The 72,089-nt window shown below is 39.8% G+C and overlaps 1 protein-coding gene across 1 annotated transcript; it reads left to right on the top strand.

The window, feature by feature from the left end:
• The first annotated feature begins 27,836 nt into the window (after positions 1 to 27,836).
• On the top strand, positions 27,837 to 65,185 carry LOC148020955 (transcription factor-like protein). The gene is made up of 4 exons (XM_087698789.1): positions 27,837 to 28,124; positions 29,682 to 30,211; positions 30,713 to 31,654; positions 64,056 to 65,185. Exons 1-4 carry the CDS (start codon positions 27,978 to 27,980, stop codon positions 64,327 to 64,329), a joined length of 1,893 nt encoding a protein of 630 aa, XP_087554915.1. The 5' UTR covers positions 27,837 to 27,977; the 3' UTR covers positions 64,330 to 65,185.
• Positions 65,186 to 72,089: the final 6,904 nt, after the last annotated feature.

Here is a 72,089-nt window from a genome sequence, read left to right as displayed (position 1 = left end):
TCAGAGAGGGTTTAACAAGGAGTTATTTGTGAGCAATGCAATGGTTGATATGTATGGAAAAAGTGGCTCTCTTATTAGAAGCACAACAAGTATTTGATAGGCTATCAGTTGCAAATGCATTCTCCTTGAATGCACTCATCGATGGATACATAGACCATGGGCATAGTGAAGAAGGATTTGAGCATTTCAAACATATGCATCTGGTAGGTCTCCTTGTTGATGCAACTAGCAAGTTAAACATTTCTAGACTAATCATTCTCCCTATCTGTAGTGCCCTTCCTAGCGAGATGTAGACTGTAATTTTTTAGCTAGCTCTTCTAAGTTCACAGAAAGTGGTAGTAGTTACCAACATTGCTCAAGCCTCTTTTGACAATTGATGGCATTTATTATGCAATTGACCTATGATTTGCAAAACAAAATGTGTACAATCCTAGGCTTGGTATAAACTCCCTTGCCATTACACCCATTTCTCAAGCATTAGCAAAACAATGTGCAAGAAGAGTTGGACGTATTGGACTAGGCAAGTGCTACCAACTATACAATTGTGCTAGAGATTCAAATATTCAGCCTTGGTATGACAACTTTATAGATGAAGGTCATGGGCCTTGGAGATAATGATACCTTGTTGTAGCTACAAAGTTCTTTAAGCACCACCATAACTCTCTCTCTATCTGAAGAGGAGAGCCGTTTTCTTGCCTCAATCTTCTCCACCTATTTCCATTAACAAGGCATCTAATATTATCAATCTACAAGGAGCGTGTAGACCTACATCAATTCCCTTCTACTCAAAAAAATTTGTTGTTTCTGTTGTTGCATTTCTGTGGAGCTGCTTCAAAGCTATGGCCCTGGTTCTCAAGCTTCATCAACCTCTTAGTTTGGAATTCACACTTTCTCCTCTATTTTATTCCAGCTACCTACAATATACCCCCAATCAAGGTCCTATTTTGAGTCCCTTTATGCTACATTTTTTCATTAGAAAAACCACCCAGCATCCACACACAGCCAATAACCTATCGCCCACCCTGAGAGGCATTGGCTGTTGCTCTAAGCCACCCAATTGACATTGACACTACTCTAGCTATTGCATATTGCTTCAACCCTTGCATTTGCTAATGGAGTTCACATTCAATCTGTTGTCAAAGCGACCTTAAACAGATCCCAAATGCAACAATAGTAGTCTTGGACCAAAGCCAGAAGACCAAATATTTGTTTTCTCTTTGGTTTCCATTGAAACATGTTGTGCATTGTGTTGACAGTATGGCACCAAGCCTGATGGAGTTGGTGCATGAATATTGGAATAATCCTCAAGGTCAAGTTGGATCGATGTTGCTAGCATTGAGAGGACATAGTTAGCCCACTTGTTTGCAATATTCTGACAATCGAACTAGCTGACCCCTGCATCTAGCTACAAGCAATGTTGCATCCCACCATTGGAAGTGTCGGTGATGTCTGCAAATTAGTTGTGGATGGTACACCAACAATAGTAGCACTCGGCAACAACTGAGCTTCATCTAGATGAGCCGGCAACCTATTTACCATGATTGGGGCATTAATCTAGCTAGGCATTGTAATTCTTTTGACCAATCTAGTATCCTCCAGCTCCTATGCCATCACCATCTTTGCTTCTTCAGTGTATTTCTTTACATTAATAGCACCTCCATCTACTGCTCATCTTTTACAACTTGTACTAAATGCATGCACTTTGTTGTTGATCATGTAGTGCATGACCATCTAGGATCATATTCTTCCCATAGCTTGCTATCACATACTGATTGTAGATGTGAGGCTTCTTGACCTCTTTAGTTTTAGACCCAAGGAAAGACATACACTAGCAGCTACTTCTAGAGAATAAGAGAGATTTGGATGCTTATATCACAATGCAAGACCCACTTTTCATGACTCATTGCAAGTGACTTGAATTGAGTGGATGGGTCTTCTAATATCTATGATTGGTTTTGGATCTTGAGCTAAACTAGCTATTTGTAGTTGTGCAAAATTGATTGTTCTCTCCAAAACAAAGAACAAACCACAATGAGGACCATCAGTTATATTGCTACTAGAAGTACTCATCAAGATAAGAACGACACAGGATATGTGGATGTGCCTCACTTTCAATCTATCGAGAAATCTAGACTCCACCTAATCTTTCCATGAACAGAGGTCATCTGGAGTGGTAGCCTCAACATTGATTTGTAGGTCATGCTTGAAGGCCTAAAAGAAGTGGAAAGGCATGAAGAGGTTTTCCCATGTTGCTTCTCCTTCCTCAATTGCTTTTTGTAGGTCTTGGCAGCAAGCTCAAATCAGTGCATGATGGTGCACAATGTGGTGTGGGAAACTTTATAGTTGGATTTGAGGAAAGGGCATATGGGGGTGATGATGGGTATGAGATGAGCTCTATCATGTTTGTTGCATTCAGGGTCCCCACAACTACAGATCATGATACTAGTGGCCATGCACCCCATACTACTAACAAGGCACATGGGGCAGTTCAATGGGCATAACAACACTAGATTTGGCCATTTCCACAAGCCATAACTCTTGAAGAACTTCCTTACCCAAGCATTAGGCTGCTCTAGCATAAGGGCAGTAAACCTTGGACACCAAAATAGCCTAATTCACACCCCCTAAGTACCCCAAGACATTGGAGTAGATCCCCTTAGTGTGATCCAGTACTTGATGCATTGCAGCATAATCTTGAAGTTGTGTATGTTGGGCACAAGTTGAATGATCTGATGTCACCAAACACCCATTAATGATGAGCAAGGTCTACTTATCAACACTACCTATAAGGATGATGGCCTTTGCTAGATTGTGTAGATCAAAATCCTCTAGAATTATGCTCAAGGACAATTGAGTATAAAGATGTCAATGGGAATTGCATCTTTGTAGTTACATTGAATTTGTTTGTATCATTCATTGCTTGAAAGCATGTGGTGCAAAAAGAGACTTAGAAATAGGCCAAGAAGCACATGCAAAGATGAGGGAGTAACCATGAGAAGAGCACTGTGCCAATGAGCATCAGCACCACTTGTGCCAAATTTAACTCGATGTTGAATCAACTGTATCTTAGAATTGACTCCAACATTAAGATGTTCGTAGACAGGACATTGCTCTCCGAGAGGAAGCCTTAGCCTTCCTCCAGGAGGCAGCCTCCTCTTGGATCCGCCACATTGTAGGAGCGAAAGGCTTCCATTAGTAGCTCATGGACCTCACCCCCATGGTCCCATTTTCAATTCAAATCCTATCACCTTGGTGTGGCTTGCCATGGACCTAATGTTAGCAACAATGGACTATGTGTCGGCCCTTACTACTATGCAAGCAGGGATGAGGACTTCTTTCACAGTTTCTTCAAGGAGCTTTTGCAACATCATCTACCCATAGTGATAGATCTCCTCTACATGTCAGATGCAAGGGTTCCCATGCTCAATCTTTAAACATGACTATTTGAAACATTTCAATGCCTCATCGTCAAGTCCATGTTGGCCATACCTTGAAATAATAGCAACCTATGAGATGGCATCGCGTATGGACAACCGGTTGAGCATTTGTCCAAGCTTCAGTGAGCAAATTGCAATTGGCATACATTCTATGAGTGTAGTTCTCAAATTTAGAATGAGCACACCACATTCCATGACACAGCATATCTTGTGATGAGTGCATTCCATGACATTGCATCTCAAACAACAAGCTTCTCAACTACTTTTTTAGCTTCTATAAAGGAGCTACATTTGCCATACATATCTAGGAATGTGTTGGTCACAAAATGGTCCTTTTGTAATGTTGACTCTCTCATATTTGCATGTACTTCTCGGCCTATTTCTAAGTCGTTTTTTGCACCACACGCTTTCAAGAAATGAATGATAGAAATATATTCCATGTATTCTTCCTCTGAGCATGACTATTTGAAACATTTCAACACCTCGTCATCAAGTCCATGTTGGGCATACCCTAAAATAATGGTAGCCCATGAGATGTCATCTCATATGGATAGCCAGTTGAGAGTACATTGTGAACATCTACCAAGCTTCAAAGAGAAAATTGCAATTGGAATATATTTCTATGTGTGTTGTTCTCGAATTCAGAATGTCTACATTCTATGACATAGCATTTCTTGTGATGAGTGCATTCCATGACACTTCATCTCGGATAGCAAACTTATCAAACACTTCTTGAGCTTCTGTAAGGGAGTGGCGTTTGCCATACATATGTAGCAATTTGTTGATCACAAAATGGTCATTTTTTAATCCAGACTCCCTCATCTTTGCATTTATTTAACGACTATTTCTAGTGTCTTTTTGCACTACCTCATCATCAAGTCCATGTTAGGTATACCTTGAAACAATGGTAGTCCATGAGATGGCATCTCATATGGATAGCCAATTGAATATCTATCAAGATTTAATGTGAGCAGATTGTGAAGATCTATCAAGCTTGAGTGAGCAAATTGCAACTGGTATACATTTTTACGAGTGTTGTTCTCGAATTCAAAATGAGTCCATTCTATGACATAGCATATCTTGCAATGAGTGCACTTCATGACACTGCATCTTAGATAGCAAACTTCTCAAACACTTCTCGAGCTTCTGTAAGGGAGCTGCATTTGCCATACATATGTAGCAATTTGTTGATCACAAAATGGTCCTTTTGTAATATTGACTCTCTCATATTTGGATGTACTTCCTGGCCTATTTCTAAGTCTCTTTTTGCATCACATGCTTTCAAGCAATGAATGATAGAAACAAGTTCCATGTACACTTCCTTTGAATATGAATATTTGAAATATTTCAACATCTCATCATCAAGTCCATGTTAGGCATACTATGAAATAATGGTAGCCCATGAGATGGCATCTCATATGGACAACTAATTGAACATCTGTCAAGCTTCAATGAGCAAATTGCAATTAGCATATTTTTCTATGACTACTAATCTTGAATTCAAAATGAAATTCTTGCCTTGTTTGTGAGGCTTTTGTCAAGATACAAGCTTTCGATCAACCAATGTAACTCACTGCATTTGGAGCAACAACCTCTATGGGCATTTGTCAAAAATAGCATAGTGTTTTGTCACCTTGTATATTTTTATAGTATTCTACAATCAAAAGAGTCCATGAGACAACATCATGAGAAGGGAGCTTGGTGAACACACTTTGTGCTTTTGCAAAAAACTTGCACTTGCCATACATGTCTACTAATGTGCTTCTAATGAAGAGATCTCCATCTAATCCCCTTAAGGAAATGATAGCATGGATACATACGCTTATGTGCACATCATTTAGCCTAGTACATGCTTTGAGGAGGCCTATATACATTGTTAATATGCCATAGATAGGGTCTTGTTGGATTTGGGGGCAGGGCCATGTAAGTAGTTGACATAAGCCAAGATGAGAGTTGTCTAGGACTATGCACTCCAAAAGGGGAACTTATCAAAGACGATGCAAGAGTCGGCCAAGGTAGTACAATTTTTTTGTTAGATGTGGAGTAGATGATGCACCGACCCCATGCTCTACTTACTAGTAGCCCAAAAGTGTTTAACTTGTAGCGTAAGTGCAAAAGAGCACCCATCTGTTAGGGCAATGGTTTCATCTACATTGGATTTGAGCTTACAAATCCAACCTATCCCATACACCATGCTCCTTCCCTCATGCCCACGCAAAAATTGTGATGAATGAAAACACTTATTAAGGCCAGTTTCAAACCTGTATGGACGGGTGTCATGCCTCTTAAAATAAATGAAGCACTTTATTAAGGCATGTTTCAAACCCATATGGGACAGGTGTCGTGCCTCTTAAAATAAATGGTTGTTGCTATGCTTTCACACTTAATGGACAATAATATATACAATTTTAAATGGACTTTAAATTTGGTGTTGAGTTATTGGCTCAACCAAATGATATTGGCTTACTATAGGCGAGATCTATGGTTTGAATTCTTCTAGCACCACTTTTCGTAAAGGTCTAGACTTGGGCACCACATCCACGTCGGTCACAATTTTTGCGAAGTCTTTCCTTTGTCCTTACGCACGACATTTGAGTTGAACGCCCTTATGGTCAAAACCCATCCGGATAGGTCTGAGATGGGCCTAATTTACTTTCTATAATTCTGGTTTTGTAGCTCATTTTACATGTGATGGGTTATTTAGGTTATCTTTTGTCTTCTACATCATAGACATTGATTCAATACTCATAGTCTCTGAAAGGATACATTTATTTCTATTTTGATAGCCATCTCTCCCCAAATGGCTTGAACAATAATCCTCTTCTTCAACCCTTTCTCATTTTTAGACAAATGTCTTGTGGACATGTGCTTTTGTAGATGTCCACCAAGTCTATAAGGGCCCTCATATGGAAATTTTAAAGATTTCTCCATTTATAGTCCTTACAATAAGTGAATTTTCCTAAACTTACAAATTCCTAGTTTCATTTGAAAAAGTCATTTTTTAAAATCTATGTGAACCATACCTATGGTGCTTCTATTTAGCAAGGCAATTGAGTTCCCTCTCCAATTTGGCACTAACGATTTCCCTTCAGGATCCCTCTTTGATGTTGACGGAAAAAAACAGAAACAAAAAGAGAGGGTGACACTTGAGGGACACATTATTAACATTGTAAATGGAGGTACCTACTTGCAAACACCCTCGCAAGGGTTTCAAGCTTCAAAGGAGTCTTCATTTTGCGCTTGTTGCAATCACCATGAAGACTGTGAGCTTTCATATCTTTTGCCTCAATGCTTTTGATGAGAATGGCCTAACAACTCCAAAGATGTGGTCCAAAACTTGAAATGATCTTAGTAGTCAAGAGAAAGCCTAGGAAAACTTGTGCACTAGAGCATAAGACAACAATGCCTTCTTAGCAAGCACAAGAAGCACATCTTTTTGTGGTTAGGTAGAGCCAAATTAGAAGAGAGAAATGAGAGGGGTGAAGAAGAACAAAGAGGGACTAATATAGGAATGGGGGAGGAGAGAATGAGAGGGAAGAAATAGAGGAAGCAAAATTGGTGAATTCCCCTCTAGCAGGGCAACAAATGATTTGGCCATGGCATAGGCTTTGAGGAGGGCAACAAATGTATGGTCGTTAGGTTGGAAATGGTCCTCTTTCATCTAGTGGTAGAGGTGGAATGCATGCTACAAATTCTTGCCATCAATATAACCAAAGATGAGGGCGGTCCATGAGTAGAGATTACGATGAGGGAGTCAGTTTTGAAGGCATGTTGGTCCATAAAGTCAAATGATAATAAATCATTAATGCCCATAGCCTTCATTTGTATAGTTGTCATACCAACATTGGTTCTCTAAATCTCTAGGATAGATATAGTTGGTACCATCTCATTTTTGTATGCACTTTGTGTGCAAAGTTGGTAGCACTTGCCCAGTCCAATATGGCCAACTCATCTTGTGCGTTGATTGGCAAAATCTTGAGAAATGGATTTAATGACCAACTCATCTTGTGCATTGTTTGACAAAATCTTGAGAAATGGATTTAATGATGAGGGAGTCTAAGCCAAGCTTGGGATTGTAGACATTCAGTTTTGCAAATCCTAGGTTACCTACTTTATAAATGCCACCAATTGTCATAGAGGCTTTACCAATGTTGGTGGTTATGACCGCTTTCCTTTTTCTTGAAGGAGCCATCTCAAAAATTCCCATCTGCATCTCACTGTGGGGAGGGCACAATAGATCGAGAGGATGAATAGAAAGGACATTTGGGCCTGTCCCTTTCATCCTTTCATATAGAATTTAGGAGGATGTGTCGATTTCTTCCACACACACACACACACACACACACACAATCTAAGTATTGACTCCCCTTTCCCTGCCACCCATATCCTCCCCCACCACACACCTCCTCTCATGACACATCCTTGCCCACCAATTGTGTCTCTGAAAATATTCCAATAAAAATACCCATAATGTGAATTTACATTGAGCACATTTATATACCCATTTTATTTTTAGAAAACTGTAAGTCAACATAATAAATATACCCTTTCTTTTAAACTCACATGGTATCTTACATGTTCTATAAGGTGGACTCCCGATGATCCATCTACTCAATTTTTCTCTTGGCCTATTCTAGGCATGTGTTCTACCACTTGATCAATGCACTAAGGGTCAAGTGTTGCTATCCCTTAGCTTGTTTCAACTCTTCATTTTCCTTTATTTAGCCAAGTCACTTCCTACTTGAGTTTGCATGGCCCTTTTGAGTCTTTTCTCAAATTGCTCCAAATTTTTCTTTTCTTGTTCTATAAGCTTCTTATATTTCCTTAGTTATTCTAATTATTGAGCTTGCTTACTCAACTCACCCTCTAAGAGAGCCTTTTCCCTTAGGATAGTCTATAATATTCTTCTAGTTGTATTCTATTTTTTCCTCTATCTGACATTATTCTTATGCTTCTTCATACTTCTTGTCATTTGAGTCCTTTTCATCGAGGGCAATCAACTTTTTTTAGTGAGCCTCAAGGGCTTCCTTCTCTTTTATTCCCATGTGTTGGCTACTACATCTAGTTTCCTTTGAAGATACATGTCTTCATCATTAGCCGGTGTAGGGTTTGAGGACTCTTCTTCCAGGGTTTTTTGTTCCCTTAACTGCCCAAGTAATGATGTAGTTGCTTCGTGGTCTCCTTCCAAGACTAGCTTCTTGATTGCTTGGGGGACTTCTACTTGCTATTAAGGCATTGTTTCGATCTTTGATTCCTTATGCTTCTAAGATTCGGCCTTTCATAGTAGCTATATGTATAGCCTCTCTCGTATAAGTATTAAAATCATGCTTCTTAATATTCCATGTTACCAAGTCTTCCAATAGTTCCATGTGAATATTGTTTATCATAGAGTTAGTTCCTTAGTAAAGAACAATGTGTGTACCACATTGGGCTACATTCTTGGTGCTAATTCAAGGTAGCTTTGATTTTTATCCTATCATTACTACTTAAATCTTGATTTGATAGTACAAACCTAACAAATATATCTACCTTTTGTCTAGGAACTTTTCCAACCTCTCATGAAATTTTAGTGCTCTCTATATTATACTTGCTATCAGTGGTATTTCAACTCAATGTAGACTTTCATCTATCCTTGTAGTTACTTTTCCTATTTGCTTATTATGGTCATTATCCATGCACTTAGGGTGATCTACTCCCCCCTGAAAATTTTCAATATACTTTTGCCAAGCACATTGCTCCGCCAATTCTTTTGTCTCTAGGTCTTTGGTTGCAACCTTGCCAACATTTTGGATTTGTTGATATCATAGGTTACAATACTTCTTGATCTCCATATTCACAATGTAAATAGCCTACTCCTCATTACTAAACGGGAGCTAGGGTTTCCCAAGTTTCTCACACATAATCTTATTGATTGTTCTTGCCATTTCTATGTAGAGAATCTACATGCAAGGGGAAAGGGATGATACGAATCTACATGCAAGGGGAAAGGGAAATTGTGTGTAGTTTCTTTGTGTAGGGGGAAAGAATGACGAAAGGTTGGCCAAGTGAGACATTCAAGTCTCATGTGTTTTTCTATAACCCTTGTCTAATTTCTTAATAAAGGTATAATGAATGAAAGTTTATTCATGTATAAAAAGCTAAAAGTTTATTTTCATGTTTTTTGCAACCCTTTGTAATTTCTTAATAAAGTTATATTGAATGAAAGTTTATAATGTATAAAAAACTAAAAGTTTATTTATGTACAACAAACAATCCTTGCAACAACCAGTCAGAGAAGTTTATTTATGCATAACAAACCATCCTTACAACAACCATTCAAAGAAGTTTATCTATATAGAACGAACAATCCTTTCAACAACCATTCAAAGAAGTGAGAGTTATACTCTAGTGATGCATAATGATCATGCCATACAATCTTATGCCAATATGGGTGATACAGATTAGGACTTCTATTAAGAAGTCACTTGAACCTAATCTATTGACCATGTTAAGCTCTTTCTCACTCAACATTCTATCCAAATAGGAATGGTGCTTAATGTTAGCTTCTAGAGATTTATTTACAAGCTAAGGCAAGCATTCTAAATGATGTAGCAGTAACATAGATTGAATCATACTTATTGGTCTTCATTGATCATCACTTCAGTGTTGTTTATTACCAAAGAGCTTATCATGTTCCATTGTGCTAGCCTAAGTAAACCACTTGTACAAAAACAGTGATTCTAATTTTGTTAAGAGGTTCAAATTATATAAGTCTTCTTACTTGCTATTTGGACAACTAGGCTTGTACAAAGTGATCAAGTGCACACATGGAGCTTTTTCTTTTGATACTAAAGTTGCAATTAGTTCTTCCACTATGGTGGCATACTTGTTGAATATAATTTCATATTCTTTTCATGAACATGGAAGGTCTCTAATAGCTTCAAATGGTGGCATACTTGGTGAATATAAATTCATATTATTTTCATGAACATGGAAGGACTCTAATAGCTTCAAATGTCTTGCATGGTGGGGGTAAATGTACTTGCACCTAATCGCCTATGTATCCATTACACTGATAGTATCCCCACACATGTACATTGTAGGTAGTGGGAATCCAATACTAGCACTTTATTCATTATTCTTTTAGTTAGCTTGTTCTAGCTTGCTTTACGCTTGTTGAGGAGCTTCCCAAGGTTTAGTTGAGCCTTGTTGAGTGCTTATTGAGTTGAGGAGCATCTATTTTATCCATTTTGAGTGAATACAGAGCATGTTGTAGAAGTCATGGATAGCTATGGTAGCTTGACAACACTATCATATTTTGGCCATAACTTTTACATTCAATTTGGACTAACAGCTTTCAATGCCATTTGTTTCTATTCTTTGTTTCTTAGTTGCTCATAGTTGGTTGTTAGCATACTATTTCAGTTTGTTACAATATCCTATCATTTCAATGTTATGCATTCTTATCTTAGGGTAGTTAGTTCAATTTGACAATTACTCGATTATAGTTTGTAGATAGCTCACTATTTTGGTAGTTCCTCTTGCTTAGCCCTTGATTTGGCTATGATTTTGGGGATATTTCTCTTTCATTTACATTAATCTATTTGTCTTAGATTGTGCTTTCGTCTCTTTCATTATGGATGGTGGAATGAATGACATGCTATCTTTAACATTAAGAAGTTGCATGGCACAAATTACAACTACTGAAAGGCACAAAACTGGCAGGTTCTAGTGCAAAAATCATAGATCAAGCCATTAAGACATGAGGATGTAAAGTTGTAAATCTATAATCATTTTGTCACTCTTTAAGCAAGTCTATTATAATGTTGTCTCTGATGGACAGACCACCTTGCAGTTATGGGATAAGATTCATAATGTGTATGATAAGTAGAGCCTTGCCTCTCAAATGTATTGGTTGAAGAACTCATGGACCTTCGAATGAAGGAGGGGATCTCCATATTTGTCCACTTAACTAAGTTTCATTCTATTTTCAGCCATTTGTCTTTGCAAGGATTAAATTTAAGAAAAAACTTCATCCCTTGTTCTTACTAGTTACATTACCTAAGTCATGGGACACATTCCGTATTGCTATGTATGCAAATATACATGATGTGCTAATGGCCTAAAAGTATAGAATGTAGAGGATGCGCTCTTGAATGCAAAGGTTAACAGAAACACTGTAGATACTTCTCGCACCTCTCATGCTTTGACAGTTTAGAGACAATAATGGTAGGACTAGTAATGACCGCCATGGAAGAGACTCTTAAAAAGTATTGTTTCCACTCACATGAATAGTCTCGCATTAAGTCCCATGGCCATAAATTTGCATTGACTTGTTACTATTGTGAGAAGCAGAGTCATATGCGGCCACAATGCCATAAAATGTGTGATGACGAGCACAAAGAAAAGGAAAAGGATATAGTGTAAGAAAAGAATGATGACCTCAACATTGTCCCTAGCAAGTCTAGTGTTAAGATTGAAGAGATTAATGTTCTGCAAACTGATTTTCGTGATGACTACATACTTGCAGCTTCTTCTCTTGATATTTCGCAATTGATTGATGCCTTGTCTACCTATGCTTAGTATTGGCTACTTGATTCAAGGGCTTTATTTCATATCACCCCTCATCGAGAGTAGTTCCCCTCCTACCACAGCATGACAAGATCTGTTAGATTGGATAATGACTTAGCATTGGATGTCGTTTATATTGGAGATGTCTAGTTGGAGTTTCCTTCAGGTAATATGTTTACTTTGATGTACACCATGTTTTGGCTTTGACTAAAAGCCTACCTTTAGTTGGATAGTTAGATAATGTAAATTATGACATCTCTTTTGGTGATTTCTCATGGAAGCTTATCCTTGCGAATCTTGTCCTAGAATGAGGTGCTAAATTTGGCACTCTTTACGCCTTACTTGTATCTCGGTCTATCGACCATGTTTTAGTAGTGGTTGCAGTACCACATGTGTTGTTATGGCATTGCTACCTTGGGCACATGTCATTAAAAGAAATGAAAATGCTTACCTATTTGTAGTATCTTCCATCCCTTGATTATAAGTGTTTTGACTCTTGTGATGATTGTCTTTATGGCTAGCAGACTCGTAATTCCCATAAAAAGTCTGGCACTACGTGCATGGGTGAGCTTGTGGCTCTTATTTATTATGATATTTGTGGACCTATGTCTTGCAAGTCTTTAGGTGGCTCAAAGTATTTCGTTACTTTCATCAATGATTACTCGCATAAGGTTTGGACATACCCCATAAAGCACAAATCGGAAGTCTTGGCTACATTTTATCATTGGCTTACTTTTGTCGAGAACCAGTCAGGGTATAGATTGAAATGCCTACTATCTAACAATGGGGGTGAGTATGTATCTAAAGCCTTTGAGTAGTTTTGTGATGAGGGATATTAAGCATCAGTTGACCACCCCTTACACCCCCCCCCCCCAGAATGGTATGGCTAAGCACATGAATAGGATGATTCAAGAGTGAGTTTGTAGTATACTTAGTTAGGTAGGCTTACCATATCACTTTTGGGCTAAGGCAATTACTACTATCGTACATTTGATTAATCAATCTCTATGCACTGCTCTTGACTATCAAGTTGCAAAGGAGGTATGGTTTGAAAAATCTCCATCATATGCTCATTTGTGTGTCTTTGGTTGTGAGGCTTTCTGTCATATTTCCAAGGATAAGCATAACAAGTTGGTTCCTAATTCTATGAAATATTTATTGGTTATGGGGATGTAAATGAGATGAGCTATTGCCTATGGGATCCATAAGCCCAGAAGGTCATTCGTAACCATGATGTTGTTTTTCATGAGGAGAAAATGCATAAGCAACCTAAGCAAGTCATTGAGGTACGTAGGGTGATATTTCAAGAGAAGCCTCTTGTTATTGTACAACCAGCTAGACAACTTTAGCAGCTAATGCTCCAATGGCCTAGGACCGTGATGTTAGATAGGATACATAGGTCCCATAGCCTATTTTGTAACACTATACTAGAGATTAGCCTGATCAATTTGCATGTAATATTTCCACACAATAAAAGTTAGTTGGTTAGTTCGAAAGTTAGTTAGTCAATTAATAAGTTAGTAAGCTTACTAACTAAAGACTAACTAAGGTAAAAATAAACTAATATTAATAATTAAGGATTTTTATTTAATTAAAAATATTTTATTTAGAAAAATTGAGAGCTGTAAATCCGATATTTTTCTCAGATTGACAAGGACCGTAGCTACTCTTTACGTAAGTTATAACGTGAATGAAACTTATGAGCTATATTAGTCACTAGTATTAATGTGTATAGTTTGGATGGCCCTTTTTCCATTGTCCTTCTATCTTCCTAGCTTCTTTTCCACCACCCATCTACATTTACATATTGCACGAGTGAGAGCCGATGCTCCTTAAATTAAATCATGATGCGCTTGCGCTCTTTTACAAAAGTATTAACTTGCGCTTTTCCTTGTGCGCATTTTTCCCTTATTTAGGACTTTTCTACACTTCTTGTGTTTCTAAATTTTTGTTGGCGCGCCTTCGTCTTCCATTTCACTTTGCCTTGGCCTTTGTTTTCTGCTTTAGCTTTTCCAGATTTTCCACCTTCTTTGTTTAACGGTTAATAGGAATAAAGGAATGTTTTCTTGGAAAATGATAATAGGAATAAAGGAATGTTTTCTTGGAAAAGGATATTAGGGCTGAATGCCTTGTTTGTGCTTGATTCTTAAAGGATTTAATTAAGGAAGGATCGCGCTAGGCTACCCCCAAGCTAGCGGCGAGACCCTACTCCAAGGGGTCATGATTATCGCTACGAGAGGCTTGGACCGGCTCCATAGGCAAAAGGTCTGTCAATAGGGATAGTCTTGGGCAATAGGAAATGTGGATGCCAAAGGGGGATCTAGCTGTAAATCCTGCATTGTTCCTAGAATCTGAGGAGCCCCTTCGTGACCCAGGATGGGATCCTGGAACCCTAAATACTAGCTACAAGGGTGGAATCTTGGTGGGTAGAATATCCTCGTGGAATTCTGTGTATCTTCCACTAGGTCGGAAAGATATGGAATTTGTGGTGCCATGTGATTTGGACCAGTTACTTCTATTGGACAGAAGGGATACATAATTTCTCTTGTATGGGCGGGAGACCAAGATTAACTTGAAGATAAGATAATGAACTTGTTTGAACTTGTTTGCCAAAGGATTGCTTGCTCTGTTTTCATGTATGTCCTGTAAGTTACGCGAATAAACCATGTTCCTAAAAGGCTTAATTAATAAAGCTAATTTTAAATGTCGCATATAAATGTGGTAGGACCTAATTAGGAAACTAAAGCTATCAAGGGAACCGGGTGGGCAGACCCCCGACGTGTCTATGGGATCCGCAGGCGCGGAAATCGATCCGCAGCCATGATATCATCTTTCATGAGGAAAAAATGCATACGCATCCTGAGAAAGTGGTTGAGGAGTGCAGAGTTATCTTTCAAGAGCAACCACCTGCTCCCATTCAGCCCGCTCCACAGCCTGCTAGATAGCGTGCAGCATCACCTGATGCTCATGGCTCAAATGCTAGACATGCTGATGTTAGAGAGAATGTTGGTCAGGCAGCAAAGCCTGGATTGAGGCATTCTATTAGAGATAGACGACCTCCTGACCGTTTTGCGCCCTCTATGTATTATGTACTGGTTACAGATGCATGAGAGCCTCTCACTTATGATAAGGCTATGCGTAAGGGTGATTGTCACTCTTGGGAGAGGGCTATAGAGTCTGAGCTTAACTCATTGTATAAGAATAAGACTTGGGATTCGGTTTCCTTGCCTCAGGGTAAGAAGGCTTTGCCATGCAAGTGGGTGTACAAGCTAAAAAGTACCCCTAGACACCCCAAGCCGGCATACCAGGCTTGATTGGTTGATAAGGGTTTTAAGCAGGAGCATGTTGTTGACTTTGATGAAGTCTTTTCTCCTATGGTCAAGATGACCACCCTATGCTTAGTCTTGGCCTTAGTTGCACAGCTTGACCTAGACTTGTACCAAATGGATGTTAAGACAGTTTTTTTACATGGGGACTTGTATGATGAGATTTACATGGAGCAGCCTAAGGGCTTTGCAGACCCTGGAACACCTAGTGTGCAAGCTAAAGAAAAGTCTATATGGCTTGAAGCAGGCACCTAGGGAATGGTACCATAAGTTTGATGCATTCATGCAGTCACAGAGCTATAGCCGCAGTGCTATGGATCCGTGCTTGTACAAAAGAAAGCCCGTGACGGTTTTTTACTAATTTTGGTACTCTATGTGGATGACATGCTTTTAGCAGGGACAGCTCATGAGGAGCAAGATGCTCTTAAGGCTCAGCTCAAGAAGAGCTTTGAGATGAAAGATCTAGGACAGGCCTCTCATATACTTTGTATGTCCATTACGTGCGATCGATCTCAGGGACTACTCTATCTATCACAAAGGGAGTACATTCATAAAGTCCTTGAGTGCTTCCGTATGCAAGATGTTAAGCATATTGGCTGCCCATTACCTTCTCATGTGAAGGTTTCACGGGCCAATTGTCTGCAGAAAGATGAGCAGAGAGCCGAGATGGCCAAGATTCCCTATGCATCAACCGTGGGTAGTCTTATGTATGCCATGATAGCCACCCATCCAGATATTGCTTTTGCAGTTGGGGTTGTGGTACATTATATGGCTACACCTAGCAAGAAATGTTATATGTCATGAAGGGTATCATGAGGTACTTGAAAGGCACAACAAATATGTGTCTTTGTTATGGTAGCCAGGATACAGGAGTCATGGGGTACATTGACTCTGATTATGTAGGACATACAAATAGTAGGAAGTCCACTTCTGGCTATGTGTTCACTTATGCTAGAGGGGCTATCTCTTGGATGTCTAGGGCACGGAAGTGTACGGCTCTTTCTACTACAAAGGCTGAGTATATTGCAACCACAGAGGCTTGCAAGGAGGCTATCTAGTTAGGTCGTTTGATTGCAAACCTTGGTATGGCAGATGCTATGCCTACACTGCATTCAGATTCTATGAGTGCCATTCAATTGGCCAAGAATCCGGCCTTCCATGCGAAGACAAAACATATTGAGGTGAGGTATCACTTCCTTTGCGAGGTCGTTGAGGATAGGTTTGTTGACCTTGTCAAGATTCCGACTGAGCAGAATCCTGCAGACTTGCTCACGAAAAGCCTCACTACCGAGCGCTTTGCCTTCCTCACGAGATTGATGGGAATTAGATGAGATGACGTCTTTTTTCTCATCCTATTGTACATGTGTACATTTTGTACTGTCTTTTCTTTTTCTCTCTCATTGGGGCAGATTCGCCTTTAAGTGGGAGGTTGTTGGGGGTAAAGGCACCTCCGCCTAGCCACCCATGTATTACTACACTAACAGTACTCGCCAGTGCACACTGCAGGTGGTGGGCGCCCATCACAATCACTTATTCTTTATTGTTTTAGTGATAGTTTGAATAAAGGAAGGCCCGGCCACACATTGTGGTTGTTGGAGTTCCCACTTTTGAGTATCTCTCTCTTGGCTCTTGCTCTCCATCCGCCGTAGCTCTCACTGCCAAGCTTCTTCCTCCTGGGTTCCACTTCCTTTTCAAGTACCTTGGGAGCGATTGAGAAATGTTAGCCAAAGGTAAATGGCTAAATCAATTATCAAGATGATGAAGAATCCAAATGTCATGCACATGGTTGAGTTACCAAAAAGACAGCAATGGGTTGGATGACTAAATTGGCTATGCATGTGGCTAATTCATGTGTTTCCAACTTAATGTGCAATCATGAGCCGAGTTCAAGTCATATCTGTGTGAGAAAATAGTCATGTTTTGATAAACTTTTCAAGCTTTCTCATGGTGTATCCTTGAAAAACAAATTTCCTTAGAATTGCTTTCTTTAGATTAGAAAGAAAAGTACACAAAGGAAGCGTGTGTTGTTGTGCCCACGTTAGACTCATTAAACTTTTTTATATTATGTGATTGCACCTATTTTCCTATAGTTTCCATGTTTGAAGTTAACATTACCCATAAGTGGTTGGGAGAGCAACAAGCATTGTATGTAAAGCAATTAGATTAGGGCTATTATAGTTTCTCAATAGGGAGGTTTCCTCATTCTTTAAGCACTTTGAGATTAAGTATGATCACCCCACTCATGTACATATAGTTCTTGGATGCATCTAATCTCCTAATGATGACATCAAAAGTACTACATGATGCTTTGCCCTTTCCAATAGGTGCTAACTCAACCTCGTAGCATGCAACTAAGAATACAGTTATTCAAAGGGTGGATGAATTGATGTCTAGACTGTCCTCTTCTCATATATTTTGTGTCTCCTTCAATCCATGCCTTAGAGGTTATCCAAAATGTTAAATTCCCTTTCAATAATACTCCGTGTTATGGTAACTTAGATTAAGGTTGATGACACTTGTGACTATCTCCTTAAATTAGTTGTTTCTATCCATGTTAGGAACATGATGACCTCTTTAAAATGAGGCTATAGACTCCTCTTACTCTTCAGGGATGTTCATCAAATCTTCAACAAATTAAGCTCTCTAATTCAAATTCTTGTGTTCTCAAAACCTTGAGCATTGTCTACATCTTCTCAGCTAAGGGTTCCATGTTATCTTGCGCTTCCCTAATCCTTGACCTTCTCTATTGTTTTGGGATATTCTCCAACTTGTGCAAGTTTTTATAAGACATTTGCCAAATGTGTAGTCTCCCTTCTTGCACTTGGTTCATTAGGCTTCAAGAACTAATTGGTGTTACTTTCACTCTTTAGGCTTATTTTACTAGAGGCTCTTCTTTTAGCTCTCTTCTTATCATTCATAGTTTCTATAAACTGACCCATCCATCATTTAGGGCCTTAGTAGGCTTATACCTTCCTTTTTACTTTGATCTCTAATGATACTATTAAGGGTTATTGGTCTAGGCTCTTTTTTAATCATCTCCACTCTAAACAAATAAAATGGTGATGAATGTGCCACGACTTTATAGTGACCTTGAAATGCCCAAGATATTGATCCTAATCCTTGGTGCATTAGGTCTATACTTAAGTGAGACTAGCAATGCTAATGAAGCTTCTTTCCCACCATAAGGGGCTAGTCTATCCATTTGATATTAAGGAGCTAGGTAGGTAAGCATCTAAGGGTTTGGCACAATGTGACATCATGTCCAAATCTACCATAATGGGTGCAAAAGCTTATCTACCTTAGTTTGATCTTTGAATGGGAAATGGTTGCAACCACAATGTATTTGAAGGGAGAAGTCCAAGTGGAAGCATGAACAAGCAGAAGCAAGAGAGGTGTAAGCTATGGCGAATGGAGCAAGAGAGTAAGAGAGAGAGAGACTCAAGATGTGGGAACTCCAACAGTCACAATGTGTAACCAACCTTCCCTTTATTCAAATGTCACTGAAAGAATAAAGAATGAGGTGACAGTGATGGCGCATGTCGCTTGTAGTGTGCAAATGCGAGTACTATTAGTGTAGTAATACACGAGCGGCTAAGCACAGGTGCCTTTATACCCAACAACCTCCCACTTAAAGGCGAATGTGCCTTGAGTGAAGAGGAAATAAGAAAAAAAGAATACAAAGTACTATGTATACATAGAGTACAATAGGATAAGGAATAGAGGTCATCTCATCCAACACCCATTAACTTCCTAAGAAAGGCAAAACACTCTCATGAGAGACTTTTCGTGAGCAAATTTGTAGGATTTTGGTCAGTTGAGATCTTGACAAGATCAGCAAACTTGTCCTCAATGACCTCCATGATAAAGTGATATTGCACCTCAATGTTCTTCGTCTTCACATGGAAGACCAGATTCTTAGATAATTGGATAGCTTGCTCAACAATTTTGATTCCAAAAGATCAATGACTATGTTGGTGGGTGATCTGCTAGGTGTCCTTGTATTGGTTATAAGTCATCTTACTCCCTTACCCTCATCTTGGTTCTTCTTCTTTTCTCCCTCCTTAAGCATGAGAAGTTTGTTGATGGTAGTGCAAGTAGTGATTCTAAGGTTTTTCAAACTATCTCTAAATTGTTGAATCGACTATCTACTAATGCAAGTGTAGCTAATCTCCTTTATTGTGTCTAAGGTTGTCTTCATGTTCTTGGGGGAAACCTCGATATTCCATGAACTCAATATCTTTCCCTTGCTCTTGCCACTCTAGTTCAATTAAAACTTCTATGTGGGGAATGAGCTTATGGATGTCCTTTCTTAGGTTGATGTTGATGTGCTAGAGTGTCATTGTTAAATGATGTGGATCTAGGACATGACACAAGCTATGGTGGATCAAAGATGTAAACCAAGTTCATAATGACATGGTCAAGTAGAGACAAACTATTACACAAGTGAATTAGGTTTCAAGATAGATTAGCTTGGACTCATAAACACAATCTTGTGTAGAATCGACAATGACAGACACTTAACTGAAAGTACAAAGCATCATGATATTGTGTTCATTTCATAGTCAAGTACAATGCTTTATAGGCTTTGAGTTGTTCCACTCTCCTCACTATGCATATGGGATTCAGGATAGCTCCTCTTGGAGCATACATCATTTGTCTATTTCTCAACACCCCCCTCAAATGATGAGTCCCTACACTTACTGGCTTTTGCCCCCCCTTCATGATAACATGGCCCGGAAGACTAGCTCATAGGCAGCCTAGTCAAGTTAAAGCTTGAGAGTTTAAAGATACAATGAAAGTTCTTCAAAACAATCTATCAGAGTTGTTGATGGTAGTGGAAGCATATTCGTCTTCTTCTCCTTCTTCCATGAATTGGTTCTGGTGATGATCACTTTGCAATTGTTGGGCTCTCTTCTTGTGGAAACATTCACTGGCTACATGGCCAGTCTTACCACAATAGTGACATGTAATCCGATCCTTGTTATTATTGTTGATGAATCCTCGACCTCTTCCTTTAGGTCCAGCAGCTCCTTTGGTGTACAAAAGATTGTCCCTAGATGATGAGACATTGTGTTTTGCATTCTTGGTTTTTACTTTGCCTTCTTCATCGAGTAGTGAGTGCTCAATATCTTTAAGTGTGAGGCTTGGAACATTACTCAAAGTGGACACAAGATTTTCATATGGATCCTTGTTTACACTTGCAAGCAGTACGGCTATTGCTTCATCTTCCTCAATATTCTTTTTAAGAGATGCAAGTTGAGTTTTTAAACTCTTAAACTTATTAATGTGTATGGTCATAGAAGCACTGTCTTTGATATCCAATTTATAAAACTGCATGAGAAGTTTTACCTTTGAATTCTTTGCTTGAGTACTAAACATTTTATCAAGTTCCTCCCAGGCGGTTTTAGCATTTCTAATGCCAGATATATGATGTAGCACATCATCACTTAATCCCCAAGCAATGATGCCTAGTGCCTTATTATTCATCTTCTTCCATTCTTTGGATTTGAAATGGTCTTCTTCAACGAACTCATGTTCATCATCTTCCTTCTTGTTATCTGCATCATCTTCAAACAAGTCCCATAAGTCCTTTCGCATCAGGTGGTACATGGTCTTTTCCTTCCAGGCATGGAAGCCTTCTCCATTGAACTTTGCTATTTGCTCAAGTTCTGCCATGTTGAGCAGCTCCAATTAACTGAGAAAAGACCAGCAAGGGGGATTTGTGAAGTGTCACAAGGAGGTTAGTGTCAACTGACACTAGTTATCAATAGATACTATTATTGAGCTTAGTATTGAATGTCAGTGCTTGATCTTCTTCTTGCTTGTTGATTTGAAGTGTTAATCTTGCTGGGAACTGAGTTCAAACTCAGATAAGAGTGGCAGTGTGTGCCCTAAGTTGAAGGGAATGAGAAATTGAAGAAAAAATGAGCTTGCACCTTGATGGCTATGGCTTCCTGGATTAGGGTTTTGACCCAAACCTGGTTTTTTCCAGATATCTAGAGCTAGAGTTGATCATTTTGAAAACTTTTTTTATGGAAATGTAGCTTACTCCATGCTCTACAAGAGCCCCATGAAAATCGTTAAGATCGGGTACAGTAGTATGCGCACAGATCAGCGAATCGTAACCAGGCGCAGTTATGGCAGCGACATCGAATTTCAGCAATGCCAGGCTTGTAAGTATCCAATGTCAGGCTTAGATGTGATAGGCAGAAGCTCCTTGAGTAGAAGAACAATCCTCCTGAAGAAAGCACACTGAAATATTGCCTGCTTTGAGAGATATGAGAGCTCAAAGTGAGGTATGTCCTGCAGGCCACAAACTAGGGCTATGGCAGCAATTGACAATAGTGACAATGCTGAGGTCCAGATAGCCAAATCTCATGGATTGATGCAATATAGGGAAGCTTTGTGAGGTGGGGAACAACTTTCCAGAAGGAAGCTCAGAGAGATTTGGTATGTGGAGTGAGATACAGGAGCTTCAAGATGACAGGGTGTTGTTGGCTATGGCTGCCTCGAGGTCCAACTGAGATTTGAAGTTGAAACTGAAGATATGAGCTGAATGTGGGCTGGTTAGAGATCACCAGAGATGAAGGGAGACTAGAGATTCAGAGTGTGAGCTGTGCCATGCCCAACTGGGCTCTGATACCATGTTAAATGATGTGGATCTAGGACATGACACAAGCTATGGTGGATCAAAGATGTAAACCAAGTTCATAATGACATGGTCAAGTAGAAACAAACTCTTACACAAGTGAATTAGGTTCCAAGATAGATTAGCTTGGACTCATAAACACAATCTTGTGTAGAATCGACAATGACAGACACTTAACTGAAAGTACAAAGCATCATGATATTGTGTTCATTTCATAGTCAAGTACAATGCTTTATAGGCTTTGAGTTGTTCCACTCTCCTCACTATGCATATGGGATTCAGGACATCTCCTCTTGGAGCATACATCATTTGTCTATTTCTCAACAGTCATTACAAGGCCCTACTATTTTGAGGTGGGGTGGTCTTAAAACTTAGGTCAATCAAAACTCTTCAAATGGTTCACATCTCAAATGATTGAATCAATTGATTGAGTTGATTCTAAGTGACAACAATTGCTCTCACTATTTGCTTTGTCTAACTCTAAGATATCATAGTAGTGAATCTACCTTACTACTAGGATACTAAGGTTTGGTCTCCAAGTCTTGGCAATTATGCTATCATAGGAGAAGCTAGTTCATTGCAATGTTGTAGTATTTTACAAAATTTCACTACCTTTTTGAGAACTGATTTGGTGGAATTGTGTTTGAGGCACTTATCTAGAGGTTGGTTAGATCTAACAATGAAGGACTTGGGCAAGTATGCACTTTTCTTGGCTAGTCTAATGACTAAAAACCCTCTTGACTATAGAACACTATCATGTGGCAATGGTTCACTACAATGTTGCATTAATTGGATCACTAAAATATCATAGTGGTTTATTCACTACAATGTCTCAACAATCAAAAGTGCAAGGAGGATTAAAAGCATCAAGAGAAAATGCACTCTAATATCTCATGAGCAAGAAGAGCTAGGGAGAGGAGAATAAGAGGACGAGGAGTAAGCTCCCCTTCTCTCACACTCATTCAAGCTCCCTCCATCACACACTCTTACTCTCTTGCAAGTCAAGATCCATGGAGAAGCAAAAGATAGAGTAAAATCCAAAGTTAGCACACACAAGAATGATTCACTTTCACACATTCTATACATAGGATTTCCCTTCAAGGCTTCTACCCTTCCATTTAGCCTTTTAGGCTGCCCCCTTTGCCTTCTAACCATTCTAGCTCGATATATATGCCTAGATTGATTCTAGATCTTCATGGCTTGCTTATGAGACTTTACAACTTACATGGAAGGAGTCCTATAATTTAATGTTATCTAAATTTACAATGATTAATTCTCGCCACATTCAAGAATAAACAGTTGGCATGTGTAAAGAAACACTCAACTACAAAATACAAACACAATCATATGACAAACACATAGACTAATAAAGAGACATTGTTAAAGTTGGGGTAACATAGAGATAATGAAAGAATTTTGAATAACAAATACATACAATGCTCAATGCAAAAAAAGCACTATGCAAGGTGAATAATGAACCTCAAACTTGCATGTCTTAGGAATCAAGGCTACACCACTGACTATGAGATGAAGAGCGTATTGTACTCATGAGGATCTTGAAACATAGCAAGTAGCCCTTGAGAATGTCTAAGAGTAGCAAGTGTGGATTTGATGGCTAGAACAATGACAAATGGGTAGGTAGTGCAATTGATAGCAAAATGCAACAATAGCTAATGACATGGTAGGCTGTTGACGAGAACGCTCAATAAAACACATTAAAGAAGATGACATGATAGCAACAATGATGATATAGGTAGCAAAATGCAAGTGTGGATGGAACCACATTGGACCAATGCTTTTTTTTCTTTTGGGAGAGGGATTATAACCTTTAATTTGACTTAGTATTAAGTGTGCATTTTCAATCGGTGTTTGTCCTATTGAGTAATTTGTGACCCCAAGGGAGAAGAAAAGGGATGGTTAGACCCAAGTCCTTCACAAAAGTAGACAAGCTATCTTGACCACTAATGGGTATTGGTGACGAAGAAAAAATTGTGAAGAAACTATGGGGTCTACGCCAAGAAGCAAAAAGGAAAGATGGAAGCAAGCAAGGGAGACCACTATAGGAGACTACCATGCGAGTTGTCACAAATAAAGCTAGAAGGAATTACCTTCTTCCTATCAATATGAAGGAATATGGGAGAATGTACCCACACCATCCCTAGGGTAGAAGATATTAAAGAATAAACCAGCTTGGAGTTGTTCCCTCTCAAGGTGGGAGTGAAAGCTAGAAGGAATCACCTTCTCCCTATCAATACGAAGAAATAGGGGAGAATGCACCCACACCGATCCTAGGTAGAAGATATTGAAGAATCAATTGGCTTGGTAAAAGTATATGCAAAAATATTTGATGAAAGCACAAACTCCAAGTGAATAGTGCCTAGCTCAATTTACTCTCTAGTAAAGTGGTAGTGTACACCGACGTGTCATGTCCATCAAACTAATGATAGGATTACTAGCTAGTGCAATAGCACTTGATTTATCACAGTAGAGGACAACTGGTGAAGCACATGGAAAATGAATCACTGCCAACAAGCCCCTCGAGTAGGTAGCCTCCATAGTGCCATCAAAGAGGGCCCAATACTCTGCCTCGGCTATGCAAGTAGCCACTGTCTCGTGCTTATGGCTTGACTAAGTAATGAAAACATGCCCAAAGAGAAGATATAACTGTTGTGGGAACATTGGCTGTCAAGATCTCAAGCCTAGTTTGAATTGGCATATCCCTATAAAAGCAAGCCATGACTATAAGTGAGTCTGTGTGAATAAGTAAACCGAACATATCTCAATGCACATGCACAAGCAATCCAATGTGACATCTTAAGTGCATTGAAATATTGGCTGAGTAAAGGAACTAAGTATGCAAGTTTGGCATACTATAAATCAACTAGAGTAATTTTCCTACAATGTAGCATATAAGTATGCTCATCAAACAACTAACCTAGGGAATCCTTAGAAAGCTTAGAAGTGGTTTCAAGAGGCGTAGCCAAAGACCGTGTTTGATTAATGCATCAACTAGACTTTTGCTATGAGGCAAAAATACTATCCACAGATCAAGCTACTTCATTTCCAAGAAAGAGGATGATCGACAGTCATCTCAAATGTAAAATAAAGTTGGGCCTTTATATATGCTATGGTAGCAAAACCCAAGCATGTATAAGTAGATCATCAATATATAAAATAATATAAATGACCCCTTTTGAGGTGGATGTGATATATAAGTTTAGGTCACAAAGGGTAGAATGGTAACCATGAGTTTTAAGAAACTCATCCATCCTATAAAACTAGGAGCCCAATGCTTGCTTTATTGAATGATCCACCAAAGTCCACGTCTCATTTTGGTAATTACTCTCAAGTTCCTTTTCTATGGCCTCTCACCATTGGGGATGCTTTATAGCCTCTTACCAACTCTTTGGCTTATAATGCACTATGTAATCTACCACAAACACATATGCAAATGAGAGATTAGGTGCAAGTTGGGTAGATCTTCTAGGGCTCTCCAAATCCTATGGAAGGATTCCTGAATCCTACATGGTTTGTTAGTATCAGCAAGGTAATGGGTCTTATGAAGGGGGCATGGGTGCTAAAGATTTTGTACGTGGGTTAGGAGTGGGTAGCAGACGTATCTTAGATGGCACTATCTTTGATATAGTACGTGCAGAAATTGGCTCAAAGGCAAGTGTAGTGGGGTGCACAATATTTCTCTCATAAAAAATGATATTTCTCTTAACAATCACTTTGTTCATCTAAGGATTGAACAAACAATAAAATTTTTCCTTGAAGGAATATCCAACAAAAATCAAGAGATGAACTTGGAGAGTGAGATTTACTATCTTATTATTAAAAGTGTGCATGTAAGCACGACACTAAAAAACTCTAAAGTGGCAAATCACATGTTGAGTACCAAAAAATGCATTAAGGGGGGTCTACTAAGGGGCCACTACATTCAAGAATTAGTTGAGGATGTACACCGAAGTATTAACAATCTTGACCCAAAGGCACTTGGGGAGTGTTGTTGTAAATAGTATAGAGGATGCCATGTTCATTACAGTTCAATTTCTATGCTCTATAACTCCATTCTAAGAGGAGCAATTGATATAGGGAGATAAAAAACTCGAACTCACAAGAGATAAACTCACCGTCAATACCACTCCTCATACAACCTATGCAACAACCCATCTAGTTATGAACCAGAAGCACCTATGATAAGAGGTACGTGAATGCATTAAATTTACACTTTAGAAAGTACACCCACATGTATTGTGAAAAATCATCCACTATAAAGAAGAAACACAATACACCATTAAGTGTTGTAGTGGATGTCAGCCCACAAAGATCATTGTGAATCAATCATAGGGGCATCTTAGCTCTATGTGTGGTATGTTGAGGGAATGGAGTGCGGTGTTGTTTTCAAAGATGATAGGCTGGACAAATATCATTAGATAGTTTAAGTTGTGGAAGGCCCTCTACAATCTAACAATGTGACTATCCATAAAGTGAGTCATACCCAAGGTGTTTGAAGCAATAATGTCAAAGACGGTCATTGTTTATAGGTTCCCAAATAGTGGCTAAAGCCTAGAAATTGTGGAACTTGAAGTCCTCAGTTGTTGACTGAGACAGAAACGGTCATCATGTAGAGACTAATTGTGCCTTAACTCAATTTGAGAGGCCATGACCTCAAATGTGGTTGTAGCAAAGACAATTGTTCGTCTTAACTAGCAAATCTTTTGAAAAAAAAGGTTCGCCCAAGCTAAGGGACATAACAAACATCATCCAACGAAGTGAATTCCTAGCCTTCTTTTAGTGTCAAACTTGACACAACCTAGACCATGGATCTTGATAGAGGAGATATTTTGAAACTTGACATTCCCACCTACAAGGACTCCAGAGACAAAAATGTCCTCGACGGGGGTTATATAATGGGTGGCTCCACTATCCCCAATCCAAACAAGAGAGGATGTGCTCGGTCAGGTAGAGTGGGCCTCTGCAATGGCCTAGTCAAGAGGTGACTCATGAATGTTGTTGCAAATGTAGACGACGCTCGTAGTCTTTGATAACTCTATAGAGATGAGGTAGGCCTCATGTCCAACAAATTGGTTCGACATGCCCTTTAGAGTTGAGAATGAAATTGGCTATGATGGGGCTGATTAATAGCAGCGCGGGTTTGGTTACTTGACTGAGCGGCAGGGGTTTGAGTCTCTTATTTGGGTTAGGTGCCTCCTACCTTTCATTGACACTCATCATCAAAGTGTCTAACCTTTTGATAGTGGTGGCAATACTTGTTTTTTTAAAGTATATATTTCCACCCATATTTTAAAGATGATTGAGAGTTCCCTTGTGACTTACTAGCTTTATTTCAATTTTGAGTTTGAGTTTGATTTTGTTTTGGTTTTTCTTGCCTTTCTCTTATTGCCCTTTTTGACAAGAAACAACGAGAGTCCACTCTACGAAGGATGCACTATGAAACTAATTAAATATTATCTTTAGAATGGGGATTTGGGGGGGGCGGGGGTAACCCTCTATTTGAAGGATGCACTATGAAACTAATTAAATATTTTCATTAGAGTGGGGATTTTGGGGGGGGGGGGGGGGGGGTTAACCCTCTATTTGTTCTCAATTTGGTTTTGGAAATGGGGAACTCTTTAGAAAGCTGTTTCCCATTGAAAACCAACACATGAACCTCCTCTGAGTCCATTTATCCTCACATTCCAAGTGGTGGGGTTCACGCATTTCGATACTTTTGAAAATTTATGGGAATTTCCACAAAAATCGAGTAATTTGCTTTGTAATTTCTGTAATGAGTTATTCTTAAATTATTATTCTTCTTATGAAGAAGTGCTAGGGGCCCAGTCAGCCATTGGCATCAAGGTATTAGCGCCTCTTAACGTTTCAACTCTGGTGATTCATAATCTTTTGTTTAAGGATATCTGTGATTCGACTGTGTCTGTCTGTCTGTTTGTCTCTGTCGCTGGCGCTGGCGATCGATCGATCGATCGATCGATTCGGAGAGCAGAATACATTATGTCAGTCCGTATGCTGCAACGCGCTCTGCGCAACCAAGAGTTGCAGCAGCCCCCCCAAACCATCGACGGCGAGGAAGAAGACTCGAGCGATGAACACAATCTCAAAGGCGCAGTCAGCAATTCCTTTGGCCTCCTTGAAATTCCAGTTAAGTCCTCTCTTCATTGAAACAGTCTCTGTGTTACGTGTGATGTATGCCTGAAACCAGCAGAGCTACCTTGTGGCATGTGTCTCTCAAATGTTCAGTCTCTCACTCGCATTGATCTCATTGAGCTGCAAGATTTTGCCTCACAGCAATTGTATTCAAGGGTGTTTTGCTGAATGGTCAGATAGAGTTTAGAGGTTCTTCTTCGGTTTTCTGCCTGGCTGAGAACTCACTGGTTTTGAAGGTAATCTAACGAATTATGTTCAGAATTCGCAAGCTTTCATCGGTCTTTAGACATTAGTTTCGAAGTCTGCCTCTCCTCTGTGTCTCTCTATTTTTTTGTTTTGGGGGGCGGGGGGTCGGGGCAATCAGTTATAGTATCGCTGAGTTGTGTGTTTGTTAGCATGTCACGGGGCAGAGACTAGGAGGCTCCTCGCTTTTAAATCTGATTATCTATTACTCATTTGGATCATTTTTTAATTGCGTCGGTCAAATGAAGGATCATCATCTGACTTGCTCATGAAGATACCCGTGCACATGTAAAGATAGTAGCCATTGTCTTCAACTGACACAATATGTAGTTGTTGTATGTATTCGATGAACATGCTTGCCAATATGACCATCCTCAAAAATGCCAAATTTAGGTCAGATGTTTCATCAGAAAAATATTGTTATGGGTAATGAGATGCATAGCGAAACCTTCTAAGCCTCTTGCTGCTTTTTTGAACCACAATAGAGCTTCCTGCCAGCCAGTGGATACCGGCAGATCCAGTGCCAAAGGTCTGCTGGAGGAGTCCTGTGTTATTGAGTCACGTGATCGCCTTTTGGACATGCCATGCTACATTCGTGCTGATGTTACTCCCATCTTTTCCTTCTGCTAACTACCCTTGTCGATAATTATGGGAATTGCTGCTGGAGTCATGGGTTCACTAGTGCCTCTGAAAGCCTGGCCACTTGAAAAGTTAACATAGCCCAAAGTTGGGACTTGAGGTTGTGCACCATGGCGGTGCTCCCGAACTGACTATATCTAATAATCTACTTCTGAAAAGACCACCATAAGAGTGCCTTCTAAGTGTGCATTAGGAGCACCGAAGGTTCTCTCTGAACCTCTTTGGAGGGCACGAGAAATGTCTCTTTCTCACAAACCCAAGATCTCCATTAAAGCTTACTGTAACCAAAAATACACTTTGAAACAGAAAAACTTTCAATTGCAGTTTGCAATTCTGTTGAAAGGTCTGCTGCAACACCTTATTGCAATGTTGTCAACTGGAGTTCTGTAAATATTTCATATAACATGATACCTTGGGAGTAATTGAAAATTGTACTGTCTGTTCTTTTAGTCTTCTCTTTCGCAATCTACAAGATCATCATTGGTCTTTATTGTTGAGTTTACCCTTCATTGGAGTAGAGCAGGTTGTCAAGACAGTTCCTGTGGGGTTGTTGCATTTGTTTCATCATCCCAGAGTTTAAGTATACACTGAATGATTTGTTGGCCTCACTGTACTGCATTCTCTTATTTGATTGTAGTCTCTAATAAACATACGTTCTTTACACTCCAGGATGAAGCTGAGGAGATGGAGGAACAGGATTATTCTGGGGACAATTCCAAGTCTGGAGAGACTAGTGGTAATCTTCCAGCTAGAGTAAAAAAGTCAAAGAAGAAGAAGAAGAAAGGAGGGAAAAAGGTCATACCATCAGCACAACTGACAGAAGACGTTGATCAACTGCTAAAAAAGTTTTCTTTAAGTGAGGGTAGTTCCTCTACTTCAAAGGCTCCCCCTAAGGCTGGTAGCAGGTGGTTGTCAGGTGTGAAAGCGGTGGAAGTTTTGACCATTGATACTAAACATTTAAAGGCGGAGGATGAATTGAAGCGTATATTTGGGTCAAAAGTGATCAATGCTGTGGAGCGTGGAAATGGAAATATGATTGGAGGTTTAAGGCGAAGACAAGGAGGAGCAATGCGAAAGTTGGGGCGAGGAAACTATTTTAGGAAAACAACACTTGTGTCACCAAAAGAGTATTGGCCTTCATGGGATGGCAGTCTCTCTATGGAGTACACTGGTGGAAAAGATGGCCTGCAGTATTTCAAGTAATCATCCAGTCTCAAGTGTGCACTTGTCAACATGAGTAAACAGTAGAAACCTTACTTGTTGCTGTCCATAATCATACTGTGGTTCTCATATTCTATATATTATCATGAAAGAAGGGCAGGAAAAATAACAAGACAATACTGTCAGTGTAAGTTATACTGAAAGGTTTTGGTTCAAAAAGTATTAAAATCATGTTGCATTGAAATACGATGAATTATTTTAAGAAGGTTAAAGTGGTCTGTCATTAAAATGAAGTTTGCAAGGGTTTTGGCAAATCAGAGATACTTACTGCTAACATATTGTTTGTGGCATATCGTTTGAAAATTGATTTACATAGGTACATACTGAACTTTGATGCGAGAACGTTGCTCATGTATATGCTAAATGAAAGTAGATGACTGGATTTTGATGTCTAACTTTAGATCAACTTTAAAATTTATATCTTGAAGTATTATAATCAGTGGGTATTGAGTGTTATGTTGGTGTATTTTGGTCACAAGGTACACGTATTCTTCTTCATACATGGAAACTCAAAGGAAATATGAAGCATCTGGCGCATCATATGATCCAAATACAATTGCTCTGCTGTTAGCACATCATCCATATCATTTGGAGTCACTTTTAGCTCTTGCAGAGGTATACAAGCAACTGGGAGAATACCAGCAGTCAGTTGAATGTCTTGAAAGGTGCCTGTTTGCTCTTGAGTGTGCTTGGCACCCATTATTCAATCCTTATAATGGTACATGCAGGCTACCTTTCTCTTGTGACACAAATAAAATTTTTTTCTCTGCACTTTCGAAGCACATGCAACATCTGGGCAGAAGGGGTTGCCATCGTTCAGCCCTTGAAGTGTGCAAGCTTCTGTTATCACTGGACGCTGATGACCCTTTAGGAGCTCTATTTTCAATAGATTATTTTGCATTGAGGGCAGAACAGTTTCAATGGTTGGAAGAGTTTGCTGACTGTTACAGCAACGACAGCTCTCTGGCTCTTCTTCCAAACTTCTCCTTTTCATTGGCTGTGGCAAGGTTTAATCTTGAATCTAAAAAGGGAAGGCAGAGCTTGACTCTTCAGTCCAGTGAAGAGCATGTGAAAGTTGAAGCAGCAGCAGTTCCATCTGAAGCCCTTTTAAGGCAGGCACTAATGTTACATCCAGTAACACTCAGCAAAATTGTGGATAAAGCTCCAATTAAACAGGATGCAGAATGGGGAAGAATTTTGAGACATTCCCTTTTCAAAAAGGCAACTCCTGGAGGCCCTTCACTTGAGCATCTAGTAAATTTGTATGTGGAAAGAAACTACTTGATCTGGAGGGTCCCAGAGTTGCAGGTATGGTTGAAAGCTGCAGCATCAGCTGTCATAGAAGCAGCAGATAAGGACAGTGGAGAGGTGGCTAATTGGGCTTGTGTGCGGCAAGAGGCATTTCCTTCAGAAAACAACGAGTAAGCCTTACCGACTAAACAATTCTTTTTTGGGGTTCTCATTCTGAGGAAAATTCATGTAATGTTTGAGGCATGGGAATGTAGGTTTCAGTCAAATGATGAAGAATTTTGTGTGTGTTTGGGGTTTTTTTTTGGGGGGGGCGGGGCAGGGCATGCATGTGCACATGTATGTGGGCGCATTGTTGCCTTTGCACATGTTCTCAGTGGTGCTTGACAAGAACATGCTGGCAATCAAAATGGACCTGTTTTGCGTTTGTCTTTTCCATCACACAGGTTGTGCACAATGGCTGTTTACCATCTTATTTTCTGTGTGTCTGTACACATGCATAGTTACTTCTAATTGGTATGTGACCTTCAGCTTTGGGGCTGCTGTTTTTGGACTGAATGGATGCTTTCCTTTATAATTTTACTCCCTGCCTTCTTCCCCCTGCTCCATCTCTCGAACCCTTCACTTTAATGAGACTCTTCCTCAGGTTCAATGCTGTTTTGACCATTTTCCATAGGAATCTGAATCTAACAGCATTAGAACCAACCTTTCCTGGAAATCTAGTCACTTTTTGTATGAGGTATTGTAAAATGAGTTTCATGACAGTCAGGCTGCATGGAATGATGAAAAATGAAAACTCCAGAATTGGTTAGTCAGGAAAGAAAAATAAGTTTTCATAGCCAGTGGCCATCTTTGACAATTGTGATGTATGCCAAAATTACATAAATCTTGAAGGGTGTTTGGTATTCATCAATCTTATGAATGTTCTTTCAACTTTTGGATTTTGAATGCTGCCTATTTCACAGTTTTATGCGGACACGTATGATTCCTTAAGTCATACTTATCCTACCTCTCTTCATATGCATATTAAACAGAGAGATCAAAGTTTACTCTTCTAGGGTTGTAGGAAAACATGTTTTGATGAACTGGCTTCAAACTCAATTCGAATGCAAACTTGTTTCAAGATGCTTTGAATAAAACAATCATTTCTTCTATAAAGTATGCATTGTTTTGGACTTTTGTGACATCCAGGAAGCATGATGGTTTTTGACCTTTGTTAAGTTGGCTTTCTCTTGTGGATGGCAAGTGGGCTAACAAAGTGCATAAAATAGGAACTCCTCAAATAATAGTTGAATGCTAAAATAAATGAAATGTGCAGTGAGAATGAGAATTAATGAATGGATATGAGAATCTCTAGACAAGTGACAAGTCTAGTATAGTGAGGCAGATGGAGTAGTAGAGTAAGAGCCAATTGCTGAAGATGTCTAAACTAAGGTGAAAATTTGAAGTAGAAGACAGTAATAGGATAATAGATTTTAACTTTGAAGTATAGTGAAGATTTGAAGTAGAAGATCCTTGATGCTAGTAAGTAGAGTTGGAGGTGGGAGAATATGTGGAGGAATGGTGGCTTGCGGGCCTTGGGCATGGCAAATGGAGATGAATAGGTATGTCTATACCACTCCCTTGAAGCTTGGATAGATGGAGATCCCCCTCTAGAGGGAGCAAAGGCTTTGATGACAAAGTACGCTTTGATGAAGGTGATGGAAGTCTTGTCTCCATGACGTAAGAGAGAGTTGAGGCATCAAATGTTCGTTTCCATGTTGTTGTAGCCCAAATTCGTTTAATAGCTAGGCGTCAAGCACCCAATAGAAATTAGGTTTTGATAGCCACGGACTTGAATTTCAGCAACTGAAATTAAAGAATTTCAGGGAGATTTAAGAGCCCAGCCAGCCTATATTAGATATTGGGCTTAATTTGTCTTTCAAGGAGTAGGGTGAAGGCCAATCCCCAAGCAAACTAAGGGGCAAATTTGTTTGAAGTCTTACCGGTGAATCTTGACAGCAAGAGGCACTTGGAGCGGGGTTTTTTGGGGAGGGGGGTGCAATTAGTTTTGATAGCTACTTAAGATGCAGGCTTTGATTTGAGGTCTTAGGACTTGAATTCCAAGAGCTAAAATTAAAGAATTTCAGGGAGATTCTAGAGGCTAGCCAACTTAATTTATCTTTCAAGGAGTAGAGTGAAGGTCAATCCCCAAGCAAACCAAGGGGCAAATTGGTTTGAAGGCTTGATGGTTAATTTTGATAGCTAGAGACACTTTGATTAGGGAAGGAGATTAAAGAAATTGAGTTATACTCTATCCATTTGCAATAAAAGCTAAAGAAACACTGCAAGGGGTGCTAGTTTTGGGGCCAATAGGTCATCCATTTTCCAAGATTAAAGTGGTAAAGTGTGCATTTTCAGTTTATATGAATTTTATGGTTACCATAATTGTTGATTAATCAGGTCATTATCACCCTCCTTGCAAAGAAAGTTTGGTTGTAGGATGTATGCACAATGGATCCAAAAGTGGGTATGTTTTGACTAGGCATGGGCATGATAGCCGCATGTGCAGCCCAAGGAGGAGGGATGGGGACACGATAGGTAGAGGATGGAATTCTTGCATGGAAGTGACCCATAGAGTGAGTGATGATGCACCATGGGCTGCCCAAAACGGAAATGTTTCGGGGCCAAAGCGTTTCGGTCCACAAGCTGTTTCGGGACATGCAGGGTAACTTACCCAGTTTTATGATGGATTGTTCATTTTGTCTTGTTGCGTGTAGATTTTGCCTTGCTACGTTTGCTCTCCACCCTCTTTCTCAGCTGATCACTCTCCCTAGTTGCCGTTTGCTTTCCCCCTTTCACATCTATTGTTGTCTACAGCCTTGAAACCCTATATTTCTCATCCCTCAACTACCCAATCCTTTTTCTTTTCTGTCCATACTATCTAAGCACTTTTCCCTCGGATTTGAGCTCTTTTCTAGTGTTTCTAGCTAGCAATCCCTCTCCTCTCTTCCTCCACTATCCACACTGGTTTGAGCTAGTTTTCCCCAAGTTTGCTGTTGGTTTCCTCTATTTCCAGCAAGGAACAACCACTAACACGAGCTAGTTTTTCCCAACTTTGCACGGGGAGTTACATGAGTGAAGGATCATATTGCTCGTGTTAGTGGTAAGGATATTGATAATTGCCTTGATGTGCTTGATGAAGTGTTTGCTAGTTTAGAACATTGGAGGCAGCTATGCCTCGTGTTCAGTGTGGCAAATGAGGATGATACTCCATGACAAATGTACATCCTACGGTAATATAGTTGTATTTATTTTTTAGCACAATTCACTAAGTACTCTATTTTTTGAGTCCAAATTATATGATATGAGTCTATGGCTATTGACTATTGAGTCTTCAATCTTGATATATCTCATCATTGTTCATGGGGCCTGACACACTATAGTCTTCTATATTAAGTTCTAAAATTTGATCTTGAAAGTTTATTAAACTCATGGTTTATGATTTTGTAGTCTTAATGTCTTAAATGGTATTATCCATTTATCTATGTTTGATATTAAAATATTTCTAAACAGATATATAAAATCAATTTTCTTGTTTTGTCGTTTCGGCTTTTGGCCGAAACTCCATTTCATGACTTTGAAACGTGTTTCTACTTTGCCATTTCGAAAAACTACAAACTGTTGAGAAACCCTTCACCTTCACTTGCAGTTTGCGTTTTTGCATTTCTGCGTTTTGCGTTTAGGGTTTGCAGCCCCAAAAAGAGGCTCCATCCTAGACTGACTAAGTCTATTTATAGGCCACTCTCTCATTCATTCCTTACGATTGATTCATTCAGTCCATCACCTCTTCTCTCCAGCCTCTCCACTACCCTCACACCCCTTCAGAAGGACATTGCGGTTCGTGGTTCGTGGCTGTCTTCATTATCTACCTTGTGCTACAGCACCCTTGTTCCCTTATATCACATTCACTCCATGATTCAGATCTTCATCATTTCATTCATCAGAGTTTATTCTCTCTTCTCTTCTCTTCTCCATGTTTGCCGAGTTTACTTCATGTTCCTCCCCGCAAACCCTACTGTCTTGCTGGTACGTCATCTTCTGACATGGTATCAGAGTTGGATATACTCAAACAGCAGCAAAGATCCTCCACTCCAGTCAAGGCAAAGACTGGTGGCGGGTTCGGCATCTACTTCTCTTCTTCTTCCGTTGCATCAAAATCTCATTTTTGTAGATTTCAGATGTTTCAGCTTGCTGCCCACACCCCGTTCGCGGAGGACATCTCAACCGAAGCTGTCCATTGCTGTCTCCAATTGGCGCCTGATTTCCAGCCCTCTTCACGTAGTTTGGAGCTGATTCCAGCCAGACAACTGCTGTTCTTGTGCAGACCTGCTGCTGTACAGCCTGCCACATCATCACAGTCTTGCTGCCTACGTTTTTAGTCTTTCTCTCTCCTGCAGGCTATCATGCTTGCGTTTTTAGTATTTCTCTCTTGTTGCCTGCGTTTTCAGTCTTTCTCTCTCCTGCAAGTTGTCGTGCCTGCGTTTTTAGTCTTTCTCTTACCTACTGCCTACGTTTTTAGTATTTCTTTCTCCTGCAGGCTGTCCTGCCTGCGTTTTTAGTCTTTCTCTCTCCTCACCTGCGTTTTCCTACTGGTTCAATCTCTTACTACTGGTCGCATCCTCCTTCCACAGGCAGCTCACTTCCAGCCCTTCCACTGCCTTTTCACCCCTTGAGGCAGACACTGCGGTTCGTGTTTCACACTGCCGCACACTCCTTGAGGGGGACATTGCGGTTCGTGGTTTATGGTGACTGACCTCTTCCTTCTTCAGCAAGGCACACTGGTTTAGTGGCTTCTTTACCAACAGATGACCAGACTACTGGGTGCTTCTATTGTGGCATTACCGGACACACCACCGATGCTTGCCGGCGTCGACCTTTGCTCCTCCCCCCCCCCCAACGGAGTATATGCGTCCACCAGGCACTCCTTGTGCTACCTCTACTTTCTGGGCCGCAGAGATCATTTTGCATCGGCTATCAGAGTACTATGCTCAAGGCAATAAGATGCATCCGATGCGCACTAAGTCCTTTTGAGCACATGGAGGATCGATTGGCGCTACGACCTCCTGGAGATCGTCGCAATGCTAGCGGCAGTCTTCTCCCACTTATTTTCAGGTACAGTGGCTTCCACGACCTATGGATCTGCAGTCCGCTCCATCGAGAGACAGTGATTGTTTGATACCGTCTCCTCGTCAGTCTGCTTCTTCGAGAGATAGTGGTTGCTCAACTCCTTACTCTTCTTCGGCTACCCAGTCTGCTCCATTGAGAGACAACAACTGTTGCCCACCTCTTGCTCATTCTGAGACCCACCCTTCCCCACCCTCGACTACTCAGGTTCGAGAGGCTACCTCTGGGAGCTCTTTAGCACGCCAGATACCTTCTTCAGCACGACCGGCGGCACTTCCTTCGTCATCAGACATTTCGGAGTCCGTGATCCATGAGATTTTGGATTCTCTATCTACTTCAGAGGGGATGTTATTTCTTTGCCCTTAGAGGGGGCATCTACTTCTTCCACTTCAGGGGGGCCCCTCCACCTCCCACCTCAGAGGGGGAACCTACTCCACATGAAGTTTTTCATCCATCCTCTACTTTCTTGGGGTGGTGGTCTTTGACCAGTCATCTCTTCTATTGATACCCAGGATTTTCAGGTACCACCTAGATCGGGACCTCGGAGGTTCAGCCGCGACTTGGTGACGAGGCCTTTGTATTCCTTCCAGCATGGATGCACGGAGCCAGTGGCTTCTCTCCCGCGGTTGAGTTTCGGGTTTCCCAGTTCACTCTATCTATTGTTCTTTACTATAGGTTCCTTTTGCGGTGGAAATCTTGGATCTTCGGGATCCTCTACATCTTCTTTCTCCTCTTCTTCTTGCCTTCGTCCCTTGGTCAGCATGGAGCCACCTCCCGAGATCGAGTACGGGCATATCCTTATGGTTCTCGACACCACACATAGTCGGACATTCCTCCTATGCATTGTATGTTTTCATCATCTAGGGCGCTTGGGCAAGTGAACAATTTCTCCACGAGGGACACTGTCCAAGTGACACCTGCTACATGAGCATTCTTCAACATGTAGCATTGCGTCTCCACCTCACTCTTCTCTTGTTTTCCTTTTTGGGCCTGAGAGGGGGTGTTGGGAAACCCTTCACCCTCCACCTGCAGTTTGCGTTTTTGCATTTCTGCGTTTTGCATTTAGGGTTTGCAGCCCCAAAAAGAGGCGCCATCCTAGATTGACTATGCCTATTTATAGGCCACTCTCTCATTCATTCCTTACGGCTGATTCATTCAGTCCGTCACCTCTTCTCTCCAGCCTCTCCACTACCCTCACATCCCTTCAGGAGGACATTGTGGTTCGTGGTTCATGGTTGTCTTCATCATCTTCCTTGTGCTACGACATCCTTGTTCCCTTGTATCACATTCACTCCATGATTCAGATCTTCATCATTCCATTCATCAGAGTTTCTTCTCTCTTCTCTTCTCTTCTCCATGTTTGCCGAGTTCACTCTGTGTTCCTCCCCGTAAACCCTACTGTCTCGCTGGTACGTCATCTTCTGATACAAACAACTATGCTTGCGTCTAAGAGGCCAATGGATGGGGTGGCAAGTGTCAAGGGGAAGTAAGGGGAATACCTAGTAGCCGTTCCAAGATAAATAGATGTGCTCACTTGCGGGTGTGTGTAAGGCATAGTGTTAAGTGTGGCATTCTTGCTAACGATGTACTTGAATGCAGAGTGGCTTTCACTTGTGGATAGCTAATATGTGGTGTAGAAAAAGAAAAGTTGCTAGGAACTATAATAGATGATCCAAACTGTGGTGTGTTGGATGTATATGTGGAGTGCAATCCTAAGTTATTGAAAGTAGAGGGAAGAAAATCTATGTTTTGACCAAAAGATGGAGTGATGGGAGGAGTTTAAGAAAATAAATTACCAATATCTGGCTTAAATGAAGTAGAAGTGTCAGATATACCTACAGAAGTGTGTTTGTTTCAAGAGCCTCCTTGATTAACATTTACATACTCAAACGCGTCATTATTCGGGTCTTGTGTACCAAAAGGAAACATAGGGGATGGTTTTGTTGGGAATAAAGAGCCATCGTGCCTTTTATATGTTCATGGGTGTGAACACACCCTTAGCACTTGCACTTTTATCTATCTATCTCAAAAACCTGAAATAGGTACACTCTTGTGTATCCACACATTGTGCATCTCTCACTCTCTACTAATCTACTGTTGCTTACGTTTTTCTCTCTATCTGCCATCACCATTGCTGACCATTACATCTCTATTTTGTATCGCTCACTTCAAACTAGTATCAGAGCTTTAGTTATCACGAGCGTGCTTGCCGGAGTCTGTTCGAGCTGTGTTAGTTTGTCCCACGTGAAGAAAATAGCAGGTTGTCTTTATTTTAGGTTAGCGGCAATACGCCAGGTCAAGCATAGCTGTCTTAGGCAGTCCATAGGCCAGGTGTGACTTGTTTCAAGTAGGCAACAATTGTTTTTCAGTCAGGCAACAATAGGCGACAGCTTCCAGGTCACATTTTTAGTTAGTGTAGGTCATGCAGGTCAGGTGACGTGTTGTTCTAGGTCACATGCGACAACTCACTTTTTTTTAAGATCGGTAAAAATCACGTTGTTTTTCAAAGGTTCATCCTTTTGGGCAAATTTGTTGGCTGTCATGCGTTGCTAAGCGCATATTGAAGAATCTCAGAGATTGTGCATGCATTTACTCTTGGAATTTGGGGCTTCTAATGTATGCTCGGAGATTTTACTCGGCTGAGTAGAATTTGTGAAATTTGCATACATTCAGGTCTCAAAAATTGGAGTTTTTCATGTATTTGTCGAAATTGCATAGTGACAAGTACAATTTCTTGAAATTTTGACACTACACTCAAGTCTTGCACTGAGAACAAGATTGTTCCAACTTTGTCTTTGAGCAAGATAGTTTTGAGTTTGAGCTTGACCACACAGCCAAGGCGGGACTCAAAGAAAGATCGAGATCTCCAATTGGAGATCTCTTTGAATGCATAGCTTGGCCCTATGATCAAGCCTTGCACTAAGGGAAAGATACTTTAGAGAATACCAACTCTTTCATTAGGGCTTTCACTGACATGAACCTGCTTACAACTCCCACTATAGAAGCAATGTCAGGTCTAGTGGCAACCATAGCATACATGAGTGAACCACAAATTGAAGCATAAGGAACACCTTCCATAGTACTGGCTGCCTTATCATATTTTGGGTAATCTGCTTTGCTAAGCTTAAGATAAGGTGGAGAAGGTACACCAAGAGGCTTAGGATCAGCCATAGAAAAATGATCAAGTACTTTGCTAATGTACTTTTCTTGTGAGAGAAATAAGAGTTGTTGCTCTCTATCTTGTGTTACACGCATGCCTAAAATATGTTTAATTGCACCCAAATCCTTCATAGAAAAGGCTGAATTCAGCTGCCTTTTCAATGCATTAATCTGGCTTTTATGCTTACCTGCAATAAGCATATCATCCACATAAAGCACAAATATAATAAGGCTTCCATCATCAGCCTTCTTAATATATAAGCAATGATCTGCACTACTACTTTTAAATCCATGTGAGAGCATGAATGCATCAAACTTTTTATACCATTGTCTAGGAGCCTGTTTCAATCCATACAAGCTTCTCTTAAACTTACATACCAAATGCTCCTTTCAATGTATAACAAAGCCTTCGGGCTGTTTCATGTACAGCTCTTCTTCCAGATCACCATGCAGAAATGCGGTTCTATCATCCATCTGATCAAGTTCAAGATCCATAGATGTTACAATGGCAAATAACACTTGAAGAGTGGCCATTTTGACAACAGGAGAAAACACTTCCTGAAAATCAATGTCCTCCTTTTGTGTATAGCCCTTAGCCACAAGTCTGGCTTTGTATTTGGGTTTGCCATCCACACATTTGATTTTATAGATCCATTTGTTAGGAATGGCTTTTCTATCCTTGGGCAATGCAACCAAATCCCAAGTATCATTCTGATACAATGACTTCATTTCTTTGTGCATAGCTAGCTCCCACTTTTTGTTTAACTCACATGATAAGGCCTCTTTGTACGTAAGAGGCTCACTTTCATCTATGAGCAAAATGCAGTCCAAAGAAGGATCAAATCTTTCTATAGGTCTTTTGACACGTGCAGACCTTCTTACCCAATGATCTGTGTTATCAAGTAATGGATCCACATCCAAGGGAATGCCAATGACCTCATTGTTTGGCTGCTGAACTACATGTTCAGGTTGCTGTAATAGAATTTCAAGCTGCTGTAATTCATTTTCAGCATGTTGATTTTGGTGCTCAAGCTGATGTTCAGCATCCCCTTACTGCCCATTTTCATCTGGCTCAATTATGATACACTGATTGTCATAATCAGCATCAAAAGGAGCTGAATTTTCAGTGGCTGATGGCTGCTTAAGTAGCTGATCATGCTGAAATTTAACTTTCTTTGTGTCTAAGTTGTTAGATGTGATATTTTTCAGCAGCTTTGACTCATTAAATACCACATCCCAGTTGCATGTAGCACCTTTTTTATGCTTGGAACCCAAACTCGATAGTCCATTTCACCTTCATCTTCATAATCCATGAAGATGCCTCTATGAGATTTCATGTCAAGTTTGGTTCTGCTATCAACAGGTACACGTACATTGCATTCACAGCCAAAGACTCTTAAGTGGTCATATGAAGCAGGTTTGCCAAACCAAACCTCTTCAAGGATGCCACTTTCAAGTGCACGATGTGGAGATCGGTTGCAAATATGCACCGCGGTTTTAAGTGCCTCTCCCAAAACGATTGCGAGAGATTAGTTGTGGACAGCATGCACCGAATCTTCTCACATAACAACGATTCATTCGCTCAGCCACACCATTAGATGATGGATTGTAAGGAGTTGTAAGCTCTCGTTTAATCCCATTGTCATCACAATACTTATTGAATTCTTTAGACACATACTCTCCCCCATTATCTGTACTTATGCATTTTAACTTTAAGCCTTTTTGAGTATTAACCAATGCATAAAACCTGTTAAAAGCATTCAATGCCTCACGTTTTTGCTTAAGCAAGTAGACCCATAGCTTCCTAGAATGGTCATCAATAAAAGACATGAAATAACGGAAACCACTATGAGTTTTTATTTGCATGGTGCAAATATCAGAATGGACTAAATCCAAGATACATGCCTTCCTAGAGGCTCCATGAGAGTATGGACTCTTTACATTGTCAGACGGCTCTCCAGCAGACCATAAAGCCAGAGAGAAAGCAGTAAAATAGATGAGCACGAGAGATCCCTTCACCTCCCAGCCTTGCCTAGTTTATTGCTGGCCAGACCCATCGTGATCCGATTGCCAGCTGTCAAACCTTAGTGAGTCCTACTATTCTTGGATTCTCTTTGGTTCTAGGCTCCCCTAAACCCCGTTCGGGCGCCCAAGACCCCGGACGGTCATCCTCGTGCATGTTTCCCTTGATTTACCTTAATGTCACGTTAATGTCACATTTCCTTCCCCTTAAGAATCAGTTTCGTCCTCGAAAACGATACTTGGAAGGTCTAAGTGTAAATTGGGAAACCTTTTCTTTAAAGTACTTACTCGCTCCCATGTTGAGCTTTCTTCTGAACAATCTTTCAACTTAACCAAACATTCTTGATAAATAGTATTCCTTGTTCGTCTATTACGAAGATTTAATATTCTTTCTGGTTCATGTGGATTAGATTGGTCATTTAATAGCTCCTCAATATCATCATTTAAGATTAGATTATCCAAATCACCCAGCTTTTTCCTTAATTTACTTACATGAAAAACTGGATGTATTTTACTACCAGCAGGTAGTTGGAGCTTGTAAGCCAATTCTCCCACCTTTCTAAGTATTATGAAAGGACCACAATATCTTGGTGAAAGCTTTGGACATTGTCCCTTTTTCGTAGTTTTAGTTTGTTCAGGCACCTTAAGATAGACCAATTCTCCTTCTTCAAAGGAGATGTCTCTTCGGTGAGGATCTGCATATGCTCTAGCTCCATTTTGAGGTTTTTAATATTTTCTTGAGCAAATTTTAACATACTATTCATATCCTCCAAAAAATCCTTAGCTGCCTGAACCTTTTCCTTATGCAGTCCTACTGCATAAGGAGCTCTGGGCTGAAACCCATACATTAACATAAATGGACTATATCTAGTGGAAGAGTGCTTGGCACTATTATATGCAAACTCTGCTATCGGTAAATACTCTTCCCAATTAGTTTGCCTTTTACTTACATATGCTCTAAGCATATCTTCAAGGATTTGGTTAACCCTTTCAGTTTGCCCATCAGTTTGCTGGTGATCCGCCGTACTCATGCTAAGTTTAGTATTCAACTTCCTAAATACCGCACGCCAAAATTGACTATCAAATTTTCTATCCTGATCAGAAACTATATTTGCTGGAAGGCCATACAATCTGTATATGTTCTCTACGAACAATCTAGCCAATTCCGGTGTTTTAACATCAGTTGAAGTTGGAATGAACCTAGCCATTTTGGTTAACCTATCCACAATCACCCACACAGAGTCATGCCCCCTCTGTGTTCTGGGTAAAGCACAATAAAGTCCATGGAGATACTTTCCCATTTTCCTGAAGGAATCTCTAGTGGATGGAGAAGTCCTCCCATTTTTAATCTTTCAGCTTTATTAACCTGGCATTTATTACATTTGACCACATAGTCAAGGACGTTCTTATTCATTCCAGGCCAATAGAATTGCCTTTTAATAAGACTATAAGTCTTATTAACTCCTGGATGTCCCGCGCTAGGGGTATCATGACACTCAAAGAGTATCTGGCGCCTTATTTCCATATCTTTCGGGACACATACCCTAGCCTTGTAGAGTAAATAACCATTATCAATGGTAAAATTCTTCCACTTGAATTCGGTTTGAGCAACCCCTAATGCTCCATTTCCTTGTTGAACATCCTCATATATTCCTTCCTCAGTAGAAGCACTTTGATTTGAATCCCCATTTTTTATTGCTTCCCATATGTTGAAATATGCCGGATCAACCTGGCATTTCCCTTGTAAAGATTCAAGCAAGTTGGAAGTGAACTGAGTAAAACTCAATTCATTAATGATGGGCATTCTGCTGAGTGCATCAGCTACTATATTATACTTTCCTTTTCTATATCTTATCTCATAGTCGAACTCTTGGAGGAGTTCGGCCCATCTGGCTTTACGCCCGTGTAAATCCAGTTGATCATTAAGCCACTTAATGCTTTCATGATCTGATAAAATCAAAAGTTTGACACCATAGAGATAGTGCCTCCATTTCTTCATTGCATGTACTATTGCATATAGCTCCCTCTCATAAACATAATAATTCTGTTTTGCACGGTCTAATTTCTTGCTTTCAAAAGCAACTGGTCGACCCTCTTGTAATAAGACCGTGCCTATCGCCTTATCACTGGCATCAGCTTCAACCACAAATGGTTTATTGGGATCCACTATTAATAATACTGGAGCTGTAGCAATAGCTACCTTAAGTGTTTGAAAACTTTCATTTTGGTATGTTCCCCAATTAAAACTCTTTCCTTGCCCTTTAAGTTGGTCTGTCATTGGAACAACTATTTTTTTGACATAATCTCAAATGAATCTACGATAAAATCCAGATAAACCTAGGGAGATCTGCAACTCTTCCAGGTTCCTTGGAGATGGCCATTGAATAATTGCCCTTACTTTTTCTGGATCCATGTTGATTCCCTCTTTCGAAATAATATGCCCCAAATATTTGACCTCTTGTGCAAAGAATTCACATTTAGTTTTCTTCGCATAAAGGGAATGTGTTCTTAACAGTTCGAATACTAATTGTAAGTGTTCCAAATATTCTTCTCTTGATTTACTAAAGATCAAAATATCATCCAAGAAGACTACTATAAAATGTCCTAGATAGGGCCGTAAAACACTATTCATCAGCTTCATAAAGGTAGCTGGTGCATTAGTGAGGCCAAAAGGCATCACCAAAAAATCATAATGCCGTATCTAGTACGAAATGTTGTCTTGGGGACATCTTGTGCCCTAATTCTTACTTGGTGATAGCCTGATCTTAAATCTATCTTTGTGAAGAATTTTCCCCCCTTGTAATTGATCAAAAAGATCTTCCATTCTGGGCATAGGGAATTTATTCTTCACCGTTATTTTATTAAGTGCTCTATAGTCAACACAGAGTCGCATAGAACCATTTTTTTTCTTTACTAATAAAATTGGTGAAGCCCAATGTGAATTACTGGGTTGTATAAACCCTTTATCAAGGTAATCCTTAATTTGTCTTTCAACTTCTCGGTGCTGTGTTTCACTTAACCTATACGATGGTTTAGAAATAGGGTGTGTATCCTTATTTGTGTCAATTGGGTGATTTATATCACCCCTATCTGGTGGAAGGCCACTTGGTAAATCAGAAGGAAACACATCTTTAAAATCATCTAACAAACCACCTAATTCATTATTTATATTCAACTCACAAACATAAGAAAATTGTTGCTTTATATTACAAAAAGTAAAAGTGTTTTGTATAGGAAGAGACCATAACATATATACCTCACAAACTTCCTTCTTTATCAGCTTCTGAACTTCAGTAGAACACAACAAAGGATTATCAGATACTTCATGTTCACCTTGAATGACAAAAGTCTTACCATCCCTTTCAAATTCCAGTGTATTATGATGGTAACTACGTTTTAAGGATGGTTCCAATCCCCATAGCCACTCCCTTCCTAGAGCAATATCAACTCTTTCCATGTTCATAATTTGGAAATCAAGTTTATCTTTATATCCTTGAATCTCAATTTCCAAATTGGATACCATTGTATTCCATATTTTATTGTCTTGGCCTTGCATCATACGAACAACATATTGATGCCCACTCTTTTGTTGGGGAAGTTTCAATTTTTTGACAAGTGCATAATTTATAAAATTATGTGTGGCAGAGTCATCTTTCCAGCTATTAATCCATGCACTCTAACTAAATCATGTGGCCCAAAGGTAGGCTGCCACATAGAGGTTGACATACAACACTTGTGTTGTACATCCATATGCAAGACCTCTAAAGATTTATACCTTTCATGTCCCTTTAATTCTAAGGTCTGCACTACATGGATTTGTTTTTCTTTTCCCTTGCCCTTGTCCTTATCCTTTCCTTTGTCTTCCCTCTTTTTCTTTTGAGGGCAATTCCAAGCAGCATGGTTAGGGGATAGGCAATTGAAACACAACTTTTCTTTTTTGGCCTTATCAAAGTCATCAGGATTTAACTTTGGCCTCACATATTGTTTCTTTTCAAAAGGTTGTTTTTCACTCTTAGAAAATGTCATTTTTCTTTAAATTTGCCCACAAATTTTGAGGTTTTCAATTCCTTAGACTTGGGCTCCGTATCAGTGAGACTAGTGAGTGTACCTGGACGCATACTATCTTCATTGATTAATGCAAATTTAATTGCCTCTTCCAGCGTCCTAGGTGAACTCCTTTTTACTTCCTTTTTACAGGCTTTATCTAGTCCCCTAATGAATCCTCTTGTTTTTTGAAATTCATCTATTCCTTCCAATTTGAGGATTATCTCACGATATTCCTCCAGATATGTCAGCAGGGGTCTTTCCTTTTGTTTGACATAATCCCAATCTTCCCAATTTCTTTCCATTTCATTTTCAGGAAGGAATTCTTTTAAAAAGACGGATTGAAATTGAGCCCAAGTTTCAGGTATTTTATTTGCCTCCTTTAAAGTTCGCCACCATTTATATACTTTGGGTCCCAAAGTTAAACTAGCCTCCAGTGCTTGGAGATGTGGTGGAGTATTTTTAAGTTTATGTAAATCTTCCCATTTTTGGAGGAAATTAAAGATTGTATCTTTATTTCTATCTTTTTCCTCCCCGTGAAACTGAGGGGGTTTCATATCCTTTAGAACTGGATTATCCCTCAACTTGTGGTGGGGTTCCTTAGGATCTCGCATAGTCACATCTAAATCTTTCGATGAAGATGGGACATCCGAGGTTTCTATCTTATTTTTATCTCTTTCTAACAATAAAGTTAATTGAGATTTTATTTCAGTGAGTGTTTGAGTTAAAAATTCCATTTGAACCCCCTGAGCCTGTACACGAGCAGTAAGGTCATCAAATTGTTCTCGTGTAGCAAAAAATTCTTTCCACTGTTCTTCTTGTATCTCTGGTTCATGGGGATCTACCATAGGGTGGTCCCCAGAACTGGGACCTTCCATTACTCTCTCTTTTCCTTTTTCTGCCATTAATACACTGGAATTGGAAAGCAAAGATAAGAAATTTGCATACAAAATAAAGTACTTTCCTGGTTTTAATGGCAGGCAACTGTTGTTGGTTTGTAAATAAACCGGTCACGCAGGAAATGGAGCTTCTTTGCAGAAACGACTAGTATTCAGCCCCCTTCTTAATGATCACGCAGGCCATCAAAGCACCTTTCTTGAACTTGTTCTCTGCTCAGCTTGTACTTGTTATGCAAGTGCAGTCGGGGCTGGCGAGAGGAATACCAGACAAATAAAGATAGCGTGCAATCGGCTGGTCACAGAGGGACCAGAGAATAGGGTCAGTCTCACGCAACTGGAGGGCCAGCCTGCGGAAAAGGGAACAAGGTGGTCTGTTGATGTGCTTTAAGACGGGCTCGAGCCAGGATTCGGTGCGTGATTCAGAATATGACGTTAGACATAGAAGATAGCTTCCCCGCCAAATGATAAGTGACGTGGTGAAATTAAACGTCACGTCAAATTTTATATGACGTGTCACCAGGCGCCGGAAACGAACAGCTTCACGAGACCCGTCGGCTCAGTTTTCTCGTCAAACAGCCTCACGGATCCACAAAACGAGACCCGTCGGCTGTGATACCAATCGGCTCTGATACCAATGTCAGACGGCTCTCCAGCAGACCATAAAGCTAGAGAGAAAGCAGTAAAATAGATGAGTATGAGAGATCCCTTCACCTCCCAGCCTTGCCTAGTTTATTGCTGGCCAGACCCATCGTGATCCGATTGCCAGCCGTCAAACCTTAGTGAGTCCTACTATTCTTGGACTCTCTTTGGTTCTAGGCTCCCCTAAACCCCGTTCGGGCGCCCAAGACCCCGGATGGTCATCCTCGTGCATGTTTCCCTTGATTTATCTTAATGTCACATTAATGTCACATACATGTTTACCAAAAACACAATCATCACAAAAGTCAAGCTTTGCGCTATTCTTATCAACTCTTCTAAGTGAAGAGAGTACTTGCAAACCCTTTTGGCTCATATGTCCAAGGCGCTTGTGCCATATGATTGTACTTTAGCAATTGCAACAAACTTTCCGGGAAGTGCCTTGCAGTAGAGATAATACAGAGTTCCTTTTTTACCACCTCTAGTGACTAGCATAGATCATTTCTGTATTTTCCACATACCACCACCAAAAGTAGTGAAGTAATCTTTGTTGTCTAGCTACCAACAGAAAGGAAGCTTTTCTTGATGCCAAGAACATACCTAACATCATGAAGAATCAATTCTTGACCATTTTGTAGAGCTAGGTGTATGGTGCCCATTCCTTCAATATCACATGCATGATTGTTGCCAAGGTAGATTTTTCCAAGATTACCTTTTGCATAAGTAGAAAAACACTCCAAAGATGGAGTTACATGAAAAGAAGCACCGCTGTCAACAATCCACGATTATGACAAACTCTCATGAGCTGACAACAAAGCATCTATCACATCTGTTTTAGTGATATACATGTCCTCCACTGTCATAGCAAGCAGATCTGAAAATGCAACCAACAAATTAGCATTTTTATCATCTTCTATTTCCTCAATAACAACACTAGATACCACATTTGCTTTTTCTCTCTCTTTAGGGGTAGACCTGCCATCCTTGTCATTCTTTTTGCCTTTTGCATTGGCATGCTTCTTGCGTTCTTGCTCCTTTTTAAAGTACCTACAATCGGGCTTTTTATGCCCTTTGCGACCACATTAATAACAAGCTACGTCTTGCTGTTTTTCCTTGCTCTTGCTGCGATTTTTGTTTTTATTTGCAACATTAAATCTTTTTCAGTTTTTCCTCTTACATTGTAGGCTGATCCATTGATTTCTCCACTTGCCTTGCATCTAATCTCTTCATTCAGAATAGAACCACACACACTATCAAAGGCCAAGTTGGGTTTATTGCTCAATGACACAACCAATGCTTCCCATGAATCGGGCAAGGTCATGAGCAAGAAGATAGCCCTTGATTTAGAATCAAAAGCTGGCAAACTTGCATCCTATAACTGACTCAAAATACCAGTGAAAGCATTCAAATGCTATGAGGCAGGTTTGGACTCATCAAGCTTCAAGTTGACCAACTTCCATATGAGATGTACCTGATTGACAGGAGTTGTATTCTCATAAGTAGCCTTGAGTTTCTCCCAAACTACATAGGCAGTATTAAGCCCCTTTATACCAACCAAAATATTATCTATGACGGCCATTTTAATGTAAGTAATGGCCTTTTTATTCATTTTAGCCTAATCCTCATCTGACAAAGCACAACATGCTTATGTTCTTCTAAAGCATCATTACAATCCTTTAGAAAGAGTATACCCTACATATGATCTTTCCAAAGATCAAAACCGTTGCTGTCGAATTTACGAATCTCAAAGAGATTCTTTGTGTCAAATGTAGATGCATTGCCAACCATCTTCAACAATACACAACTGCAATAAAGGGCTGAATTCGTTCAGCCACTAGCAAGGTTGCTGAATTGTAGCAGCAAGTACACACTCTTGTACTTCCAACATGTCCAAGAAGCAGATGTTCAGCTGCAAATTTCAGTCTCAAGTATTGATTACAACATATGCAGGAATCAAATTTGATACATTTGCATTAAGGATAGCTCCCACTTCAGTAATACATCACCAAAATTCCCAAATGCAATGACCCAAATGCTGTATTTACCACTGTTTCACTGCATAATGAGTATTCAGCAATACATGTACTAAGAGAAGCTGCCCTTTTTCAACATTTGAAGCATCCAAAACTCAAAAGACTCCCACTCATTAGTGAATCTGCTGCAAATTTCACTGTCCAATCTCAAAACGACTTAAAATACATCACCAATGTGAAAAATCTCAAAACTTTTGCAGTGAATTTGCTCAAATTGCATAAATACATCTTCCCGAGCATCAAGTATAGGTAAATGTTGCAGAAATTTCACGAATTCTGCAAAAGCCCCAATTTTTAGGGTCCAAGAGTGCACAATTTCCAAGAAATTGGCTCAATCAAGCAAAAATTTCACTTGCATTTGAGAATCCCCAAATTTTTTGAGGCATGTGCACTCAATGTTTGGAATTTATGGTTCATAAGTCACTGAAATATATGTCAGGCACCAAAATTGGAAAAAGCCCCAAATTTTAAGGGGAAAATTTGCACAGATTTCACCTATGTGCTTGCTCACTTGAACACTCGGAAGAGGGGGGAATAAATCAAACTATTTTTTCTTTTGGATTTTAATAATAAAAAAAATGGAGGGTTGACTTGCCTGTCATTCGTGTGGCTGCGTGACGTTCGTCGTCCGTGCAGCCCAACACCGTGTCCTCGTCATGTGTGAAATTTTGATGCACGTCTCCAGTCCTGTCGCGCAGTAGTCCAAGCAGTCCGTCGTGACTGCACGCCTCTAGTCAATGCACTAGTTGTGTAGCAGTTGCCCGTCGCAACCAATGAGTCGCCTGGGCCGTTATGCCTGTACGCGACTAGTCAGTCGCGTGGCTCCTATTAGCTGCACTGTTCGACCGTTAAGGCTTGTTACCTGCTCGCCTACTTCTCAATGGTCTGACAGATTGTTACGTCTGTTGGTTCCAATGGTGACAATTGCACTATCAGTAGTGGCTTCCAGTCACGATTGCCTGCTTGCATGAGCCATTGGCTCTGATACCAATTTGCAGAGTTGAAGCGAAAGCAGATAGAGAAAGAGAGCTGAGAGCAGGCACATTAATCAAGGAGTTCAATGACTCAAAATTGAACAATATTTGACAGTGATAGAGTGAGAGTGAGTCGATGTCAGAAGTGGTGCAGTAGTGGAAGCATAAACATGTGCTGAAATAAATACAACAGCGGATGTCAGCCCACAAAGAACAACATGAATCAATCTAAGAGGTGCCTCAGCACGATGTGAGGTCTGTTGAGGGAATGAGGTACGGTGTTGCTTCCTGAGGTTACATGCTTTATAGACATCTCGAGCTAGCTTCAAGCGTGGAAGGCCCTCAACTAGCTCACGGCGTGACAACTCATAAAGAGAGTCATAACCAAGATGTCTCATGCGAAAATGCCAAAAGTGCTCATTGTTTGTAGGCTCCCGATATGTGGCTAAGGCGTGGAAGCTATGGAACACAGAGCCCGCAGTTGTCGGCTTTGTGAGAAAATCTGTCATGTGGTATAGGCCATTAGGCTATGCCTCACCGCGAGCAATCACTAAACTAGTCTGAGAGTTAAGGACCTCGATTGTGGTTGCTGTAAAGAAGATTGCTCGCCTTAAAGTAAAGTTGTTGAACAGATAACAAGTTCATCCCAAGCTGAGAGACATGATATATATTGTCTAGCGAAGCTAGATCCGGTCCCTTGTCAGCGTCAAAATTGACGCAACCTCGAGCCTGAATCTTGACCGAGGAGTTGTTTCCTACGCGGATCTGTCTGGCTGCAGGGGCTCGGGAACGGAAAATGTCCACTATAGGAGTCGTATGGTGTGTAGCTCCAGTGTTCACAATCCAAATAGGAGTTGAAGTGCTTGGTTGTGATGAGTGGGCCTCTGCGGTAACCTCGTCAGGAGGCAACTCACAGATGTGGACGAGGCTCGCATCGGATGTTTCTATGGCGACGATGTGGGTCTTTGTAGACCAGTCAGACAAGCCCGTTGGAGTTGAGAACGTTGTCGATTGAGATGGCTGAGCGATGGCAGTATGAGTTTGACCTTTAAACTGCTCCTTGCCATCACCCTGCTTCCCTTCCTGGGGGTTGTCCAACTCAAGGGCAGGGGTCTATGGCTTAGATTTTGGTGCTGTGCCTCTTGCCTTTGATCGACACTCGTTGTCAAAATGGCCAGCCTTTTAACAATGTTGACAATACCTATTCTTTTTAGGTACATTCTACCACCCAGGTTTGAGAGATTGGGATGTTCCTTGTGATTCCCTGAATTGATTTTGCTTTTGATTTTGATTTTAAGTGGAGGTTTGGTTTTGTTTTCCCTTTCCTTGTTGCCCTTTTTGAGAATGAGCAACAAGAGCCCTCTCTTAAGAGGAATTCATATGAAACTGATCGAACAACCATGCGTAACGCAACAGTTGATACTCAAATTCATAGAATGTAGGCATGGTAGGCTTTGAAACTATATTTTCCACAGAATTGAAATATTTCTTAGGGAGTTTATTAGGAACAATGTGACCTGATCGTCAGAGGACTTGGGAGTCCCTGTAGTAGAGAATTCAGCGAGAAGACGCCGATACTCAGTCAACTTGACTTTCAAGTCATCCCGGTCAGTGATTTTGAAAAGATGGAGCTTATGGTCAAGATTGATACGACGGGTTCTATCCCAAGCCGCATAGTGGTCAATCAAGTGTGCCATCGCTCAGACGCTAAGTTAAAATGTTGAAGCTAAGAATGAAACTCAAGCAATAAGCCCTACATCAGCTTGACAATAGCGGAGGCATTCCTAGCCTTCCATGAGCGGACAACCTCGTATGGGAGAAGTGTGGGATCGGGTTGGGGTTCCAACCCTTGCACAAGATCCATAGGTTCTTGGAGTCAAGGACATGTCTCTTTAAGTTCAACCAAGTGGTAAAGTTTGATCCGTTAAAACGAGTCTTGCCATTAAATGCATGCTTGGCAGAAGATGAGCTAGAATCATGAGGTGTCGGGTAGGTGGAGTAAAATAGATGTGTGGGATAAGATGGTGGGGGTTAAGATGGTGGAGGTGGATATGTCTGATAGGTAGAAGGAGGAGGTAGAGATGGTTAGACAAAAGTAGACTATGAGTGTCTAATGAGTGTCAGTTGAGGTGGAGGTACTGGAACATGAATGTTTTCATAAGGTGCCGATGTAGATGGAGGCACTAGGACACGGAAGCCCTATTCAAAGTGAGGCTAGGGCACAACAGTATGACTAGAAGGTCCACTAGGTAAACCCATGGAGGCAAACTGTGGAGTCAACTGATCTACACTTGAGAGAGACTAGGGGGGATACCCAAGCTGCAATGATTCCGAAAATGTGTGTGAAGTAGGTGGAATACCACCTGGCTGAGAGAAGGACGAGGTTCTAAAGGATGCGTCTATGTTTTCATAACTCCTTGGTGTGATGTGCGATGCGACATGAGGTATTTGAAATGAAAATGTAAATGGTGTGAATGGAATTGGAGAAGCAGTGGAAGAATGTGGTGGGATGGGTGGGTTTTGAAAATGTGGTATGTGAGGTGTAGATGCATTTTGTTCATTTTTATCATTTAATGATTGGAAATGAAAATGTGAAGATGATGATACATGATGCAATGAAGAAAAATGAACACCAAATTCATTCTGATTTTCTGAAGTAGACAGAAAAGAAGGAAGGTTAGAAGAAGAAGTCCTTGGCTTTTTCTTATAATCCCCACGATGTGTGTTAACATACAAGAATTGGTCCTCAACAGGACCTTTTCGGTAGTCAAGAGACTGGACTCTTTCTTCCACATGATCTCTACTAGAATATTGCAAAGAAAAAAAGGTAAAAGAAGAAGGAACAAAAGACGAATCTTAAGTACCTTTCACCAGAGTGGACGAAAGAGGACGAATGAAAGGAACATACTCCGGGTCTTGTTGTCCAAGAGGGGGGCCCATCCCCGATGGAGGTCTTGATGGCCTTGTAACATCATTAGATTTATGCACAACATGTGAAGAGAGAAATTCATATATACCTTCATTTAGAAGTTTTTCTTAAAGGGCAATCCTTCGATCGAGCTCCTCAATCTTCTTTTGTCTATAAGCTATGATTAATTTGTATTTTTCAGAGGCCAGCTTGTCTAGCTTTTCTTCCATGTAATCAGAAGTGTCTTCCACCATATCAGAACTTTGTGGAGTAAGCTGATCGGCCCATCTCGCTCGGTTCTTGGCATAGGTGGTTTTGGAGACTGAATCGGTGTTGTTGTGTTCGAAGTCATTTGAATCTACTGTTGTTCTTGCTTCTTGTGTAGAGTTTTCAGATCAAAGGCCTAGGTTTCTCAAAGAGTATCAGACTCTGATACCATGTAAATAAATACTCTAACACAGAAACATAAACAGAAATCGTATAAGAAAGGATTGACTGATAAAGGAACACAGTTAGGGTTAGGGTAACTCAGAGATAATGAACACAGTGAACGAATGAAGTGATGTGACTACTAAATATACGATGCTCATGCAGCAAACACACTATGCAGTGAATGAATACTGTACCTCGAAGTCCTGTATCTCAAGGATCAGGGAAGGTGTAATGAGCTGGAGAGAGTATCCTACTCTGAATAGATCTCAAATTGCAGCAAGGCAGCCTTCGGATGTTGAATACCAGCGAACGCATCAGTGAGAAGTTGGATTTGATGTAGACAGCAGCGAGGAGAGATAAATACTAAAAATGCAGGCAGCAGGTGAGGGAAATACTAAAAATGCAGGCAGGACAGCTTGTAAGAGAGAGAAAATCTAAAAACGCAGACTGTAAGTGAGAGAAAGACTAAAAACGTAGGCATGACAACTTGCAAGAGAGAAAAAGACTAAAAACGCAGATTGCAGGAGTGTGATGATACGGCAGGTTGTACGGTAGCAGGTCTGCACAGGAATAGCAGTCGCCTGATTGGAATCGGCTCCAAACTGCGTGAAGAGGGCTGGAAATCAGCCGCCAACTGATGGAGACAGCAATGGACAGCTTCGGCTGAGATGTCCTCCGCGAACGATATGTGGGCAACAAGCTGAAATACCTGAAATCTGCAAAAACGAGATTGAGGGCTGAATGGAGGGTAGTATACATATTTATAGAAAGTTTGGGCCATCCCAAGTGGGTTTGTGCTTATGGGACACAAAAACTCTCTAGGATCATGTTTCTTTTAAATAAACAAGGTTTCTTCATTAATTAAGCATGTTTTGGGGCTGTTTAAGTAAAGCTAATGCATTTTTAGCTCAACAATTTGGCAAAGACTTGAGGAGTTATATGCTCAAGTCCTTGCCAACTCTTAGGCAAAGTGCAGTAAGCAAGGTTTATTGGTTGAAGAAATAGATGGACCTTTGTATGAAGGAAGGTACAACCATGTCTGTATATTTGAATGAGTTTAACTCTATTTTCAGCTAGTTGGTTGCTTTGAAGTTCAACATTGATGAAGAGTTCAAGGCAACATTTTTGCTATGCACTTTGCTTGAGAGTTGGAACACTTTTAGGACAGCAATGAGTAACTCCAATGCCATGCTATTATATTCAGATGTGGAGAGCTCTTTCTTATGGAAGAGCTAAATAGGCAAAATAATTCAGCAAGCAAGTCTTCCAATGCATTGCATACTGAAGGCGGATCCCAGCAGAAGGGCAAGTCTAAAAACAAAGCACGCAGCAAGTCTTGTGGAAAAGATATAGAATGCCATCATTGTGGCAAGAAAGGACACTTTAAGCGGGATTGCTTTAAGTGGAACAAAGAGAAGGGCAAGGGCAAAAGCATTGATGATAGCAAAGATGAGAAGAAAGGAAAGCCAACATGCAAAGAAGAGTAGTGTGAGGATAAAAAAAGTCAATGTAGTAAGTCACGAGAGTGAAAGTGGTAGTGATATACTCTTTGCTTCTTCTTCTAGAGCACAATCATTGATTGTAGATTTTGACGATGACATACACACTTGGATTCTTCATTTAGGTGCTTCATTCCATGTGACACCACATCGTGAGTTGCTTTCTGACTATAGTGGTGGTAGACATGATGTTGTTCACTTGGGAGACAACTATGCATGTGACATTGCAAGGATTGGCAATGTGTAGTTGGCATTTCAGCACGGTTGAATGTTCACCTTGTATAATGTAAAGCATGTACCCCAGCTCAAGAAGAGCTTGATAAGCACAAGGCAGCTGAATGGTAAAGGCTATCACATCATTTTTGAGAATGGCAAATGGAAGATACATAAGAGATCTAGGATTGTTGCTAAATGCTCTAAGAGTGACACTCTATATCCATTACATGTATCTAGTGTGTGTGACCATGTTATCGCTATAATCAAGCAACCAAGTGTCTTTGTGACATGGAAGATATATAAGGGATCTAGGATTGTTGCTAAAGGCTCTAAGAGTGATGCTCTGTATCCATTACATGTATCTAGTATGTGTGACCATGTTCTTGCTATAATTGAGCAACCAAGTGTGCCTTTCTGGCATGGCCGATTGGGATACATGAGTTAAATTGGAATGAAAGTGCTTTCTCGTTTGGGTTATTTGCCATGTTTGAGATACGCTGATTTTGACCATTGCAATCATTGTATATTTTGTAAGCATGCTCAAATGTCACATAAAAAGTCTCTTTCGCTTAAGTCTTCACCCTTAGAGTTGGTACATTCAAATGTATGTGAGGTGCCGGGGTTGTCTTTAGGGAAAAATAAATATTTCATAATGTTTGTTGATGATGCCACATGCAAAGTATGGGTTTATTCAATCCATCGTAAAGATGAGGCATTAGATAAGTTTAAAAGATTCTTGGCACTTGCTGAAAATATGACCAATAAGACATTAAAGTGTCTTCGCTTTGACAATGGTGGGGAATATGTGTCAAAAGCCTTCCATGCCTTTTGTGATAGCAAAGGGATAAAGAGAGAGCTCACTGCCCCTCATAATCCGCCCCAAAACGGTATTGTAGAGCATATGAATATGACTATTTAGTAGAAGGTTTATACCATGCTGTCTCATATTGCATTTACCCCATGGATTTTGGGTAGAGGTTGTTATGACAGCTGTACACTTGATAAATCGGTCACCGAACAGGTCTTTAGGGAGGAGAGTGTTGAGAAATATGCAATCACACTCCAATGATAGCCTCTTAGCCTCTTTATATGGAGCAGTAAGGCAAGGAATATGCAATAGTCTAGAAGAGCTGCCTTGTATCTCATAAGCACAGTGAGGAAAAAGTGGTATCATCTTGCAACTATAAAAGAGTGTACTTGAGAATCATTTGAATGAAATGCTATTGTACTTTGTACTTTCAATCTATGTCTTTGTCTACTTAAGATTGTGTTTATTAGTTCAAGCTAATCTATCTTGGAACCTAATTCACTTGAGTAATAATCTCAATCATCATGCTTCTAGTCTATGAGTTTCAACCACCATAGCTAAATCATTGCTCAAGATCCGTGTTTCTCAATATGGTATCAGAGCCATAGTGAGCTTGGTTTAGCTTCGTATATTGCTTCTCCAACTCTCCACAATCCCTAGTTAGCTAAGCTACACAAGATGACTTCATCTTTCACTCCATTTTCACTCTCCCTCTCTTGATTGCCATAGCCAGCGAGTACCCTGCTCTGTTGGAGCTCCTGGATCTCTCCATAAAAGCAATATCTTTACAGGTGTTCTTCTAGAGATCTTTCCCTACATTTAGGGCACTGCCTCTCATCACCTCAAACCACGACATCAAGCGCTTCCTGCCTCGGCATTGCTTGTTTTCTCCTTCATTGTTCAGATTTACGTATTTACTGATCATACGCTCTGTGTGAACAGTACCGGTCGTGATCAATCTTGCGACCATAGGGCTTTTAAAGCCTACTACATAAGCTCTTTTCTTGCCAAGCATCTTACCGAATGATCCATCCTACATGCTACTACAATAAAAAAACCAGGCCCTATCAGAAATCCTAAAGAAAAAGCTATAGCCATTGACCTTCAAGCTCACTTATTACTTCATTTTCTCACTTCTCTTAGCTCAACCAAGTCACTGCCACTTTGATCTAGTGCTCCATTTAGTTCCGAGCAAATCAAATCAGCAAGAAGAGAAAGATTCAACATCAAGCTTAACAAGCATAGTATCTTTTGATACTCATTTAGTGCTTTTTGACATTAGTACTTCTTGTGTCTCTTGACACATCCAATTTCAACTCACTTGCTGATTATTTGCTGCTGCTTAAACATCCAGTATGGGCAAAGATTCACCGTCATGCCACTTTAAAAAAACGAGCTTTCACACATGGCAGACAAGGATAAAGGTAATCCTCATGAAGAAAAGTCTATGGTTCATAACTAGTGGACATGAGAAGAGACCTAGAGGTGCTGCTCTTGTAGCAGTTTGGCAAAAGAGTGATGACAAAGTTCGAGCAATCATTAAGCTTGAGCTTGATGATAGTTATATCCACCATGTAGACACATGTGATACATCTCATGTCACTTAGGAACAGTTGGACACTGTTTGGTGCCCAATCTAAATCTTCAAAATATGGATTGTTAATTGAGTTTTTCAGTTGGATATGAAGGCTAATACATCCCTTGCAACTCACCTTAATTATATGGAAAGTCTGCTAACTCAACTTGGAGGTATTAACTTAAAAATGGATGAAGGTGTATGCATTGGAGTCTTGCTTAAGAGTCTTCCTCGAGAATTTGGTAATGTCTCCACCATACTAATTAATATGCCAAATCCAAAGTTGGTAGATATCAAAGCATCACTCCTTGAAAAAGAGAAGAAACTCAAAGGTTAAGAAGAAGCAATCACTTGAAAGGAAGAATAACTGCTCTATGTCAACAACAAGTACAAAGGGAAGAAAGATATTATTTGTGACTTCTGCAAAAGAACTGGGCACATTGATAAATTTTATCATGCCAGGAAAAGATCACAAAAGGTCTACCTTGCAATTGTTAAAGAAGAAAAATACAATGAAGAAGAAGACACTCTAGCAGAAGGACAAGCCTCATCAGTCCTATTCCCACACTTCATACTGAATTTTTTAAGCCTTGTATGTACTTGCATTAATGCTCCAATCATAGGCCCTGTAACCCTCATGTAACCTATGCACTACAACCTTTGCACACTTAGTGAGGCCTTGTGATGGCCTCTTAACTTTATAAGGTTGGTTTTTCCATGTCTACACTTAGCAAGGTTCTACTCATGACAGTCTCTATATACTTTGTGTTTTTATGGTTGTGATTGAGGAGGGGTGTTGAAAAATATCTAATCTTACTCCTATGATAGCCTCTTTGTCTAGAGTAGTAAGGCAAGGAACGCGCAACAGTCTAGAAGAGTTGCCTTGTATCCCATAGGCAGAGTGAGGAAAAAGTGGTACCATCTTGCAACTATAAAAGAGTGTACTTGACAATCATTTGAATGCAATGCTATGTACTTTGTACTTTCAGTCTGTGTCTTTGTCTACTCTTCACTTGAATAATAATCTTAGTCATCATGCTTCCAGTCTATGAGTTTCAACCACCATAGCTAAACCATTGCTCAAGATCCTTATTTCTCAATAGAGAGTCCCTCAAGAAGTTTGGTTGGGCAAGCCACCTTCGTATGCACACTTGATAGTGCTTGGTTGCGAGGCATTTGTGCACATATGCAAGGAACATCGTAGCAAATTGGAGCCAAAGTCTTGTAAATGTGCTTTCCTAGGATATGATGATGAGGGTGAAATGGAGTATATATTATAGGATCTCGAGAAAAGGAAAATGTACGCAGCAATGACATTATCTTTTGGGAAGATTGCATGCATAAACAGCCCAAAAAGATTGAGAAAGTCAGAAGGGTTGTGTTCTAAGAAGAGATACTTGTAGGACAGTAGAGTGCTTGCTGTATAGCAGCAAATACCCGTTGGAAATGACTCTATAAATGCAGGGAATGATGCTGAAATTGATCAGCAAGAGGTTGCCCATGATATACCATAGTTTCGGCAATAAGATGTGCCATTAGAACAGCTAGAACAAGCAGGACAGCATGCTAAACCATTTGAACAAGCTATTAATGAAGACTTGCAAGTCGAACAACTAGCAAACACTGATCATTGGGTTTGTAGATTGACCAGAAATACAAAACAGCTGGATAGGTTTGTTCCTGGTGCAAATTATGTTGTTGATCATGTCACGTTGATAGATTGTGGCGAACCATTATGCTTCAAGGAAGCAATGGACTAAGGGTACAACAAAAATGGCATAAAGCTATGTTGTTAGAGATGGAATCTCTAAAAAAGAATGGCACTTAGGATTTGGTGCATTTGCCCAAGGGGCTGAAAGACCTACCATGCAAATGAGTTTACAAGATGAAGGTTACTTCTGGTTCTTTGCCAAAGTATAAAACATGACTTGTTGCAAAGGGATACAAGTAGGAGTATGGGATTGATTTTGATGAGATATTCTCTCCTGTAGTCAAGATGACTACTTTGCGGACCATATTGGGCTTGGTTGCATGTGAAGATATTGGAACTCATACAGATGGATGTAAAGACTGCTTTCTTACATAGTGACCTGCATGAGGACATATATATGCAATAACCAGAAGGTCTTGTGGCAAAGGAGAAGGAAAAGATGGTATGCAAACTCAACAAAAGCTTGTATGGGGTGAAATGGGCATCGCGTGAATGGTATCATAAGTTTGATATATTCATGCAATCTCAAGGATTCAAAAGGAGTCAAGTGGATCACTGCCTATATACCAAGAAGACAGTAGATGACAACCTTATTATGTTGGTTTTGTATGTGGATGACATGTTGATTGCTGGTAGGGATGTTCATGCTTCGGACACATTGAAGCAGAACCTACACAACAGTTTTGGCATGAAGAATCTTGGTGAGGCAAATCACATTCTTGGCATGCGTATAATAAGGAATGGATTGAAAGGTCCTCTTTATTTGTCATAATAGGAGTATGTATCCAAGATTTTACAGCATTTTAATATAGAGGGAGTGAAAGCAATTAGCGTATCGTTGCTTCCATGTGTGAAACTTAGTGCAAAGGAAAACCCTACATTTGATGATGAAAAGGTTGAAATGGCCAAGATTCTGTATGTTTCAGCTGTGGTTAGCTTCATGTATGCTATGGTTGCTACAGTGGGAGTGGTTAGTAAATACATGGCACATCTTGGCAAAAAGCATTGAGAAGCAGTGAAAGGCATCATGAGATGTCTTAAGGGCACACAGAATTTGTGCATGTGCTTTGGAAAGTAGAAGGCATCTATCGTTGGCTTTATGGATGTTGACTATGCTGGTCATATTGATTGCAGAAAGTCTTCTTCAGGGTATGTATTCACCTTCACAAGGGGAGCAATTTTCTAGATCTCCGACTACAGAAGTGTGTTGTATTGTCTACTACGAAGGTAGAGCATGTGGCTGCCACTGAGGCATGCAAGGAGGCTTTATGGCTTTCATATTTGATGGGAGAGCTTGGCATTACCAAGATCCCTATCCTCCATTGTGATAGTTAAGAGTACTATCATGCTAGCATGGAACCCCATCTTTCATGCAAAGATAAACATATATAAGTAAAGTATCACTTTATTAGGGATGTAGTTGACAACAAAAGCATTGAGCTTGTCAAGGTATATATAGATGATAACCCTAGAGATCTTCTCACGAAGGGTCTTCCAACAGAGCGGTTTGCTCATTGCTGACATATGATGGGAGTTGGATAGTATATGTATTTTAGCTTTGTACATACTTAAGGTTTAGTTGATTCTTTTCCTCAACCTTAAGGCATGCTGCCTTTAGGTGGGAGGTTGTTGGGAATAAAGGGCACCGTTCTTTTTATATGTGCATGGGTGTGAATGCACACTTATAATTTGTACTTTATATATCAATCTCAAAAACATGAAAGAGGTACACTCTATTGTACCTACACATCTTGCACCTCTCTCACTTTGTGCTACTCTATTGCTGCTCACGTTTTTCTCTCTATTTGCCATCACCATCGCTGACCATTGCATCTCTCTTGTGTATTGCTCACTTCAGGTTTTGATTTGAATGGCTCAAAAGGGTTAGAGAACTTGACATTGGATTTGTCTATGAAGAAGATATATTGCCAATTGTCCCAAATGCGGTATGTTCTCTGTGATTGGAGAGGTAGCAAATTCCACCAACTGATTTGGATGTATTAGAAGGAAGGTTCTCAAGTGTTGTAGAGCAGTAGTTGTGGCCATACTTGATGTGTAAGTATTCTTTGAACTCCTCGTCTAGTAGGAAACATGTATGTGGCCAAGAAGAAGAAGGTGAAGGTGGAGTGTTGTCTTCCTCATTGAGTCCATAATACCTCCTCACGGCCTCCAATGATGGAGTAGCCTAATAAGACCTAGTAGGATGCCGAGGAGTAGTCTGAGACATTGTAAATTTGTTATGTGTCATTTGGTAATATTTGATTTTTGGGGCTGTTTAGAAGAGCTAATCAATTTGTCATGCATTTTTAGCTCAACACCCCCCTCTTATCCCTTACCTTATTCAAGAATGCGTTTAGTGATAAGACTCATTACCCCGGGTCAAATTACTTGACATGGTCTAATGTGTCACGGCCAACATGGCATGTGTTGGATTCATAGGAGTTATGGGACCTCATTCAAGTATAGGAACCTTAGCTTGATCCATGATGATCTTCATATGAGGTGGTTTGCTCTTGGAAAAAACACCAAGGCCACAGCATAGTTGAGTTAATGGCAAATGCAGGGTGTCTCATGCTTGAATTCCACTCAATTACAACAAGATGTTGCATTTGAGTGTTGGCCACACTCAACAGGGCAGGTCCCTATGCTTCTTGTCCATCAATGTTGATCATGAGCTTTGGGATTTCAAAATCATTGAGAGAGATGACTTGTCCTAAAATATTTGTAGCTGTCATAGAGTTCTATATTATTGTAATTTCTTGTTGGAGATTACTACGTGCACATTGATACACACAAACACACGTGTGTGCGCATTGTGCATGCCCTCTCCTACAGTTGTGTGGTAAACAATTTTGCTTGTTTGATTGCTTTCTTTTCGGCTATCTGATTGTGCACATCTCTTTGCCTAGCATGGAAAGATGGAGATGTTTCAGGCACTATTTGCAGCTCTCTTCGGCTGACCCACTTCTGTGGTATGCATACCTCTCTGCTAGATGCCACATTTACCACTGGATTTGATACTTCTTGATTGTCCTTTTCTTGATTACAATCCTTCTGTAAATTAATGATCAAAGATTAGAGGTTTCAGGTGGTGAAAAGTAGATTGCACAATTGCTAGAGCGGCATGTGTCAGTTGTTTTCCTGAAACAACTTTCCACTTGTTGTTGGGATGCCTTGTTCTACTTCATTTTTTACAAAAAATTTATGGTTCTTTTAGTTGATTCACTTTTGGGCAATGGCTTTGGAGCTTCAATTTGCTGGGTTAAGGGGCGTCGTTCTTGTGTCTTCAATTTTTCTTATTAGCTAATGAAGCTGCAAGCAGTGGTGATAGAAGTGTCTTCATGGATACCTTAGAGGATTTGGAAAGGTCATGCTACATTGTCCCAAAGCGGCCTGTTGTGTTATGAGTGAATAGGAGTTTTCCAAAGATGTTGAAATGCTTCTGAAGTTAGTGAAATGGGAAATACTCAGGATGAAGCAGTGTGAAGATTTGAAGCTATTTTGTCTTGAAGATTGGGTGGTACAAGACAGGGAAGGAAGAAAGTATGCTTTGGAAAGAGCAATTGTGCATTGTGAATATGCTTTATTGCATAGAATGGCTCTAGTGGAGGAGGAGAGCTTTCTAGATAGTTTTGTTTTTTTGGAATATGGTTGCATGGCTATGGAAAAAGGTGAGTAGGGCAGGAGATGGCAATGGGGGAGAGAAATCATTGAGTCATGATCTCCTTGGCAAACGAAGATTTACCATCCCTTGAATCATGAAAAAATGGTCCTTCATCATCATCTCACAGAGGAAGCAGTAATACTTGGGTGACAATGAGCCTGCAGTCAGGAAGAAAGCCAGTTGTCTCAACTTTGGGGGCCGTCTCTCTTGGAATGGTGGTGTTGCAGGTTTGCTGCTATTATTTGGGCTCCTCAGGTCGACTGCAACCTCACAACTTGCACAAGATAGCACTCATGCTACTGAACTAGGTGCGAGTAGTGAGAAAGGTGACAGGCTCGCTGAATTGTGGGGAAACAATCCTTTACTACAATGTGGAGTTGCCTACTTTTGAGACGAGAGTGTGCCGACCGTGTGGAGTTTTGAGATCGATGTATGTAGTCCACCATGGAGACGGGCAATCGTTGTCATCTTTGACCATTTCTAGGGGGAAGTCTGATGCTTTCTCTTTGTGTTGCTTATTATGGCTTCATGCCTCATGTTTGGCACGTGCAGATATTGGGTCTTCTGCATTCTTGCTTGTAAAACATTTCTTTATCTGTATTAGTGAATCTCTTTGGTTTGTACAAATGCAATATCCACTTGTAAAGTTCTTTGGTTTGCCCTGCATTGAGGGGCTTTCTGTAAATCATAATTTATAACATAATCTGGTTTTACAAGCATGTGTATGTGTGTGTGGACTCTGTATTTCCACTCAAAGTAGGACAGTGGCTTTTACTTCCAAAAGAAGTGTACTTTTTGTAGCACTTATTTTGCAATCATAAGTGCAGGTACCGCCATTTGCATTTCTCTGAGTTCTCCGACTCTGCACCAGCTATTCCACCCGAGGAACTCCAACAAATGATGTTCAATGGAGATGGAGAGAATGTAAACAGGCCGAATAATCTTGTTGAAGATGAAAATGGTCAAGGACGTGCTGTTGCTTTAGAAGGTCGCAATGCACTTCTTGTATTTTTGCAGTCATTGTTACCATGGACAGACTATGGTCTAGAGCAACAGTTGGTTGCTGCAGCTGAAGGCTCAGATACTGATGAAGAACAATAATTGGTATACAATATTGAAGCAGCAGCGCAATGAAGGTTTTATTGGCTTGGGAATCTCTTGGGTAATTGTGTCAACTGTGAAGAAAAAATAAACGAGTGATCTACATTCTTCTTTTGAATAGCTGTGGGAGACTTGTGCTTGTATTTGCATTTGTTAATGGTGCATGCTCACTCCCATTTGTTCTCATTTCCTAGCCTCTCTGAATATCACCATTCTTTCTTATCTCAATGGTGCATCTTGCAGCACCAATATAATCATGTTACGCTATATTTCATGTTGAACTGCTGCTTGCAGATAGTCATGTTAGGATGGACTTATCTTGCATAGTGCAGCTGCATTACAAGTACTATCCGACTCACTTCTATGGGGGGAATAATTCAGACTTATGCAACATCCTGCAGTAAATGTATGTCGGTGCTGTCACGCAAGATCGATTTCGGTATATTTCTTATGATCCAATGGCTAGCTGAGTATACTTCTTCGTAGTGTGGATACTTAGTTGCCTTGATGTTCTACAACCAATGAGCAGCCCACCTGCTCTTGTTATGATTTTGGGTTATTTTACATAATCCACACTTCTTTTGATAGGTCAGCCTATAGGTCATTGGTAAAATAATTTGAAGTGGATACCCTAACACCACAAAAAGCATCATCAGTAACTCTAGTGCTTGGCACAAGGGGAATGCTTGACTTTAAGAAGTGGCAATCTGATCTTTACAACTTCACTTGTTTGCAATCTACACTTCTCTTGGGAATTCCATGCATTGAGGATTAAGTGGCAATGTATAATTGTTGCAACTCATTTTGCCATGTCATTGTTGTCAAACAGCCACAATTATGTGACATCTTGCTTGATTTGAGGGAACGTTACATTCTACTGGCCAAATCATTCTTGCAATCATCCTCTTGTGGAGACACATCACCATTGAGTCATGTGACATTGGTTCCAAGCTGTCAAAGATTCATAAGTAAGTTTAGTGGTGTACTTTGAATAGGTTGATTGCCAAAAAAATAGTGCTCTAGTATAATATAGTTTGGTGGTGTGCTTTGAATAGGTTGATTGCCAAAATAGTGTTGGAGTATAATATAGTACAACAAAAGTAGATGATATTGAAGTCTTTAACTTAAATCAAATATGGAAGTACAATATCTCTCTCTGTGTGTGGGGTACTTGTTTCTCCCATAAGCATTTTTGATTTGGAAATGGTTATCCAAGAGATTCCTAGATAAATGTGATTTCCTTAAAGTGAACATGGCTCGACATGGATTTGTTAGTGTATCCATGTGTTATATGCTATATAAAGGATTTCTTTATGTGGGTGCACAATCATATTGCAAAAATTAAGTGCACCCAAAGAGTAAGTTCCATATTGATATATCAGGTTTATTGAATAGAATCATGTTGGTGTTTTTCAATGATTCTATAGGAGATTCAATTGATGCACAAATTTATAAAATCAAGATATTACATAGCTATCCAAGTTTTTGTTAATTCATATTAATTTTTAAACATCAAACAACATAGCAAACACGTAGATTAGGACAATGAGTGAAGGATGATTGGACAACCAATATTGAAGCTTTAAAGTCAATGAAATGTGATAAAGGGGCATTACATATTTGTGGATCAACACTCTGGAAAATCAAATCACCTTTGGGTTTTTACTTTCTCTAAAAGATTTAATAATCACATGTTTAAGAGGTGAAATCTGGATCACACTCATTGTGCACGTCTATCTAAGTCTTTGTTTGTATGCCTTTATATGCATCAAGTTACACGATTAACCTAGAGATTAGGATGATGATGGACTATTGGACAATGTATAAGGGAGCTTTAAATTTGAAGAAACAAAAGATGGTGAACCCATTGATGTTTATTACTTTTTGTACATTATATGCTCACATCAAATGTGAACTTATTATAGGTTTGCTATTACCAATTGCAAAAATTGAATGCATTTCATGAAAAGGACAAGTTGTTCATTCCAATCATTTAGAACATTGGATGTTGAAGTTGTCGAAATTGTTCAATAACAATTTATGGGCTATTACTTCACATTGAAGACAAAGCCTCTATATGTAATAATATTGCCAAACCAAGGTGGTAGGGTATTGATTTGGCTCTTGCCTTGTCTCTCAATCTCAGAGGTTCTAGCTTAACAAACCATGTTAATTTGGCAATAATATAGCTAAACCATATTAATATGAGCTTTAAAAAATTATATAGGCCTCCTAAGTAGGCTCATTAATGCTAGGGGCACATTGCCTTATCGATAACAGATTTTAGTTATTTATCCATCATCAAAACATAAAAATCATATGTTTTCATTATTAGTGAATGTCCATTAATAATGATTCATGCCACTAGAATACATTAGAATGATTGTAGATTGTCCATCAATGCTTGCAAAATGGTGTGCAATATGGAAATCTTCATCAGCATAGATTCAAGTTGAGTGAATAGTGACTTAAGATTAAGGAGCGCTTCCCTTTTCCTCAGTCTTGTGTGTATGCTTAATTTAATGCTTATGAGGGCATGAGTATCCACAACTCCTCAATTGGGTACATAATTTGATAAGAAGAGGGCATATTTCGACTTTTGACTCTTCATATCTTCATGTAACCACACTCCATCCTTTTGGACCTTTGAACAAACCTTGTCTAATCTAACTTTCAAAGACATAGAGAAAAAGAAGACATGCAATAGTTGTTTTTTTGGGGGGTGAGATAAGGAGCTTGTAGTGTTTTGGGTTTTTGCATTCTTTTTTTTATACTCGATGTGTTTTTTGTCCTTATTAATTGTTAGTTCGGTTTGGGGTATGTGCATATGTAAATCTTGTATGTTCCTTTGTTTTATAAGACCACTTAAGGATATCTAATGTATGGGGATGTTTTGAAGGAAATTTGTTTTGCTTTATTTTTGGACTCAAAAAATGTTGTGATATATTGTGGTTTCCCAAATGTGAACTTGCTCCTCTCCTTTTTGAGGTTTTTAAAATGAAAAGTGGAGAGGGGGAACAAAAAGAGAAGACATAAATCGAAAGAGGCAAGTTAGCAAATAAAGAATGTATTGACTTTCATGTATTTTTCTCAAATTAGAGACATTTGTTGAATGCTTCTTTTTTTTAATTTGGTTGGAGGATTTGAGAAGAGGAAGTTGAAAATGTATGGGGTGTTCCCAACCAATAAGGGGTACATCTAAGGGTTGTTTGCACATAAAGGGTGTCATTTTGATAGAGGGAAGTGCAAGTTGTGCACAAACCAAGGGAAACTTGAACTATGAGAAGATGTGATCAAAATGAAAAAATGTAGTTCTACAATGTGTCATGAGACAAAGTCAAGTCCTTGGATGAGAAGGGAGGGTAATGTAGAAAATGTGCAGCGCATATAGAAGGGGAAGTTTGAATGAAGTGTAAAAGGCTTTATAGGTGTCTAGAAGGGGAATTGTAGTGGAAAGGAAACGGTGGATAAAATGGTTTATTGGGTCCTTTATTTTTACTTTTATGAAATATGTTTGTCTTAAGTGTGCCAAAGGAGGCATCCTTCACGTATATAGTAGGCAACATGAATCTATGAGGGAATGAAGTTCTCAATGTTGAATTATGAGGGGAAGAGATTGATATAAATATGGCCATCATGAAAAGGATGATTATGAGATGGTTTTTGTCGATAAGGGAGGTGCATCTTCTAAAATTGTTGGGACCTGGAGAGGTAAATCCATTTGGGGAAATACCTAAACATGTATTACACCATAGACATTTGGGGCCATTTATGCTCTCATGGGAAAATGTGTCATGGACACTTCTGCCCATTGATGTAGTCAAGGGAAAATGCAAGGGCTTTGTTAACGAGCAATTTTTAGTAGCTCAAAGATAATAGTGGGGAAGGATTAATGTTGCATGGTAAGGAGAAGGGCATTATGCACTTCAAACTTTGATAACATGAAAACCCAAATTCTAGGGAGGATAGTTGTGAAAATTTCTAGATCAGGTTAGGTGAAGAAGAAAAGGGATTCATTCAAAACTCAAGGTGAGCAAGTTTAGAGGCACTAAATTCTAAGTATCAGTCTAACCTCGTGAGGACAATGCTACGTGCAAACTTGATGGTATATAAGGGTGAATTTTGCCTTACATAGGCATATACCTTGATAAGAAGAAGGCTAGGGAGGTTTATAGTGCAATTAAAAAAATAAGTACAATTGGGTGCTTAAGTAGTATGAAAACCATCATTGGTTGATTATCATTCCATCGCACCACCTCACCTCTTAGCTAAATTAGAAAGAGGGCTATGAATCATGCTCAAACCATTCTTTATCTCACACTGTTCAATGAATCTAAGGGGTAGCATATTTCTTACATCCACTAGTTGATCCTTAGGATTACTTGTGATGTAAAGAGCATATAATATGTGCAATTGAGGGTGCATTCTATCCAATCACATCTAATTGGAAAGTACAAGGCTAGGATTCTTTGCTCTATATTAAATATGGATATCCCACAACCCCTCAAGAAACAATGGGAATTGCCCAATTCTCAACCAAATTGGGGATGCTACTCGAGCCAATTGATTAAATTTTGGGAAAAGCATACAAACATTGTCTTATCCAACATAACCTTCAATAAGACATTGGTGTTTCACCCTTTTGTCGTAGAAGATTAAAATTAATTGTATCTAGGATAACAATTTCATGATATCTACTTCCAATGGCTTGGCTTACCCTTATTTTAAGGAGATATTGGATCTCTGAAGCAATGACATAGAGTAACTAGTTCAAAGGTACACTAACTATTTTGTCATGGATCTCAGTAAGTGGATGTCAAGCTATATGAATAATATTTAGGATATGACTTTGTTGCATTGAAGCATCCTTTGATATTATGATGGATTAAGAAATGTTAAATGATATGGAACACACAATGGATACAACTTTCCTATATTGAAGGACCCTTTGATATTGTAATGGATCAAGCAATCTTAAATGAATAGAACTTTGGTAGGCCATTTGTTCAAGAAAAGATATTTGAACCATCTCTAGCCCTTGTTGAGACACAGGAGCCTTAAACTTTGAAAGAAATTCACCCTCACTAGGTGAATACTCGATAGGACTCTAATTTGGATATTAAATGCTCATGTTACATGTTCACAATTGACCCTAGTATGGATAATAATGAAAATGGAGAGCCGAAAATAAGACCACAGATAGTATTCTTTCCATTTTGAGCACAATGTGAAAGGTGAGTGGATAGTGGAAGCATGAGTAGAAGCACGAGCTATGGAGGTTCAATCAAGAGAGCACATATTATTGTGGGAACTCCAATAGTCACATGTATGACATGCCTTCCCATATTCTATTTGTCACTAAAAGCATAAATAATAAAGTGATAGTAATGGACACACACCACCTATAGTGTATAGGTGTGCAGGTCTGTATACAATAAATGTAGGTGGCTAGCCACAAGTAGCCTTTAACCCCCAACAACGCCCCACTTAAAGGAAAATGTGTCTTAGTGAGGAGTAAAAGAAAAAAGAAAAGTACATTATGTACATTGAGTATAACAAGATGAGGAAGATGACATCTCATCCTATGCCCATTAACCTCCTAAGGAAGGCATATTATTCCACTATGAGCCTTTTAGTGAGCATATCTATAGGATTCATATCCATAGGAATCTTAATAAGCTTAATGAACTATCCTCTACCACCTCATTGATAAAGTGATAGTGCATCTCAATGTTCTTTTTCTTCACATGGAAGACCAAATTACTGGCCAATCAAATGGTACTCATCGAATTTGAATTTAGTATAGGAGTCATAGTCATACAAGGTCAACAACCAAATGGCCTAACCATAGGGCCTCTTTGTAAGCCTCAATGGTGGCTATAGTGCACTCGGCCTCTCTGTAGTAGACAAGGAAGTGCATTTTTACACCCTAGACATATAAGAGAGAACCCCTGTGGCATAGATAAAGACATACCCATAGATGGACTTTCTATTGTCTTATGTATTGCATAATCTGAGGTAGTGCAAACCATGACTCCTATATCTTGGCTACCATGGTAAATGCATATATCTATTGTGCCTTTTAGATATCTCATGATACCCTTCACGGTATCCTAATGTAACTTGCCAGGTGTAGCTATGTAACCTGTCACAACTCCCACTGCAAATGCTATGTCAAGAGAGTGGCTATCATGGCATACATCAAATTGTCCACTGCAAATGCATACATAACCTTGGCCGTCTCAGTCCGCTCAACATCTGACTATAGACAATCGGCCTGCCTAACATTCACATAAGAAGGTGAAGTATAGCCAATAGGCTTACCATCTTGTATATGAAATCGCTCAAGTACTTGGTATATATACTCCTAGGACAAGTAGAGAAGTCCCTTAGAGCGATTGCACTGCGTAATGCACATTCCAAGTATGTGTGAGACATGTCCCATATCCTTTATCTCAAAGATCTTCTTGAGCTGAGTCTTTAAAGCATTCAGCTTAGCATGAGCATTGCCAACCAACCATAAGTACATCATCAATATAAAGCACAAATATAATAAGGCTACCATTACATGCCCTCTTCGTGTATAAACACGAATCCATCTCACTATAAGAATACTCCTACTAATGCATGAAAGCATCAAACTTATGGTACCACTACTTAAGCCAATCTAGAATCTTCTTCAATTTGCACACTAGGTGTTTCTTGCCTTTCTTCGCAAAGCCCTTAGGCGGCTATATATAAATCTCATCATGTAAGTCCCCATATAAGAAAGCCATCTTAACATCTATCTAATGAAGATCCAAATCCAACTAAGTAACTAAGGCCAATAACCGAGGCCAAGACCAATCATAGGGTAGTCATCTAGACTACCAAAGAAAAGACTTTATCGAAGTCAACACCATGCTCCCGCTTAGAATCCTCTCCAACCAATCTAGCCATATATGCTTGCTTAGGGTGACCAGAGCTACTCTTCAACTTGTATATCCACTTGCATGGCAATGCACATTTTCCATCAAGCAAGAAAACTAAGTCCCATGTATAGTTTTTCTACAATGAATCAAACTTAAACTACATAGCCCTCTTCCAAGATTAAGAATAACCTATGTGCATAGCCTCCTCATAAGTGGCTAAGTAGAGTCTGTCACCATGACATAATCCATAGAGGGATCGTAGTGATTAGGAAGATGTAAAGCTCTAGCAGAGTGCCTCAAAGATGGCTATGGAGCATGCACAACATGTACTCTCTATTGTCTAACAACATGATCTTACACTGAGTGGATCATGGGCCACTACATCATCAATAACTATACTAGACTATCTCATTGGGACTGGCTATATGGTAACATGAGGCACCTCTCGAAAGATCACCCTGCATACCTCAATTATTTACTCTAGTCTCATATGCATCTTATCCTCTTGAAAGATAACATCATGAGGATATGCATCTTATCCCAACGACGATAGCCCATCTCACCTACAACCCCATGTCCAAGAAGATGCATTTGATAGACTTTAGATCCAACTTATTGCGATTGCCTTTGGGAATATAGCAAAGAGGGTCACATCCAAAGACTCACAACTGTGTGTGCAAGGGAGGTTTCCTAGACCATACCTTCTCTCTAACTCTTTCACTAAGAGTAGCGTATGGGAATCTATTAATGAGATGCACGACAATATTAATTGCCTCATCCCAAAAGTAACGTGTTAAGCCTACCCAACTAAGCATACTATGACTCTTTCCTAAATAGTCATGTTCATGT

The sequence above is a fragment of the Lygodium microphyllum genome, chromosome 18 (assembly GCF_053477565.2).
Source record: "Lygodium microphyllum isolate KBCC chromosome 18, Lygodium_microphyllum_v1.1.10, whole genome shotgun sequence".
In the NCBI taxonomy this organism is placed as follows: domain Eukaryota; kingdom Viridiplantae; phylum Streptophyta; class Polypodiopsida; order Schizaeales; family Lygodiaceae; genus Lygodium; species Lygodium microphyllum.
This window is presented reverse-complemented; position numbering and strand designations above follow the sequence as displayed.

Excerpts from the sequence above, each read along its gene's own strand:
- LOC148020955 (XM_087698789.1), top strand. The coding sequence starts at position 27,978 with ATGTCAGTCCGTATGCTGCAACGCGCTCTGCGCAACCAAGAGTTGCAG. Across the intron at positions 28,125-29,681 it reads TTGGCCTCCTTGAAATTCCA|GATGAAGCTGAGGAGATGGA; the intron begins GTTAAGTCCTCT and ends TTTACACTCCAG. Across the intron at positions 31,655-64,055 it reads TTTCCTTCAGAAAACAACGA|GTACCGCCATTTGCATTTCT; the intron begins GTAAGCCTTACC and ends TCATAAGTGCAG.